Raw genomic sequence first — 62879 nt, forward strand, 5'->3', positions numbered from 1 at the left:
CATGACCTCTAAGCCAAATTTGCATCTTTTTTTGATCAAATGTAAAAAGTATATAGATCAAAAATGATTGCAAGACAAGCTTACGGTACAGGCTGGAAACCAGCAATACAAATGGATATATATCCAGGCAAAGGGAACAAACTCCCTTGAACAAACCATAGCAAGACAAGCTTGCAATACAGAGAGTGATACAACTCAAAGGGAACAGACTCCCTCGATGACAAACCAAAGGAAATAGACTCCCTTGAATACAAGAAAATATACATAAACATGGACAACCCCATGTAGGCAGAGGAATAGCAACCTCCAATATGATCAACCAGTTATAGCCATCACACATAGCAAAACCGAAGCAACAATCCCATAGAAAGCAGACCCTCTGCTCAGCATTGCAATAGGACCATATCTTTGGGGAGAGAACATCACCCTAATGAATTCCTACCAAGCAGGTAGAGGGCAGCAGAAGGAAATCACCATCAGCTTCCACCTGTATAATGACGGCCAACCAAAACATTCCAGCATAGGTGCTGGATTGTGACAAAGCAAGACAAGCTTGTAGAACAAGCAAAACAAGCAGAACAGAAGAAGAGAGGCCGGTGCCAAGAGCAGCCAAACGGAAGCTAAGAGCAGCCAAGCCAACAAGCATAAGAGGAGGCCATACAAGCCATGCAGAAAGCCCCCACAAATGAAGAATGGCACCAGACTATTGGATAATCAAGCCCCCAAACTGAAACCCCCATGTGGAAAGAGACCACAAGCAGTAAAGCATTTAGGAGGCTGCAGTAGCCACCACGTGGTAAGGAACCTCATGCAGCGACAGAAGAAAAAAAACCAGCCAATCAAGAGACATGCACACCCATGCTAACCCATGCAGAGAGTCTAGCAGCCCCCGATATTCCATACATCTCACATGGGAGACAGAACTGAAGAGGCTCGACCAAAGCTACCATCACCGGATAGCAGCAGTGGTGATAAGCCTCATCAACAAATCGACCAACAAACTGGCCATCCTTAACAGCAGCAACCAGTCCAGCACGAGGCTAGCTAGCTGAGTTGCCAGCAACGTGCTAGCCATCAGCAAGAACCAGCAAAGGACATGGTCCATTAAGCATCCTAGCAAAATAGATCTCTGTACAATCGCATATCATCCCTAGAAGACCAAGTCACCACCACACCGTCAATCTGATTGATACTAGGACAGTCTCCATCCAACATCCGCCAGAGCTGAGACAGAGGACACTACATCAGTAGTCCAAGCATTCGGGGAGAGAACCTCACCCAAATTGATGGAATCCATGGCATCAACATAGAGATCGTAGTTGGTGTAGTCTCCTTAGGAGCCCAGGAAAAAGCAGCCAAGACAGACCTGCAGAAAACCAAAATAAAACAGGGAGGCATCTAGTCTGCGTCTCGGGGAGAGACCCTCACCCAGCCAGACAAAGCCTTAGCAGATAGGGAAGCCTGTTACTATTCAAGTTCCATAATGAATCCGCGACTGAACTAGCTTGACATGCACTCTCAAACCAGTCACTGTAGGCAGGAAGACAAAGTATATGGGGAGAGAGCCTCACCCAAACAGAGCTCTGTACCAAGCAGCGCAAGAGTAGTGGACCGGCCACCCATCATTACCAGAAGACTAAACCAGCACCACCATGTCAACTTGACTGATACTAGGACAGCCTCCATCCAGCACACTCCACTTAGAGGGGAGCTAGAGAAGGAAAGATCCCCCAATTTCCTTCAATCGAACCATCATGTTAGCAGAGCTGCGATAGAGGACACTACAGTAGTAGCCCAGGTATTCAGGAGAGAACCTCACCCAAATTGATGGAATCCATGTCATCAACATAGAGAGCATAATGGTGGTAGTCTCCACAGTAGCCCAAAGAAATGGCAGCCAAAATAAACCTGCAGAAGACTAATATGAAATGAGGGGCATATAGTCTGTACTTTGGGGAGAGACCCTCACCCATCCAGACCAAGCCTCAGCAGGTAAAAGGTACCTATTCAAGTCTCATTATTGATCAAATATCTGCAGGATGGAACAAGAGGAAGAGCAAACCAGGCTGGACGTCACGCAGGTCACGTGATTCCAGCAATCAAACCGCAACCACAACCCAAGCAATAGCAGGAAAACCAAGCTTCCGACCAGCTTTAGGGAGGGTGACATGCTGCTAATATCGTAGCAGAAAAAGCCGACATAGCACAAAACTAGAGTAAGCAAAACAGCATACAGATATCGCAATACCCACTGTTGTACACAAAATCTAGCAAGACGATCATAAAATAGAGACCAGTCCACCGGTCAATCAGCAGGGATAGCAGGATGAAGAAACCTAACATAGGCTTACCAACAATCCAAACATAATGCTCACCCTACGGAAAGAGACAAGCTCCATTATCTCTGGAAATCAATCATCTTGGAAATACCAACACCCTTTAGAAAACGCCATGTTAAGAGGCATGGCAACCTAAAGTTATCAACTACTCTAGCAACCCAATCAACAGCAGGAAACCAGAGGCAGAACATAATGAAGACAATAACAACAACCAAAAGAAGAGGGCAGAACCCTCTAGCAAACTAGCAAAATTGTTACTTACACCCATTGGCGTCAGCAGCTGAAGTAACCTAGAAAGGAAAGACCCCAGCAGCGGTAGCCAGGAGAATCTGTCCGCAAGCACCAAATGGCAGATTTGTATCATTGTGGTGAGCAAATCTTCCTACAGATCCCTCGCCAAGAAGAGGATCTTGTTCACAAAGTCAGAACCCATAATCCCGTCCCTAGAGCAGGTCCCACCAGCTAGGGTTCCAGGGGTTGGCGATGTTGCAAGATTTAGGAAAATAGTTTCTGCCCTAAATCCAGCACAGTCATCACGCCAAAAGACCCATCAGCAAAGTACCCAAATTTGCATCTTTAGCTAGAAAAGTCGAAGCACTAAAATTAAAAAAAAGTGGTTAATTAAAATTTGTTCAAGAAATTGTATGTCAAATCTGACACCTAAACGCATAGAAAAAAGATGTTGCAATTGACGTAAAGACGTTAAAAGCATATTTTGGGTTTTTTTAATATTTTTGCTATTTTTGTTTTTTTTAAAAATTTATTAAAAATCTGGGTAAAAAATTAGGTAGCAACAAATATCCCTTTTTTACAATGCTTTCAAATCAAAACATCTTCAATGTCTTGCATCGTAAGCTTGTAAAGAAAAAGGTGTCTTCCTAGCTTGTTGAGTGACCCGCACATCCAAAGTCTTCACTTTTTTAAAAGAAAATGGTCTCATTATCTTAGGTGATATGCTCCTTTTGAAGAAACCTAATCTATTTTCACGGGCGACCTGCCCTTTTTGATCCATCTACCTTTTTTTTTCTTTTTCTTCTCTCTTTTTGTTTTGTTTTTTGCTTTCTTTCTTTCTCTTTTTTTTTATTGGGTTAAACCAAAACCAAAACCAAAATCTTTGTTTATAGCTCGGTCAACTAGAAATCCTATCTAGTGATTCCTTTTAACCAAAGCTAAAATTTATGTGGATGGTTGGGTTAACTTGAGATCCCTTCTAGTGATCTCCTTTAACTAGAACCAAAATCTGTCTATGTAGCTCAGTCAACTTGAACTCCCATTTGGCGATTCTCTTTAACTAAAGCTAATGTAAACACCCAAAAAAAAAGAAGAAGAGAAGTAAAGCTGAAATGACTCTACCAGAGCTATCAATTTCTGAATCGGTAGCGACAAAGTTTTAGGCTATCGATTTTTGAATTGGTGGCGACACAGTTTTTCTGCTGATTTTTGAATCAGCAGCGACAAATTTTTTTGCTACTAATTTCAGAATTAGCAGCGATGCAGCTTTTCTGTCGATTTCTGAATCGGTTGCGGCAAAGTTTTTAGCTGTCAATTTCTGAATTAGCAAATTTTTTGGCTGTCGATTTATGAATCAATAGGGACAGTTTTTGGCTGTCGATTTCTGATTCAGAAGCAGCACAGTTGACTACCGATTTCTAAATCGGCATCAATGCAGTTTTGTTGTAGATTTCGGAATCGATAGCGGCAAAGTTTTTGGCTGTCGATTTCTGCATCGGCAAAGTTTTTGGTTGCTGATTTCTGAATCGACAACGACACTGCTTTTGGTTGTCGATTTCTAATTTAGTAGCAGTAAAGTTTTTAGCTGTTGATTTCTGATTCGGCAGCAGTATAGATGGCTGCCGATTTCTGAATCGGCAGCGACATAGTTGGCTGCCGATTTCTGAATCGACAGCGACATAGTTTTGCTGTCGATTCCTATCATAAGGAAGAATGGGAATATAAACCAGCCCAAGATAACATGAAAGGGGATAAGGAAAACCATGGTCCAGCACCCAAACACCCAGCACACTTTGGGGGCTATAAATACAAGGAGAGAGAAGGGGTTGCTCTTCACTCTTCCCAAAATGAGTTGCATCCTCTTGCCCCTTTCCCTTTTTCCAAAATGAGATGCATGCTCTTGTTCTTTCCTCCTTTCCAAAGAGAGCTCAACAACTTTGTTGCATGTACCCAGGTGTATGCCATTTCTTCTCTTCCCCCTTTCTAAAGAAAAACTTGACTAAACCCTAGCTACATGTGCTCTCCTTAGGCGTGATAGAGAAGGGAGAGGGAAGGTTGAACACCCAAAACCATAGAAAAGGAAAGAGCCTAGGGCTAGTTGGAAACATCCAGCAGAGGAAGAAGAGTAGAAAATCGAGACTTGAGGGAAGAGCCATACCACTAAGACCTACTAAAAAATTATCTAAAAACTTGAGGTAAGACCATTATCCTTCTCTTGGCTGGTTGTTACCCTAGATTTCAAAAAAAAGGGAAAGGGAAGAAAACTCGAAAATGGAAGGGGTGGTGTACTTTCACCTTAACCCAAGGAATCTTGACTAAATGGACAAACTTATGTAGAACATAAGATTAATGAACACATGCACAAACCCTTACTCAAGATATATGAATGATGTTGAATGCATGAACCTAGGGGACGGTCGGTCATGGTGAGGGCTAGACAGAATATATGAATTAGAGTGACAAAATGCATGGATGATGATCTTGTGAGACTTCTAAGAACATTTTTGAATAAAAAACAGAATCATACTTGTGTTGATGTAAATTTTGTATATTTGATTGATGAAATTATATGGAAAGGTGGTGAAATGATGTTAAGTACAAATTGTGTTATTAATAAACCTTGAAAGCATGTTGCAATTGAAACAGGAACCACATCGTATAATGCTTCGATTTTTTTTGTTTGATGAATGAACATATGTAATTTTGAATTGTGATTGTGATTATACTTGTGAGAAATATGATGGTTTGCATGTGTAGCTAAGTGTATTGTGCACCAATGTCTGGCTATAAGGATTGAGGGAACAATAAGATAATTTGTCGTGACGAACACCTTAAGGGAATTAAGTCCATGACAAAAAATGAGCACTTATGAATTATGAAATTGTTAGTAGTGGTGTTGATGTAGTATCGTAATGTAAGTGAAAACATGGAATGAATGAATTTTGAAAACCTTGTTAAACAAACTTGTGTTGTCCGCAGAGAACTAGTGTTTGTTGCCGTAAACTATGTTGTCTGCAGTGAATTAGCCTTCCCTTCCAAAGTTATGTTGTCCGCAACGAACTAGTGTTCACTGCCGAAAATGTGTTGTCTGTAGCGAATTAGCATTCGCTTCTGAAATTGTGTTGTCAGTGGCAAACTAGTGTTCGTTGCTGAAATTATATTGTCTGCTACAAACTAGTGTTTGCTGCCGAAAGTGTATTGTTTGAAGTGAATTAGCTTTCGCCACTAAAATTGTGTTGTCTATAGTGAACTCATGTTCGCTATCGAAAGTGTGTTGTCTGCAATGAATTAGCCTTCTCTGCCAAAATTGTGTTGTCTGTAGCGAACTAGTGTTTGCTGCTGAGAGTGCGTTGTCTGTAACGAATTATCTTTCACTACTGAAATTGTGTTATCTGCAGCAAACTCATGTTCGCTGTAAAAAATATGTTGTCTACAATGAATCAGCGTTCGTTGTCGAAGTTCTACTATTTGTAGTGAAATAGTATTCGCTGCCGAAATTGCGTTAACTATAGTAAATCAACTTCAGCTTCCAAAATTGTGTTGTATGCACCAAACTCGTGTTCACTGCTAAAAGTTCGTTGTCTGTAACGAATCGACATTCATTGTTGAAGTTTTGTTGTTTGCAACAAAATAGTATTCGCTGCCGAAATTGAGTTTTCTATAGCGAATCAACGTTCGTTGCTGAAAGTGTGTTCTGCAATGAATTTGTGATTCGCTGCAAAAATTAAGTTGTCTGCAGCAAATTAGCATTTGCTGCCGAAAGTGTGTTTGCTGGTTTGCTGCAATAATTAGCATTTATTGTCGAAAGTGTGTGTTCTGCAACGAATTAGTATTCGCTGTCGAAAGTGTGTTTGCTGCAATGAGTTAGCATTTGTTGTTGAAAGTGTGTGTTCTACAGTGAATTTGTGATTCGCTACCGAAATTGAGTTGTCTTCAGCTGAAAGTGTGTTTGCTGCTGAAAGTGTGTTGTCTCCAACGAAATTGTGATTCGTTGCCAAATTGTGTGGCCTGTCGAGAACCATTTTTCACTGTTGAATTGTGTGGCCTGCAGTGAAACAAATTTTGCTTCTAAATTATGTAGCTTGCAGAGCTGTCAAATTGTGTGGCTACAGCGAAACAATTTTCATTGTTGATTTTCTACAATAGACCCCTTGGGTATAAATGACTTAAATGCTTGTAACAATTTCATTATATAATGGTGTAAAATGTGGAACACTTGAATGTGAACATATAGACTCTTGAAATAAGTATGGTGATGAATGTGATTTAAAGATACAAATGTACTGATTTGTGGTCATTGATGTCTTAAGTGGTGTGGCCGGGATCGGACCATTGTCAGGACAAGGAAAATTCACAAGTGGAGCAGGTAGGTGGTTCCCACCTTTTTCTCGTATGATGTGTATGTTTTGAAATGATTGATTTATGATGATATATTATTAAATCCTTGTTGAATGATGAAATGATGATGAAGTGTTTGTTTGAATTCTGGATTATTATCGAAATGACTATGAAATTTTGATTGAGTTCTTGATGAATGTTGAAACAATGACGTAAATGTTAATGTTTTGAAATGACTTGTTGGAGGTGGATATATTATTGTGTTGTGATGAATATTAAACCGAATATGAGATGTTGATTGGCTATTATGAATTTTAGGCTGCTAATGAATAGTTGTATGAGTATTACAAAGAATCTACTATTGTATTTTATGGAATGTAATTGTGACGAATGGTTGTATGAATTTTTGTATGAGTATTACGAGGGCTTTACTACTATATTATATTGAATGTAATTGTGATGAATTTTTGTATGAGTATTACGAGGGCTCTACTGCTGTATTTTATTGAATGTAATTGTGAAGAATTTTTTATGAGTATTACGAGGGTTTTAATGTTATATTTTATTGAATATAATTGTGATGGATTTTTGTATGTGTATTATAAGGGATCTATTGTTGTATTGTATAGAACATTAACCGTCATGAATGGTTGGATGAAAAATATGAATGGTCTATTGTTGTGTTATACTAAATGCTAAATTATTATGGAATGTTTGTTTATGTATTACAAATGACATAATATCTTGTTATAGTAATTACATAAATTACCTCTAGAATGTTTGATGGGTTAATGATTAGCTTTGGCTAATGGCATGACTGGGACTGATAAATGATTACCCTTGGCTAATAGCATCATTTCATAAGTGGATGACTAAGATTGATAAATGATTAACTTCGGCTAATGGCATCCTAAGAGGATTGTCGGATTTGGGAGTTATGAGTTAGTTTCAAGAGTTGATGCGTGTATGGGTATTATGTTTCGTATATACCAAGTATATAAAACAACTAGGATTGTTATGCTTTCAACAGAGAATAATGTTAGTTCAGTTAACGGTATCTGAGATGGATGACTGGGTTTGAGTATTGTAGTTAGCCTCGGTAATTGATGAATTATTAAGGGTGGTATTTACATAAGTAAAGAGAAATGGGTAGTATTTACATAAGTAAGGAGAAATGAAAGAATTATGCTATTTTGGTCCATGTGTGTAATGTAACGTTAATATTGCTTTATTATGTTTTTTTAAAAAAACTTAAATATAATGCTTGAAATTACCTTGTGGTATAACAAGGTCATCATACCAACATGGTGCGTAAGGAATCCATTTCACAACTCACTCATTGAAAAGATTTATATATTCGCATGTTATGGGTGATATGAGTTCTGTATGAATGGAGGTGTAAATCACTCAAGTAGTCATCCGACCCCTTTTGTAAATACTTCCAATGAAAAAATGAAATGGAACACGAATGTGAATGTGCGATTATGTAGATATGATGTGTACGAATATAAGTATCTGGTCTTCTTCTTATGATGATGTCATGTTGTGAAATTACATGAGGTCAGGATAACAAAATATTAGTTGTGTAAGTTGTTGTTCGGCACTCTCATATGAACTCGTGATGATAACGAGACTAGAACCGGAATGTGAATTGATGAGTATGTTGAGATGATATAATGCGTGTTCTTCTTGTTGGCAGGGTTTGAACTTTCTTCTTTCTTTTGGGAATTTCCTAATGGTAGGGTTCTTACTTTTCTTCTTGATGATAAGGTTTGATCAAGTTTTTCACTTAGTGATTTTTTTTTATTTTATAGGATTGACATTTATGCTTCCTGATTGCAAGGTTGATATATGTCCTTCATGATGACTGGGTTGAAAACTTGGTGTTTCTTGATTGCAAGGTTGACCTGATAATTTCCGATCCTAGGTTGAAAACTAGGTGTTTCCTTATTGTAGGGTTGACTTGAAGACTCTTCTTGATGACATGGTTGGCTTTTCTTATTCTTCCTTATGACAAGATTTGAACTTTTTTTTCTTTGAGAATTTTCTAATAGTATGGTTCTTCTCACTTTTTCTTTTTTTATTACAAGGTTTGAAAATAGGACTTCTAATGGCCGGGTTGAGAACTTGGTGTTTCCATATTGCAGGGTTGATATGGTAATTCCCGATCGTGAGGTTTGAAAATTCGATGCTTCTTGATTGCAAGGTTGACCTGAAGACATGGTTGATCTTCCTAATGACATGGTTGATCTTCTCATTTTTATTTTTATTTTGAGATTTTTCTAATGGTCGGGTTTCATCTCATCTTCTTCTCGTTCCAGAGGCAAAATCATGATTCTTTGTTTATTATTAACTCAATGATTCTTTGTTTGTCCACAATCTTACTAGACTTCATTAAGGATTTTTCCTGTAACAATTCAAAAAATATTTGATGGAAACTTAGTTGTAAGTGCAGTGTCTATCCTGGGTTGTTTGTGACGATTACTTCTCTCGCTATTTATCGAGCATGACCATACCCCTAAGTGTGGTGTTGTTTGATTCATAATGAAGGAGATGTAACCAATCATTCATCTCCTGGATTTTTTTTAAATTATTCTTTGATTAGTTATGTGTGTCTTGCCAACACTCATCATAGATTGTTAATCAGCCACAAAATTGCCTCTAGTTGAATCAATACTTTTCAAGTATATGTTATCATGGAACCATCAAGGAACTATCAAGTCGTCCCGACATGCATCTCATAACTTGCAATAAAAGGCTCTTTTTTGTATGCTCAGTATTCTTCTAAATGGATTCCTCTTAACTTGTCGAATCAGATTATAAAAAGAAATGCTTTGGCATCATTAATAATGTTCCTTTTATCACATATATTCATACGATGAAGTGCACCTTTGGGCTTTAAAGCATATGCTTCCACAGTCAGTCTTAGTGGTGTGCATCTTTTCGACATTCATTCAAATTCAATTGTGTGATAACGTCTGTCAAGAGTCCTAGCCATGTTTGAGAGGATAAACCTAGATGAGGATATGAAGATGTCCTTCAAGTGCAACGTTACTCTCAATTGCTGCTGGAGTTCACTAGGTCATGAACTGTCTTTGAACAATATTGCCATTAGTTGATCTAAATGTGCTTGTTCATTAATTATTTTTCTTGTCCCCCAGCTAATCTAAATATTGTTTGTGTTCCCTTTCAGGATCCATTAAATTTCCCCCAAGTGTCAATGTTTCAAGGAGTGTGGAGAAATGTTGATGTCATTTTTGTCCAGGATTTTGCAAACTCAATCGATTTTCTTCTTATTTGACAATCTTTCTTGTTCTGGAATCAACTCTTACATTTCAAAGATCATGTTTATTCAAGTCTAATTGTTGAAATGAAATCAAAAAGATGTTAGTTTTTGAAAACCAAGCTACTTTGGTCAAAGACCTAACACACGTCATTCAATGTATGTAGTCATTTGATTGCCTTGTATTTTGAAAATAGAAATTGACTCGTTGTAAAATTAAAATAGCTTTTTCTATGGTTCCTTGCATTAATTTTAATCTTTGATCTTACGTATATCTTTTAATGGTACAGACACGACCAAAAGATTGATGTCTTCTCCCAAGTGTAGAAGTGTCAAAGTAATAAATAACCCGGCAAGACCGGGGTCGAACCACAAGGAGGTTAATTGTATAAATTATAAATAACAATAATACAACAACAACAATAATAACAATAATAGTAATAATAGTAGTAGTAGTAGTAGTAATAAAAGAAGAAGAAGAAGAAGAAGAAGTTTATGAGAATTTTGAGATGGAAGATCAATGTGAGAATTAAACAATGATAAAAACAAGTGTCAAGGTTAAAGGATCCACTAATGGTATTTCAAACAAGTATAGTATAAACTCTTATTACTCAACTGGAAACCACACACAAAGAAGGTTCCAACCGGATGATTTGTCATTAGTAGCTCATTATAAAATGTTAACATGATCATATTAATTATCTTATTTAAGTAACACCAAACTTTTAAATATTGTCAGGAATTCATAATGCTAACTAATGTTAACAACAAATCAAGAATTAGTAAGATAAAAAGAAAAGACATGTTAATATTAAACATTAAGGTCCATGTTGAGTTTACATTATACTTATTCTTACATCATTAATGCAACATTTTCACCTTGACATAATAAACTTAACTAAACATAATGAAGAAGAGAAACATAAATAAATAAAATAAGATCATAAATAAGATACAAATTAACTAAGTAAATGAAAGGAAATGAAAAGCATAAACAAGATATTAATGAAAGCAAAACTTAAGAATTACAAAAAATATATAAAGAGAGAGAGCAAGAGCAAGTTCTTGATGTGAACAACCAAGCCCTTAAATGCATGGCAAATGCCTCCTTTTATAGGCCAAAATTTGGAACTATTGATTTTATGACTAATTGTTGAGTGGGTGGCCAACTCTTGACTTGGTGAAAATCCTTATCTTTTTGTCTAAATAAAACGTCATTGCTAGCATCAGAACCGGAACCACCTGTACTCATGAAAGTTATAAGAAATTGTCTTATCTTTCCAGGAAAAAACAATTAAGGTCATTTGGACTTCTAGTACTCGAAATATGGGCTGAACACTGAACAGTGTCTGGGTTACAGGACAGATTCGGACTTCTTCGTTGTTGCTATAATTTGGACTTAAAAACGGCCTTTCTAAATCTTGGACTCCACATGAAAGTTGTAGGCCTATGTCTTACCAAATCTTTCCAAAAACTTGAGGTCATTTGAACATCTAGAACTCGAGATATGACCTAATTACTGAACAGTGTTCCAGTTTAGATAGCACTAATATCTCTTTTCTAAGTTTGGCCCTCTCTTTGTCCTTTCAATTTCAATACTTAAACTCATCAATCAATCATTTCATTTATGTGATAGGCTTGCATTTAAGATGAATATTTACCATAAATTAAAGGTATCCTATATTATTAGGTATGTTATTATAAAACATGTTTTAGTTAAGGAGTTATTGATACTTCAAGTGCAAAATCATAATATAAAACCTTGATAAAAATGCACTTTTAAGTACTAATCAGGTACATGATGAGGTGATTTTCTGTGAATTTAAAAAAAAAATATGCTTAAGTCAAAACTCGAGGCTTTATCAAGAAAGTTGTCTGTTTTTTAGCACCGATTTTATCAGCATGCATAATAACCAGTAACTTAATTCATGAAGCCACGACTCTTATGGAAAAGCTCTTCAAGTTTTGAGAGCATCATTTATCAATTCAAATTGCTTATCTGATTAAAAATGGCTTTTAAAAACATGTAATGCAAGCTATGGTTCATGGCTATGAAAAAAAAGAAAATCATAAGTTCAAAAGGTGTTTGATTGTTTCAAAGACCTAGGATCAACATCAACTATTTATTAACTCTCCTTTTATTGTTGTCTTTGTAAAGAAAATGACATATAACCATGTTAACTTTAAAGATTAGAATTCTCTTAACATAGGTCATAATGTAGATCCAACTTCTCCTTTGATGAATGATCTAAACATTTGAAAGCATCAGAGGCTTTATCATAGATACCAAAACACATGTTTATATTTTTTTTTTCTAGTGTTGACTTTTGAAGTTTGTCGATCTTTCCTCAATTGAAACCTCTTTTGCCCTTCCTAAACTTAATAGGCGTTCTCCTTCCTTTATCCTTGACTTGCATTTAAGTGTAGACAATTTTCATTATTCAATCCCCAGCCTTAAGAACCTTTAAAATGGTTTTTCTTGACCTTTCTACTCCTTTCTCAATCAATGGGCTTTCGTTCTTAGCCTTTTTTTTTACCATTGATTCTACTTTTATCTTTATCTTTTGTCATGGAAAAAAAACATAGTTATTTATAAGAGTTAATTTTTATTCAGTGAAATTTTTTTTGAACTAAAAATTCGGCAGAGTTTCCCCTATAACGGGACCATACCAAGTTATCGACATCTTCATTCATGACACAATTCATATCATAATTATGATCCAAACATCTTGAACCTCATTCTCAATCAATACGTCACAAAAAAAAATAATAGATATGTATTGTCCGATAATAAAGATGCAATCAATAAAAACAAAATACATAAATAATTCTAAGGTTTACATAACTTGCAAAATTAATTGATTCTAAGAAAAAGAATAAAAACTTAGATTATGAATGTAACGCTCCCACTATTTTATCCGGGGCAATTTCTTAGTTAAATATAAAAATTTGGGGTAAATTATTCTTCTTCTTTTTTTATCATTCTAACATTTCTAATCCTATAGGCAACTATGATAAAATCCAACTACTTGATATAACACATATTTTTAAGTAGGACATTCACATTAATTATATATAACAATTTTGTTCTACAAATAAAAATGTTCATTCAACCTCTTTTACATCATTCATTAATCTCAAAATACATGTTGATCAATATAAATACACAAAAACTATCATATATTCAAGCAGGATTTATTCTACTACTGCAAAGGTCCTGAAAATAAGATTAACATTTTATCAATATAATTATCAATAAATGCAATTTATCATTTCACTACACCCATATAAAAATATTTTTCCTATGTACTTTATTATGAATCATTAATATATTACACCACCATATTCATCCAATTAATTCCAATCTTAGCCATTTCACGGGGGTGCTACTCCCTTATTAGGGACACTGATACATTCACCCAAATATCAGGCACTAGTTTAGCCACTCAATTACCGAGCACTAGTTCACCCGCTGCTCAATTATTGGTCACTAGTCCACCCGTTCAATTACCAGGCATTAGTTCACCCGCCCAATTATTGGGCATTAGCATTAGTTCACCCTGCCCAATTAGCTTAATCCCCCCTCCATTATCGGGCATTAGCACTAATTCACATGTCCAATTACCAGGAATTAGTTCACCCGTCCAATTATCAGGCATTAGTTCACCCCCCCATTTACCAGGCGCTAATTCATCCATTGACATCAAAACATAAATTAAAAAATTTCTAATTAAAATTAACACATGTTTTTCAATTAATCTCTCTACAAAAATTCAAGATGTCGAACACCTACCTGGTATTGATGCTCAACTAGTAGCTTCCTGTTGCTGTTTGGAGCCTTCAACCTCTCCCTTAAGGAATGAAGAATCAAAAGCCAAAAAAAGTTGTATCAAGTTCTCCTTCATACTTCCCTCTAAGCTCAATTTTTTTCCTTATCTAAAAGCACACTTAAATTCTTTAAAATCCTTGTAGGCTCCTTAATGTATCAAACTCTCTCTTTAATTACTTAACACTCTTTCTAACTAACACATTGTTTTTTATTTTTCAAGCAATTTCCATGAAAGTTAACAAAAGCCCTCTTTTCACATTTTCTTCTCTTAGCCGGGTGCACACTCCCTCTTTTTTTCCTTTTTTTTTCGTTGTTGGAAGCTTATAAAGAGGGTTGTTTTGGGAAAATTTACAATTTGGTCCCTAAAGAATTTCTAGACACTTATTTGTGCTATTTGTTCTTTTATCTGAAAAAAAAAATTATCATACTCTAAAAATTCTAAAATTTTAACCCAAGTTAAAATAATATTTTATAAGACTCCACGCAAAATTTCAACTTAATCTGATGACCAGATTGAATATGCTACAACGTAAAATTAGTCGATTTGTGATTTTTCATCAAAAATTCAAATTTGCATATTTCATACTTGTACAAATCATATCAATTAATTTACTCAATTCTCAAAACCATATTTTTTAATCTTAAATATATATAACCATGAGCTCCATTGCAGTCCAGTAATATATATATATATATATATATATATATATATATATATATATATATATATATATATACTGGACTGGAATGGAGCTTATAGTGGAGGTAGCTGGATAGAAGGCCCCGGTTCATGATGCGGAAGGCTATCAGCTGTTGGATGCTACTAGAAGGACATGTGGAGGTTATGAAAAACTAATGGTGCAGTTGAACAAGAAAGGCGCTTGTCTTTCGTTGATGATTGAAGGCATTACTGCTCATTGACACGACCAAAAGATTGATGTCTTCTCCCAAGTGTAGGAGTGTCGAAGTAATAAATAACCCAGCAAAACCAGGGTCAAACCACAAGGAGGTTAATTGTATAAATTATAGACAACAATAAAACAACAACAACAACAATAATAGTAATAATATTAATAATAATGAAGAAGAAGAAGAAGAAGTTGATGTGAACTTTGAGATGAAAGATTAATATAAGGATTATTTGTCATTAATAGCTCATTATAAATTGTTAACATGATCATATTAATTATGTTATTTAAATAACACCAAATTATTAAATATTGTCAGGAATTCATGATGCTAACTTATGTTAACAACAAATCAAGTTCTTTTCATAGCACAGGTGTAGGTTATACCATACGGTTGGGCTATGAGAGTGCCAAGCATTTGTTGTACCAAGTGTTATACAACACAACTCTAGATTAACCATTTAACAAGCAAGGTATTAAGAATTAGTAAGAAAAAAAGATAAGATATGTTAATATTAAACATTAAGGTCCATGTTGAGTTTACACTATACTTATTCTTATACCATTAATGTACTTTTTTCACCTTAACATAATAAACTTAGCTAAACATAATGAACATAAATAATATACAAGTTAACTAAGTAAAGGAAATGAAATGAAAAGCATAAACAAGATATTAATGAAAGTAAAACTTAAGAATTACAAAAAAATATAAAAGAGAGAGAGCAAGAGCAAGTTCTTGATCTGAACAACCAAGCTCTTAAATGTATGGCAAAAGCCTCCTTTTATAGGCCAAAATTTGGAACTATTGATTTGATGACTAATTGTTGAATGGGTGACCAACTCTTGACTTGGTGAAAATCCTTATCTTTTTGTTTGAACAAAACATCATTGCTAACATTAGAACTAGAACCAACTGTACTCATGAAAGTTATAGGAAATAGTCTTATCTTTCTAGAAAAAAAAAAGTGAGGTCATTTGGACTTCTAGAGCTCGAGATATAGGCTGAACACTGAATAGTGTCTGAGCTACAGGATAGATTCAGACTTCTATATTGTTGCTATAATTTAGACTTGAAAACGGTCTTTTTAAATCTTAGACTTCACATGAAAGTTGTAGGCCCATGTCTTACCTTTCCATCCGTATAAAGCAGACCTAAATCCAAGATTTACAGCTCTAGATATGACCAATTACCAAATAAAGTTCCAGTTTTGACTGCACCAACATCTCTTTTCTAAGTTTGGCCCTCTCTTTGTCCTTTCAATTTCAGTACTTAAACTCATTAATCAATCCTTTCATTTATGTGATAGGTCTGCATTTAAGATGAATATTTACCATAAATTAAAGGTATCGTATATTATTAGATATGTTATTATAAAACATGCTTTAGTTAAGGAGTTATTGATACTTCAAGTGCAAAATAATGATATAAAACCTTGATAAAAATGCACTTTTAAGTACTAATCACTCATGTTCACGATTAAAAGGAGGAGAGGATGTCCAGCTTCGATGCTTGTGGTCGCAGCTAGTGTAGTGCTGAGGAGAAAAGTTAATGTTCACAGGAGGCTGTTCAAACGTTCCCTTTCCATACTTGAAAATCAACACTTGTTCAAGCAGATTTGTGAGTCTAGCTATTTCACATTTGATGCTCTCAATTTCCTTTTGATAATAAGCCTCTGTCTGACCCCTTTCTTCATTTTCCATCTTTTTCTCAGTCTAGTTTAGTAGACCTTAGGTGGGGAACCTATGATTCAACCTTGGAGCATGCATAATAAATGCATGAACATGTTTTTATATGATGAACTCGTCCTTTAAAGGGTGACATATGGTCGTAAATATTGCATGATGAAACAAGAATTTTGATTTTTTTCCCAAAATTTATAATGGAAATTTCTTGAGGAATGGTCATTGTGTCACTCACAAGTCTTGAGTTCAAAATGCTTCAAGAAGGGCTTGCCTTGATGCAAAACATTGTGTAGGGAGCATACACCTTAATGAAAGGTTCTAACATTATTATTTTATGGGATTTTATTTTATTTTTTCATCTCTATTTCAACTATGCAAAAACTTCCACCAAGAAATAATTTTCTTGCGTAGTTTAATTTTATTTACTTCTCGTATTAATACTTTATCTTTTATAATATTAGGTTAAAAAATAACTTCATACTCGTTTAAATGTAATCCAACTTGTACAAAGTTATAGGTTCTTTGAAGTTTAATATTATTTCCAGAGTAAAAATATATAGTTACTCTATTAATTTATTTTAAAGATAAATACAGGTAATAATATGAAAGACAAAAGAATATTTTTATGAGTATTGGATCTGTTAACATTTCTATAATATTAAGGTAAAATTCTAGTTTGTATGACTAGCTTGTAGGGGTGTTCACGGTCCGGTTCGGTCCGGTTTTAACCCAAAAATTCAACCAAACCAAAAATTAATAGTCCTTGTTAATATAACCCGAACCGAACCGAGAACCAGTTCAAACCGAACCGGTTTTGTTCGGTTCGGGTCGGTTTTTAGCATCCAACAACCAGAAAAACCGAAGCATTTTTGTTGCTACTGTTGTACACCTTAATCTGGGCTTTGTGTCAATGAAGGAACGAGATGGTGTACTACATCTTCGATAGATTGCTATTTAAGATGAATCTAAGGCTTCCATAAAGCAAAAAAATCTCAAACATATTTACAAGAAGACAATGAAACAATCTTAGTGCCTCATCTATGTCTCAAGAAAAGTTTGTAGCGGCCAAAATCATCACTATTTTCTGATGGCCATCTTCACAAGTGGGGGAATCCATCCGATTTACATATAGCCTCAAAGAACACAACTTCACATCCATCACGTGTTAACAGATTACAGCTTCCATCCTATGTGCCTCTCAGCAAATGAAAACCCCATGATAAATGGAAGCAAACAGAGAAAATTTACTGAACCTACTCTGCGTTGGATCCTTGTTTTCTCTTTGACCTACTACACAACTTGGAAGGCGGGGAGGAAGAAAACTCGAAAGGTAAAGTGGGAAAAGGAAGGGGGAAAGAGAGGGGGGAAGGGGAAAAGGAGAGGGGCGGCTATTAGGGTTATGGGAAAAGAAAAGGGGAAAGAGAGGGGGGAAGGGGGAAAAGGAGGGGGGGCTGCTGTGAGGGTTAGGGTATCTAGTTTTAGGGTTAGGATTTTCTTTTTATACCCTTTTTTTTAGATATAATTAAACCGGTTCGGTTTGGTCCGGTTCAATCGGTTTAAGCTTTTTTAAACCGGACCAGTCGGTTTTTTTATTTTTTAATCGGTTTATTCGATTTTTTTATCGGTTCGGTTTTTTCGGTTAATTTTTTCTCGGTTTTTTCGGTTTAATCGGTTAGTCGGTTTTTTTGAACACCCCTACTAGCTTGTATATATGAGCATTGGATCATTCCATATTCTACTTCGGTTTTCCTAAATTAAGATTAACCAAAAAAAAAAAAATTCCCCCTCGATTATCTCCCAAGTGAGCAATGAATTAATGAACAGAAAAAATAATCATAAAAAGTTCCCGCTCTAGATATGGGATGCGCGGGCTATACGAAGAGATTGGATTCTTCAATTTTGGAAATAGCGGAAAGAAAGAGTGGAATTCCAAGAAAGCCCTGGAATATGAAACGATATTTCTTTAACAAGGGGAGTGTGTTCCAGCACAAACAGAAACCCTATTGCCCTCCTCTTCTATATAAAGAAAAGGTTTGCCCTAGAGAAACAAAATCAAATCTAATCTAATCTAATGGAGGGTGGGGCAGAAAAGAAGAGAAGAAGGGAAAGTAAGAAGAAAAGGAAGGATTTCGAGTGTGATGGCAAAGCAGGAGGTGGTCATGGACGGCCGGTAGAAGTCAGTGCTAGTGTTATGGGGTTGTTTTCTGAATTCGCGTTTAAAGGTTGTTCAGGGGGGACAGGGCAGGCTTCCTCCTTCACTCGACCTTCCATCAAGAAAGTCGAAAGGGAAGAAGAAGCTCAGAAGAAGAAGAGGAAGAGATCACCCAGGCTCACTGCTGCTCAAATGCGTGATGTGGCATACCTCAGGAGACGACCCAACAACCGTTGGATTCCGCCCAAATCTCCTCACGAGCTTCTTCAAGAGAATCATTACCATGACCCTTGGAGAGTTCTCGTCATCTGTATGCTATTAAACTGCACATCGGGTGGCCAGGTAAGATCCTTACTTGTTTTTATTAATGGAAATCAGCATAGAAAAAGCATGATCCCAAAGAAATTTCTCATTGCAGGTCAGACCAATTTTAAATGACTTCTTCACCCTATGTCCTGATGCAAAGACCACCACTAAGGTTGACCAGGAAGAGATTGCCCATCTAACACGCAGTTTAGGTTTCAAAAACACGAGGGCTGAGAAGATAAAACGCCTTTCTGAGATTTACTTGGAAGAGGACTGGACCCATGTCACCTTTCTGCCTGGTGTTGGAAAGTAGGGAAATTTCTGTTCAGTCCGCTGTCTGCTATAGCTATTTGCATTGATGGTTTTTCCAAACTGATCTGACTCATTTGAATTTCTTGTCTGATTGTTCAGGTATGCCGCTGATGCATATGCAATATTCTGTACAGGGAGGTGGGACAGGGTGGTGCCAGAGGATCACATGTTGACTAGGTACTGGGAATTCCTTCGCAAGGGTAGATGGATCATAGAATAGATGGGTTGTCTCTGTTTTGTATTTTGAAGAGACAGATCACCTGGGGGTTAGTTTATACTATGTTTATTGTGTCCCTAATACTAGGTCTTTTGATGCCAACTGTGTGTGGCAAGTTAAACCCCCGATCTGTGTCTAGCTTTGAATAGCCATTCAGGTATAACTAACTAATGGAGTAGGATCCCAGCTATGTTTGGACTGAGATAATGTAGGGATTGGCTATGAAGTTCTGTTGAATTTGAAGTCTTTCAAGATCCCAGCTATGTTTGGGTAATTACTCGAAAAACTTCCAAGAGTATTTTCAAGGGAATGCCAGCTTGAAAGGAATGTTGCTCGCTTCTTCTTTGGAATTGCAAATGTAGCTCGATGGATTACTCTTTACGCTGTTTCAGAAACTTCAACAAGTCCCCATCAGTTTCCTTTTGTAAGGCAGCGTAAGCCTCTGTAATATGCCTTTTGTAAGTTTAAAGCTTCCAGTCGCCTGTTGCAAATAAGAGCAACAAAACAGAGGAGAAGAAAACGATCCCAATTTAGTTGCTATAAGGTTCTAAACCGAGTTCTTGGCTATCATATTTTTGCTCTAATGATTTCCAAACATAGTAAATTGGCACTTGAAACACAACATCGGTCGATGTTTCAAGGAGATCTCCATGCATTTTCATTACTGGGGGAAACATGAAGGGAAAAAACCATATAGTTAGCAGCCACAACATGCACCCTTCTGTGTAGCATTGCAGCATGCCATTATGTGTAGCATTGCAGCATGCCATGCTCTGAATTCTTTAGGATCAAAAACTTCAAATTGTGCCTCTCTTCACAAAGTTTCATTAACTTGTGATGCTATTATTATCTTAAAAAACAACCTTGAAAGGCTGAGAGGCGTTGTTGCATTCAAATGATCGTTTTAGCCTCCTTTGCAACAGCAGGGACAATCATGTAGACCGCCTTAAAAGGTTTTGCCAAGCGCAATATCCTGTGAAAAATAATAAAGATTTTCAAGAATTTTGTAGAATGTGTCTCCATTAATTATTTGAAATTCTTTTAGAGTATTTTCAAGCAAGAATAATTTTTTTAGTTATCCCAAGTATTGCAATATTATTGAAATATTTTATTTATATTATTGAAATATTTTATTTATAGTAGATATAAATTCTTTTATATTAAGTCTGAAAATAATCTTTTTAATTGGTTGATGAAACGGTTGATCGTTTTATATAATAATTTTAGTGGTCGATCAATTCAATCTAAAAGTATTTATATTTCTAACTTATTAAGATTCTTCTGAAATTTTGAGTCTTCTTTGTATTTGAAACATTCCAAGTGTCAACATAAAAAAATATATAGCATATAAAAATCCTGGTTATTAAACCTGGCTTGGCGGGTTAATCTAGGACCCGGTGGCTGGACCGGTCCGGATTTAATAAAAGACTTGTCGGGGCAACAACCCGGCAAAACCTGGTCAACCCGACAGGTCAACCCATGACCTAGGCAAACCCATCAAGAATTATGAATTTTTTTTAATACAAAACTAGTCAATTTATGATTTTTTGCCCAGAGGGTTTACGGATATCCTCAACAAGCTCTTGTTCAATGTAAATCGTCATAAAATATGCTAAGAGCTCCTCTTTTATTTTAATCCATCCATATATATTATGATCATCTATTGCACCTAAGCCTTCAACAATAAATCTATTGCACCTAAGCCTTCAACAATATTTTAATATATTGATGGATTAAAATCTTGACCTGCGTTATAGCACACACCCAAGCTTTCAACATGGCTTCGCTCTTGACCTCGGTCGATGTTTCAAGGAGATATGATCATTCATTAAGACTAGGGTGCGTGATCCAAACCATTGTTCTCCTTCGGATGCATATGGGGGGACATTCAAATTGTAATAAACAAACAAATAAATAAAAGTTTCCTGTAGTGATATCTGATGCCAACTTTCCCCTGCTAAAATGGCGGTTATTGACAACCTGTTGAAAACAATGGCGATGGTAGCAGAAGAGAGGTAAACATTGGTCATCTTTCAAGGTAATACAATTTAACTTACATTCCCCTTTCAATCATAGTACAACTCTCAACCTCATTGAAAATGGGAGTAAATACCTTATCCTCCATATTTTTTAGTCCTTGTAACCAAACCAGTGCCAAATGAAAGTGTGATAATAAAATCTTACTAATTAAAAATCCTGAATTGGTAGCAGAGCTAGCGTCTTGCGTGTTAAAAGTAAAACACCATATTCCCATATTGTAAGTGATTCTAGAAAACATTTGTCTAGAAACAAGTGTTGAAAAACAAAATTACGTGGGTGTCAATGATGTCTAGATATGTACCCTCCTCTCTATGCAAGATGGCAAGCTTTTTCAATGACTCGTGGCATTCATTTGGTATCGTGTTCATGTTCTAAATAAAATTATATAAAAATTTTAAAAAATTTTATTTAAAATATATATTTTTATGTTTTTAAATTGTTTTGATGTGATAATATCAAAAATAATTTAAAAAAAATAAAAAATTATTTTAATATATTTTCAAGTTTCAACCTATATAGTATAATTGTTACTATACTTCCAAACTCTCGTATAAATCTTTAAACTATCCTTGTAATAGGCTGAAACTTGAAAGCATGATGTTGTTGCGAAGACCAACATGTTCTTGAACATTAGCCTTTCATCAGCATAAAATAAGAAAAAAAATATTATTTTTGATTTAAATACTTTAACTTAAAAGCTTAACATGGTATTTCCTTCAATCATCTCAACCATAATATTTATATCATACATTGAACAACAAATATCATTATAGAAGGATAAATGAGATAAACATGCATACATGAACATGGTTATATGAATTTTCGAGTTAAGTTCATCTATTCAAGTTTAAACGTTAATTATACCAATTAAGTTATACAAATGTTTCAATATTACAAAATACAAGGATATACTCCTTAGACTACATAACAAAAAGGTGAGCAAAAGCTAGAATCTACTCCTGCCATACATGCGATGGTCCTGAAACAAAATATATATTATTGAAACATGAATATCACAATAAGCATAGTAACACAAATATCCAATAATTTAAAAAGGTAGACATGTATTCTTATTCTATTCACTTCTCCCCTTTTTGTTTCCATTGAAAGTCTTTCTCATTCAACTACTAAAACTTTTTCATCTACCATTTCAAACTTTCATTCAAGATTCTATAAAATCAACAACATCTATTTCCACCTAACAGATTGTCGATACCATTTTTTACTGGTATGATCATCACCCTATAGGCATCGATATAGAGCAATCACCTTACTCAAGACACTATCATACACTAAATGTTTGTTAGCCGATGCATGGTGATCCCTTGACCCGAGATCCTAACATACACTAAATGTTAGGCGATACATGGTGATCCCCTTACCCGGGATCCTGACATACACTAAATATATGAGAAGGTAATAGTTTTAATGGTGGGATTCTATATAAAGGGTTATTGCTAGACAACACATAATGGAACAATTTAAACTAGTTCTTTACGGTGTAAAGGTGAAACCGTAAAGGTCGAAAATAAAGAGAGGGGGGGATGATGCAATATGGGTGGTTGTGGATCATTTAGCTAACTTAGCCCTTTTTCTACCACTAAAGATGATTGACCTAGTAGATAAATTGGTCAAATTGTATGTTAAAAAGGCTGTAAGGTTGCATGGGGTGCTAACATTTATTATGTGTGACTATGACCCAAGGTTCACATCTAGATTACGACCAAGGATTCAAAATGCTATAGGGATGGAATTGAAGTTAAGCACTGCATTCCATCCACAAACAGATGGGTAGACTCAAATGACCATTCAGACTTTAGAGGATTGTTAACGACATGTATACTAGACTTCGGGGGGTAGTTAGGAAGAATCTTTGCCTCTGGTGGAATTTACGTATACTAATAATTATCAAGCCACCATAGGAATGGCTCCTTTTGAAGCATTGTATGGCCAAAAGTGTCGTATCCCTTTATGTTGGGAAGAAGTGGGAGATGTTATAGTTTACATTTTGAGTTGAAGCTATGTATTGGAAATTATATAAATTATATGAAATGATGATGAAATTAGTGTGTAAATTTCATTGTAAATTGATTAATGATGTGAGGGATCATTGTTATATTTTGAGAAAATGATTTTATACACATATAGACACATCCCTTAAGGAAGGATGGATTAAAATAAAATGTGTGTCTGATGTTAAATGAATGAATAAAGATAGGATTGAATGGTGATAGTTGAACCATTATTGATATGTCTTTGAAATGTAAAATATATAAGGAATAATTAAATGCAAATTGTATGCATGAGGTGGATACGGTACTTGGGAGAGATAAGTTAGTTAGTGATTAAAGTAGTGACAAAAAGACTTGACCAATGATTATATAGAGTAGATGAATTGGTAACCAAAATGATTTACTGAAAGCTAGTGTGAGAATTTGATGAACATGTGTGGAGATTGATTTGAAAGGTTGAGAATGGGTTGCTTTGAATTTTTATGTATATGGCCTAAACTTTTACAATAATAATAATAATTAGATTGATGGTTTAATTTTCTTGAATATAGATGGCATGTAAGATTATTAGGATTGGGGTGGAATTTGGGTCAGATTCCACATAGATGTTGCAATAAGTTCCTATTGAGACCCGAGATGATTTGACTGTGGGAGTGCCACCTGTGAGAATTTTGATTGATATGTAAAGGAATTAGGGAATAAGACAGTTTCTGTAAAAACAATAAAAATTATGGAAGAGTTCTCAAATTGCAAAAGAAACTTGGATACGGGAGTCTGAAATTATGAAAAAAAATTCAGAAATTGTTTCACAGATAGGTATGAATCTTAAATTTCAAGGATGAAATTTTATAAGGAGGGAGGAATGTAGACCCTCGGTTATAATTTTTCCGGGTTATTAAAATATGAGAAATTTAACCAATAGTAAAATGGGTTAAATTAAATTAAAGAAACCTAAATCAAGATAAAAATGGTGATATTAATGAAATAAAAAGTGAATATAATACTAAATTGTTGAAAAGAAAAACATTTGTGGGGACAAAATGAATACGTAAGACCAAAAGGGGTCAATATTCAAATAATAGAAGGTCAGGAGTTTATGTACAAATGAATAAAAAGGGGTGGGGATAAATGTGCAATTAACAAGAAGAGAGTACTATAAATACCATTCTATTTTCTCTCTTGGAGTGACTTGCAAGAGCAAGAGAGAGTTTAAAGAGAGGATGGAGAGAAGACATATTGATGGTAGAAAATCAAACAGCTATAACTCCACCTTACACCGTTGGATAAAAACAATATTCAGATATGTTGTTTTCCTCCATGTCATGTCCATTTTAACTAGAGGGATCTTCTATATCAGTCCCCGTTTGAGAGATATCATGAGAGGTAAATTTCTGGGAAAATACACTTCTGGACAATCTTCGTCGCCAACTATTTTCTCATTTGACCACCATTGGATCGGGCTATAATTTAGATATGTTGTTCTTCCTGATGTTGTCTAAATTCTAAATAGTGGAGATCAGAAACAAATACTCGATACAGAAGTTATGCTTCTTTCACAGAAGGTTTGCAAGTTTGAGGCCAGTTCGGTTAAACCCATGTTTCTGAAATTTCACCATTGGATGTAGTTGATATTTGGATATGTTATACTTATAATAATGCATTATAACTTGGCCATATGGATTTTGTGGAATATTATTCATTTGTTATTTATGGTTGATTAAAACTGTTGTTAAAATTGGTTTTGTGTGAACTGAAACAACCCTAAAATTAAAGGGAAATGGAGCATTAGAAAGACTTAATTTTTGGGAGACTTTGGGGCTGCCGTGACAGCCCTGAAAGTGTATGTTTAGGGGGGTAAATACCTCTCCAGAAAAAAAAAAAAAAACAGGGGCTAAAATGACAGCCTTCAGTATAGAGTTGTTTGAGATCAAAAGTGCCTCCAAGAAAGTAAAGCAAGGCTACTATGACAGCCCTACTAACAGGTGTTAAGGGGCTGATTTGGACAGCCCCAAGAACAAAAAAAATATAATGGGAAATTAGAGTCCCATATAAAATGATTAAGATGAGGTAAGTTTGGGTTAAGAAATTATCTTGGAAACAATTGCACGGTTCAGGTTAACAAGTGGCTATATAAACATGAAATAATGATCTAATTTAGATATGAAAATCTTGCATGAAATCATATAATGATGCTTTCTTATTGATAAGAAAACATTGAAAAAGGGAATGAATGCTATTAAATGATGGTCTTGTGTGGAGCAAGAGAGGCATCGATTGCGGGACCTCAAGCTAGTAGAACGAGACCATTGAGAGGAACATGTTAGTGTTTATAACCTCATCTCTTTATATTTTGAAGAATTTAAAACATTCTAAAATTTTATTTGTTTATGCTGTATGTTGATTTACAATAGTAAAGGATGAGAAATTTGAGAATGAAAACATGATTAAACATGATAGCTGGTGTCATAAGTGCTGCCAGGGAAAAAAAATTGTATAAGGTTATTATGCTTGTTATTCTAATCATCCCGGGTCTCAATTCCACAAACATCATCATACATATCAAGGACAATATTTATGATATACATTATATAACAAATATCATTATGGATGGATTAAAATATAAATACGCATACATGGAACATGGTTATATGAACTTTAGAGTTAAGTTCATTTAATCAAATTTAAACATTAATTATACAAATTAAGTAATACAAACATTTCCATGTTTACAAAATACAAGGGTATACTCCCTATAACCCAGATTACTAGAAGTGAACATAAGATAAGATCTACTCTTGTCGTGAATGCGATGGTCCTGAAACAAGATATATAATATTGAAACATGAATATCATAATAAATATAACAACACAAATATATAATAATTTAAAAAGAGCAAATGCATTCATATTGTGTTCACTTCTTGTAAACACCCAAAGGAAAAAAAAAAATATATATATATATATACATTGGCAGCGAAAACTGCATTCATCATCATCTCTCTCTCTCTCTCTCTCTCTCTCTATATATATATATATATATATATATAGAGAGAGAGAGAGAGAGAGAGAGAGAGAAGAGATGATGATGAATGCAGTTTTCGCTGCCAATGTGGAAATCGGCAGCGACGCAGCTTTCGCTGCCGATTCTGGATTTGGCAGCGACGCAACCTTCACTACCAATATAGAAATTGGTAGCAACGCAGTTTTCGCTGCCGAGGCAGAATTCGGCAGCGATGCAGTTTTCGGTGCCGATTTCTCAATCAACAGTGACGCAGAGCTGGGAGGGAGGGGTAAAACCGGTTTTATATAAACCAAAACAAGGATAATAACACACCTAAACCAACCCCCAAACAACCCATTTCTTTTGATGGGGAGTATAAATACAAGGAGAAGAGAGAGAATGATCCATCTTCTTCCTAAACCAGCAGCTGCATGCCATTCTTCCCTTCCCCTTTGACAACAAAAACTTAAATCAAACCAGTAGAGAATGCTTTGTGAACTTGTGAGGGAGAGATGAGACCTTGAGAGAGGAGTGGGCAGCTGCATAGAGGAGAGGAAAAAGAGAGCTGGAAAACGTGAGAGGAAGAAGAAGGAGCACAACCAGCAGGAGTAGAGAAAAGAATACATTACCTTCCTCAAACTTAGTTAAATTCAGAAGGTATGGGTCATGAAACTCCCTTCCTCTTCCCCTTAAGATCAGAAACGAAAATGAAGAAGAAAAACCCTAAGAAAAATTGATCTAAGACCTAAGCCAGCTATGAAGGAAACTGAAATTAACTAGGAGAACTAGCAAACAGAAGTGAAATAAAGTCAATTTCAGAACATCTAACAAATCATGGTAGAGGGCTGGCTTTAACTATGGGGTAGGCCAACATGCATGTGTGTGTGTGTTCTGCTGGGGTAATGAAGGTGTTCTGCTGTGATGTTGTTGCTGAAATTAAGGTGTTCTGCTGTGATGTTATTGCTGAAATTAATGTGTTTTGCTGTGATGTTGTTGTGCTAAAATTAATGTGTTCTGCTGGAATTTATTGAAAGATTATATGTTGTAATTGATGGTTTTCCATGTATGTGTTCTGCTGGAATTTTGTTGAAGAATTATGTGCTGAAATTAATAGTTTCGATTTGTGTGTTGTGCAGCGAAACTCCGTTTTGCTGCCGAAACTGAGCCTTCTGCAGCAAATTAATATTCGCTGCCGATTTGTGTGTTGTGCAGCGGAATTCTGTTTCGCTGCCGCAACTGAACCTCCTGCAGTGAAATTCTGTTTCGCTGCCGAAACCGAACCTCCTGCGGCAAATCGATATTCGCTGCCGATTTGTGTGTTGCGCAACGAAATTTTGTTTTGCTGCTACAACTGAACCTCCTGCAGTGAATCGATATTCGCTGCCGATTTGTGTGTTGTGCAGCGAAATTCTGTTTCGCTGCCGAGTGGTGCGTTGTGCAGCGAAACTGTGGCACCAACAGCGATGCAGTTTTCGCTGCCGAATTGGGCAGCCTGTAGCAAACCAGTTTTCGCTGCCGAACTGTGTCGCTGCCGACAGTGAAACAGTTGTTGCTGCCGAACTGGCAGCCTGCGGTGAACCAGTTCTCGCTGCCGAATTGGGCAGCCCGCAGCGAACCAGTTCTCGCTGCCGATTTCTACAATAAGCCTCCTAGGCAGGAATGACTAAAATGCTAGTAACAATTTCATGATATGACGGTGTAAAATATGGAACACTTGAATGTGAACATATGAACTCTTGAAATAAGTGTGATGATGAATAGGATTCAAAAATAAAATAAATACAACTGTGCTGATTTGTGACCATTGATGTCTTAGGTGGTGCGGTCGGGATTGGACCATCATCAAGACAGGAACAACCCACAGGTGGAGCAGGTAGGTGACTTGCACCTTTCTTTTTCATTCGTTGAATCTTGAAATATTTTAACTTGAGTACTACCATATTGTTAGAACCGATATTAAATTGTCGAACGCTTAAATGTTGATTAAAGGTTGATTAGCTTCGGCTAATGGCATCCGAACGGATGGCCGGGATGAAGGACTGATTAGCTTCTGCTAATGGTATCCGAACGGATGGCCGGGACAAGGAATGATTAGCTTCGGCTAATGGCATCCGAACGGATGGCCGGGACAATGAATGATTAGCTTCGGCTAATGGCATCCGAATGGATGGCCGGGATAAAGGAATGATTTCGCTGCCGATTCTTGATCGGCAGCGACGCAGTTTCTGCTGTCGATGCTGGATCGGCAGCGACGTAGTCTTCGCTGCCGATACAGAAATCGGCAGCGACACAGTTTTCGCTGCCGATTCCTTGATCGGCAGCAATGCAGTTTCTGCTGTCGATTTTTGGATCGGCAGCGACGCAGCTTTCGCTATGGAATCTGGATGGATGGCCAGGACAAATGAATGACTAGTTTCGACGAATGGCATCCGAAAACTTGTGTATCTATATGTACTACTAGCTGTTATATCAAATACATGAAGAAATTATAAATGTTAATGCTTTATTTAATTGCCAGACCGTTAGTTACCATTATTATTATTATTAAGTATTTGCATTCTCTTAAATGTTTTGTACTGCTGCAGGGACGTCACACCAACGAGATGTCTAGGAAACCCGATACACGGGAACCTACTTTTGCAAGGAATTATGTAGATGCATTCTAAATCACAATGTATTTTGTATGGATCAATGTACTGAATGTATAACTTTTATTAGATCCTTTTTGTTTAAAATTGTGATGGCTATTAGTAGGATAAGAATGCAAACTCATGTCTATGTATATATTTTTAATATGAACTTCAAATCATGCAACCTTAATATTGTGTGTGCTTTTAAATGAAATGTTGATTGTATGGATTGTATTTTGATGATGTGAGGATTCAAGTTCTTTGATTACCGGCACCATGTGTATTAAATATATATATATATATATATATATATATATACTGTTGTTTTGGGCTTTGAAAGCCGGGTTGTTACACTTCTCCTTTCTAGCTTTTATTAGAATCTCTTTCTTGTTCAACTACTAAAAATTGTTTCCCCTCCCATTAACAACCTCCATTTCCAGATTTTATAAGATCAATTATGATTATTTCTGCTTAACACATTACCAATACCAATTTCACTAGTATCATCATTATCACCCCGTAGGAGTTGATGCAAGGTGATCCCCTTACCCGGGATCCTAACATACATTAAATGTATGCTAGTTAATACATGGTTGATCCTAACATACACTAAATCTATGCTAGTCCAAACATGGTGATCCCCTTAACCGGGATCCTAACATAATTAAATCTATGCTAGTTCACGCCCCAAATCAAACTTCTCATATTTCATTTGTTAGCTATAGTTTCATCACTTTCATAATACTATCCAAAATATCAACATCTATACACAACCTTTGCTCTTTTCACATAATATCCAACATTCAGTAATTCACATTTCACATCAATAACATATTAAATCATGGAATTTAACTAGAAAGTGTAGGTGCAATTCACCTACCTATAATAAAAGCTATACTCGTGCTCCTCTACAACTGTTGTTGTACCACGCTTGTGGTCCCTCATGCAAATCACAAGTTTATCTTATAAATTTTCTCACTCAAGGATATGTTTTATAATAACCATATCAATAGCCAATGAGTCTTTCTTTCATTCATTTCTTAATATTTTACATTTTTTTCCCATTACATCCATTAATATTGTTGTTCTTTGTCCAACCATAGTTATATTCATTTCTTTATATTTGAACTGTTACTGTCCACCTATTACTGTCTAATTATTGAACTTTTATTGTCTAGACATTGAACTAATACTGTCCAACCGTTACTATCCGACCTTTCTTCAGATTTTTAACTATATCTAGAGTTATAGAACTCTATTTCAAGTGAGATTAGTCTCGTTAGCAAGATAGGACATGAGGCTACAAGTTCTCTGAAGGAAAGAGAACCCAATTTTGCCTCTAAGATAGTCAAAATTTCTCATCAACAAACATTGGATTGTTACTGTTCAACTGTTACTGTCTAGACATTAAACTGTTACTATTCGACCTCTCCTCAGATTTTTAACTATATCTAGAGTTATAGAACTCTATTTCAAGTGAGATTGGTCTCGTTGAAAATATAAGACATGAGGCTAAAAGTTCTCTAAAAGAAAGAGAACCTAGTTCTGCCTCTAAGATAGTCAAAATTTCTCATCAACAAACATTGGATTGTTACTGTTCAACTGTTACTGTCTTGATATTGAGCTATTACTATCTGACCTCTCCTTAGATTTTTAACTATATCTAGAGTTATAGAACTCCATTTCAAGTGAGATTGGTCTCGTTGGAAAGCTAAGACACGAGGTACAAGTTCTCTAGGAAGGAGAGCCCAATTCTGCCTCTAAGATAATCAAAATTGCTCATCAACAAACATTGGACTGTTATTGTCCAACCGTTACTGCCTTGACATTGAACTGTTACTGTTCGACCTCTCCTCAGATTTTTAACTATATCTAGAGTTATAGAACTCCGTTTCAAACGAGGTTGGTCTCGTTGGAAAGCTAAGACATGGGGCTACAAGTTTTTAAAGGAAAGAGAACCCAGTTTTGCCTCTAAGACAATCAAAATTTCTCATAAAAAAACATTGGATTGTTACTATCCAACCGTTACTGTCTAATCGTTACTGTCTTGACATTGAACTGTTACTGTTCGACCTCTCCTCAAATTTTTAACTATATATAGAGTTATAGAACTTCGTTTCAAGCGAGACTGGTCTCTTGAAAAAGCTAGGACACGAGGCTACAAGTTCTTTGAAGGAAAGAGAACCTAATTTTGCCTCTAAGACGGTCAAAATTGATCATTAACAAACCAGACCTACAGCCCTATAGGGTCTGTCATGACCCAGTCTCGGTTGGTGACCTATAGCTGGAGTTTTATAACTCCAAATTGAGCAAGACTAATTTTTGTAGTTAGTCAACATCCAAAACTACAATTTCTATGAAGGAACCTAATTCTAATTCCTTCATTCTCCTACCCGAAATCTCTTTGAAAATCAAGAGACAAAATTGTCCAGATTCGTCAACCTTTCCATTTACACACAACATATGAAGTTATTTAGTTTTAGCAACTAATACTTTTTCCTCAATTCAAGTCTAAGAAACCTAGTCTATAATTCAACATCTAGGCATCAACTCATAATCGACTTTGAAACGACTCATAAGACCATGTTTAGAATACCTTACCCGGTAAGAATCAAGGTTTCGATCTTCAACTCCCTCCCTTTCTTTCTAATGACATCCGACCCTCCCCTCTTCTCTTCTTTAAATTTTCTTGTTAATCCCTTGACCACAAGTGTTTATTTTACCTATAACCCTTAATCTTGGACGGGTTCTTGAAATTTTGGTGTCTCTCTTTTGATTGGCAAAAATGGATACAAAACCCCCCCTCTTTTCTTTCCTTACTGTTGGTATAGAATTTTGGTGAGAAGAGGAGTATTTATGCTCTATAATTATTTTTATTTGCATTTAGGCTATTTTCTTTAAGTGTATTATTTTTACCTCAACATCTTTTTTGTTCTTCTTATAATTAAGTTATACCTCTTTTCTTTTCTTATAATTTCACCCCATAACTTTTAGATTTAGTTTATTTTATTTAATTTAATCTAGCCTTGATTTTTTCCCGGGTTCACATAATCTCCCAGCAAGAATTTTAGAAATCACTTTGTAGACCACATTGTAATAGGGAATAGGCTGGAAATCACCAACAGTGACAGCATGGGCAGACTTGGGGATAAGGGCTATAATAAAGTGGTTTATCTGCTTCAAGAGCTTTTCTGAGGGAAAAACATCATGAACAGCAGTGCAAAAATCTGCCCCTACAATATCCCATGATTGTTTAAAGAAAAAGGAAGTATACCCATCAGGTCTAGGTGCTTTGTCGTTATCAATACTAAACAAAGCCTATTTGATCTCCTCATGAGAAACTGGATGTAGCAGTAGCTCATGGGAATTTATATCAAGACAAGGACCCCATTGAATGACTGTCATATCCAAAGGGAGAGTCCTCTTAGGGGTGCCAAGAAGAGCTTTATAAAAATGAACAAATTCTTCCCCAACTTCATCCACCGAGCTAGAGAGGGAACCACTACTACACTGAATAGCAGAGATTTGATTTCACCTGTGCTTCTGGCTCATAAGGGTATGAAGAGAAAGGAGCCTCTGTCACTTTCCTTGAAGAAGGTGCATTTAAGTTTTTCTACAAAAAAAACATTTTTTCCATCGACTTGAGATGAATCAGCTGCAATCTGAGATGTTTCTCTCTAAAAGCAACGAGTTGTCCTTGTTAGCAAGGAGAGCTGTTTGGTGATCTTTTCAAGTCTTCTCAGCTCTGGCAACCCTTTCCGATATATGGCGGAAGTGTAGCTGATTGAGCTTCTTGGGGGGTTGCTTCAACTTCTTTAACTTTTTGCACAAAATGTACATAGGAGAGCCAAAATCATTAGAGCAACAATGATTAGATATAAGCCCTAGAAAATTTTCATGAGAGGCCCACATATTGAAAAATTTGAAGTTGCTTCTCGCTTTTTTGGTATGGAAAAATCGAATAGCAATAGGGGAATGATTTGAAAAGGCTTTAGAGTGGTCAAAATAAACATGAGATGCTCTGCCAAAGCGGGTTGACCAGCACCCTATCAATTTTACTCCAAATTTTCCCATTAGTCTAGGAGAAGTGATAGCTAGAGTAGTTAAGATCATTCAACCTACGGTCGACATAACAACTTCTAAAATCCAAAACTTCATAAGTAGAGACAGGCACCCCATTGTGCTTGTATGCTTGAGAAAGAATGAAATTAAAATCACCAAGAATTAATGACACGACCAAAAGATTGATGTCTTCTCCCAAGTGCAAGAGTGTCAAAGTAATAAATAACCCGACAAGACCGGGATCGAACCACAAAGAGGTTAATTGTATAAATTATAGACAATAATAATACAACAACAACAACAACAACAACAACAACAATAATAAAGAAGAAGAAGAAGATGATGATGAAGAAGAAGTTGATGAGAACTTTGAGATGGAAGATTAATGTAAGGATTAAACAATGATAAAACAAATGTCAAGGTTAGAGGATCCACTAATGATCTAAGGTAACCTATGCACTACTATTTTAGTACTATTCCAGATTATTGACTGGACGACAACCCTCAATCAAAGGTAACCTATGCACTACTATTTCAGTATCCAAACCAGGCATGTCAGCGTATGACCAGGAAAAAATATCCACATACTCCCGTAAAAGGGCAACAAACTCACTCCTCATAGCTGTAGTGATCAACATCCCTATTTTCAACTCTTTTTTGTCATGCTCGGTACTTACATTTATTAATTCTAATCCCTCTTTTGCAGGCTCCCATGCATGTTCGGATTGTTTTATAAGCTTCTTGAACTCCTCAATGTCATCTTCACAATCTTCTTCCTCATCCATTGAAGTTATAGTTTTATCAAAATTGGGCCAATTATTCTCAATGCAATGGGTTTGTAAGTTTATCGTTGTCCCGCTTTCAGATTCCCTGAAAGCGGAAAGTGCCTTTGTTATGAGTGCATAATGAAATAGGTGAAACTAGAAGGCATGATGAAGGGAAAAAAAAAACAAAGCATGATCTCATTAAAACTTGAAATGATAGAATGGCTCAAAACAAAATCTTGTTGCCAATATCTTGAGCCATGATTACTAGCAACACAAATTTATTCAAACAAAATGCAGCAATAATAGAAAGCAAGCAACCAACAAATGTTTACTTTTTAAAGATAACTAGGACTTCTTGAATTTCCCAATTGTTCAACTCTTCCCCTTCAATTAATCTTCTCACAAACTCAGGTAGACCATCCTCTAGAGCACTCACAGTCAGTTGGGGTAGTTCTTCATAAGGGCTCTCTTCGTCTTCAAAACCCCCTTGGGGTTCTTGTTTGTTGATCTCTTCCAGATAGTGGATGGTAGCACCGCTAAATTCTTTACTCATCCTCTCAATTTCACCCCCAACATTGATCACTTGTGTAGGTCGGGGGAATGTTACGTGAATTGGAGGGATCTGGATTCGACCTTCATTAGGCTCCCTTCCTTCAATTCGAGCTAACCTCCTTTCTCTTTTAAACTCAACCGCTCTCTTGAAATCTTCCTTTCTAGGTTTAAAACCTAAACCAAACCTCTGATCTGCACTTTTCATCTTTATTACATTGATCCTCTCGGGCATTCCTGTGATAGGGTCATATTGGAATGGCAATCCATGCTTCAGAAAATATTTAGCAGCCATCCTTGTAGCCTCAGAAACCTCTGGTTTCCTTCGCATTGTATTCTCAGGTACGTATTCAGCATTTACTACCTCAAATGCATGTAGGTTTCTGTCTTTATTCTCTTCAGCCTCTATATAAGGAATCAACACGTTTCTCACCATAGCTAAAGCCTCTTCAGCCCTTACTGTCACCAAGTTTCCATTGATGATAAACTTAACCCGTTGGTGTAATGAGGATGCAACGGCTCGTGCTGCGTGGATCCAAGGTCTTTCCAACAACATGCTGTATGTGGATGGATATCCATCACTTATAAAGTTACTTGGAATGGTTGGGGGCCAATTACGAGCTCAACATCAATATTTCCCATAATCGGCCTTGGCGAACCATCATATGCTCTAGTTGTCATAGTACTTGGCTTCATATGAGAGACATCAACTGGCATTTTATCAAGCACATGCCTTGGCATCACATTCAAAGCAGAACCATTATCTATCAGCACCTTGGCGATCACACAATCCTTAAATTTCACAGTGATATATAATGGCTTATTGTGACCAGTTCCTTCATGATCTAATTCATCATCTGTGAAGTAAAGATAGTTAGTGGCTTGAATCCTTCCTACCAAATGTTCTATAAAATCCTGTGTGATATCTTGAGGAACATATGCTTCGTTAAGGACTTTCTGGAGAGTGTTTCTATGCAACTCCAAACTCAAAACTAATGATAATAGAGAGATTCTGGCGGGGGTCTTTTTCAACTGGTCCACCACACTGTATTCACTGTGCTTCATTAGCTTCAAGAACTCGTTAGCCTCCTCATCGCTCACTCGTTTGTTGACCTCATCCCTTGCTACCACATTCTTCCCTTTATCCTTTTTATGGTTTTCTAACTCTTCGGGAGTAAAGCATCTCCCACTTCTGGTGAGTCCTCCTACCTTGGCATTGAAAACTAGGGTAGGACTTGGGCTATAAAAGGAATAACCATTCGGGGAATCATCAAAAGAAATCCACCCCGCTTTGATAAGTTGGAGTATTTTCCTTTTGAATGCAATACATCAATCAATGTTATGACCAGGGGCTCCGGCATGGTATTCACATTTTTTATCATGTTTATACCAAGCAGGGAATGGCAGCTGTAAAGGGGGTAAAGGAACAAGTGCTATTTGGCCGATGCTCAGAAGCCTTTTATGCATTTCGGCGAGAGTTAGAGGCAATGGCGGAAGTTGTACTTGTTCCTCTGAGAAATTTCTTCTTGGGTGGTAGGTATTGTTGTTTGGGTTATTTGTGGGGTTATTTTGGTTGTGAGTAGGTGAAGCAAATTTTATGTTAGATATGGAAGGAGTAGGTGTAACGGTTTTGAAGTTAAAATTGTCTTAGTAGACTTTCCTTCCTCTTCCTCCCCTCTCGACATTATGAATTTCTGATTCTTTCTTCCTTCCAACAAATCCTCTTTTTTCAATTGGATCTACAATTCTTCCCGCTCGAATAGCGTGTTTGATCCTTTCAGCTATGAAAAACCAAATCAGAAAAATTATGTGTGGCACTACCAACCAAGTACTCAAAATACGGGGCTTTGAAAGTGTTGGAAAATAAACCTGTCATTTCTCTCTCTAGCAATGGAGGGTTAACTTGTGCAGCTGGCTCACGCCATCTTTAGGCATACTCTCTTACAGACTCTTTATTTCCCTTTTCCATAGCTTGTAGACTTGATCGATCTGGGGCAACATCCATATTAAACTTATATTGCTTAATAAAAGCATCCACCAAGTCGAGAGGAGACATAACAACCGTTATTCTTTGGATGCTTGGTCAGATCTACATTCGATACTTATTGCAATGCCAAGAGGAGATCTGTTTAACCTTTTACCATATGAGCTTTCAGCCTTGAATACACATTTTGAGAAAAAGAAAGAAAGAATAATAATAAATAAAGGTCTCCGCCTTTCTTATTTAACCCATAAAAAATTCATTACAACAAATGATCATCTTAATCTATTACAGGGGGAAAGGCACTACCTCTATTAGCTATAGCTTTTAGAAACATATCAGTGTTATTCATGCTCCCTCGATACTTTGCGATGTCCCCTCCAACCTGATGAGCCTTCACTCTTAGCCAATGAGCCTCGGTCGCAGCTCGGTCAATTTGTTCTTGAAATTCCCTTATTCTTTCAGTATGGATCAAGTTGTTTCTGGATAGAGAATTATTAGCAATATCTAATATTTGAATGTGACTCTCCATCATTTTCTGACTTTCTAGCAATTGTTCGGCCTTTGCTTCTCCTTTTGCCAATTTAGTCCTCAATGCTTTTGCTTCAATTTTACTACTATTGAGTTCAGTTCTCAAATTCTGTGTGGCTTTGACCATCTTCTTGGATTTAACCAATTCCAATTCAACATCTTTTAACTGGCTCTTGAGTTCTTTCATATCTGTCAAACGCTTGCTTGACACAGCTTGAGTTTTGACGGTCAATTCCTCCCAAAACTGGGCCTTCTCCACCTGAAGCGTCTTCTTCTCATTGATGACTTTTAGGGATTCTAAGTCGTTCATTGCTTTCATCTGATCTCGGCCAAACGAGTCCCTTTCTTCCTCAGCCAATTTCCTCATAGCTTTTTCTTCGGCTAACTGATGCTCTAATGATAGTCTCAAATCCTCCTTCATTTTAAGCTCGACTTGCAATCGTTTTACTTGCTCTCTTAGTTCTTCTTCGCAACTCACCCTCTTTCTTCGGGTGCCCACGGATTCTGAAATTTCTACCATGTCGGAGACTCTTCTGTCACGTCATTCAGGATACTTTTCACTAACTGTGGGATTCCTTGATCCATTCTCCTTCTTTATCAACAACAAAGAGTTCCAATCCTGCTTAATGCTTTCTAATGTTTCCATGGCAGCCCCCTTTATAGACCCCGATAAATTGAGCTATGTCAATTGTTCTAGGAACACTTTGTATGCCCCCAAGCTGCCTTGTCACTAACTGTGCGTAACTGACGTATCCTGTTACTCCAATTAATGGTACCCAAGGCTTTTCTCCACAACTTATCAAGCTTGTCATATTCCTCATCCAAGGAGCTTTCCAATTAAAAATGCTTAATAGAAGCCTTTGTAATTTTACCCTCCAATCATCTTCCGAAAAGCTCTCCCACTCTTTTGATACGAACAACTCGAGTGGCTTTTGGTCAAACCACCAGAAATTATTAAATATTGGCGTCTCCGTTTCTATATGACTTAACAACCAGATGAATAGTGAAGAGATACAACACCTCATGGAACCTTTACCCGTTTTCTTGCAATGACTAAGAGATAGGAAGGTTTCCGCCAAAATCACGGCACACGGGTTGATCTTTTTCTTTTCATATTCCACAAACAAATTGGCAGCTTCCAAACTGATAATTCCCGTAGTAGAGAGACATATAACCAAACCAAATATTCCCAAAGCCAATATTCTATGTTTCTCTAATTGAGCATCCGGGTTAGCTTTTTAGCAATCAACAACTCCTCTAGCCGTTTCCATCTAAGATTGCCAGAGTTATCTTTCTCTCTATACGATATTAGTTGAGGGATCCCTAGCAGTTTGGCAAGCTCATCCATGGTGTCGTCGATTCTCTGGCGAAAGTACACTTTATAGGCATCTTTGGGGAATTCAGTCAACACACTATACTCTTCGATGGTAGGTGTCATGTCAACATTTCGGAAAGTGAAACGTCGGTAATCAGGATCCCAAAAATGTATCATGGCTTTTATAGCTGATGGAAAAACTGGCACTTTCAAAAGGTGCAAAATCCTCCCATACTTCATAGCAAATTCTGCTTCATCTATCTGATACTTAGTGAGTGAAAATAATCTGCTAGTGTCATTTATTATGCACCTGACATCTTTGAGTAGCGGTGTCCCACTGGCATTTGGTCTAGGGCAGTCTCCCTCGGTCATTTGCAAGGATTCAGATTCGAGTCCATACTCAACAGTGGTTACCTCACGAATAACGGTCATTATGTCACCCGAAAGTCCTGTAATGAAAATGCTTAAATGTTATGCTTATCTCAATGAAATTATACAGGAACCAACCTAAAGAATAGGTTCTAGTCATTAAATGCATCTGGGTAGTTTTGCTATCTAGTCTCAAAGGTCTTTCGCATGCTCAGTGATCGTCCTCGAAAGGTTGATATGAGGTTTACAAGCAGCGTGAAGATAGAGGCCCTGAGTAAAATTAGTTTGGCATATCAACCACTGTCGAGCAAACAAATCATGCGAGAGTTGGATAGTTTCGCGAGCCTTACCCAGGCTAAAGCCATTGGGGTGTCGTTACTTCTCCACTTATCTTAAAGTTGGTACCACACGTGTGTATATATATATATATATATATATATATATATATATATATGAGCTTGAATGATATTCGTATTAACATATATGCATGATAAATATGAATAATTATGTGTGCTAAAATAGTAAAAAGAACAAAAAATAAAATAAAAATACACAAAAACATAATAAATAATAATAAACAATAAATAAATAAAAAAAACAAAAAAACTTGATAAGCACCAACAACACAAAAAAACATATTTAGCAATACAAGAAAATAAAAAAACAAAGCTTAGTCCTAGGTCCCCAGTGGAGTCGCCATTCTGTCACACCCGACATCGCGGCGACCTTAAAAATAATCCTCGATTATGGAAAAAGAACAAATTTTTGGTTTCTTGTTCTTTTAGGAAAAAGGTCTTGTTTAAGGAGTCGCCACCTAGTATTATGATCACTAGGAACCCTAACTGGTCAAGAGAGATCCTATGGTACGAGACTGGTTGAGGCTAGGGAAGGTATTAGCACCCCTAGCGCACCCTACCTGAGGTAAGCTACATTGCTATTTTAATCTTAACTTGCTAAATTTTTTTTTTGTTGATTTGTGTGTAAGAACGTATGATATTATTGACTCTAACTTCAATGAATAAACCTAAGAAATAAATTTAAATCAATGCATGTGTATTTTTCTTTTTTTTTTTTTTAAATGATGATTTGATCATAATATTCCTGACTCTGGCGCCAATGAATATTTGATCTCAAATATTTCCAATTCTGGCGTCGGTAAATATTCCACCACAAATAATTCCAATTTAAAAATTCGACCACGAATAAATCCAACTCTGGCGTTGGTAAATATTCCACCATAAATAATTCCAATTAAAAATTCCAACACGAATAAATCCAACTCTGGCGTTGGTAATTATTCGTGGCCTAAAAAATTAAGACATGCAAAATTTTTGTCTACACTTTTTTTTTTTTTTATTATCTATATTTTTTGGGCCGGGCTGGGCCAGGCCCATCCTAGCATAATTTATTTGGGGCTGGGTTGCATCAAAGCGCACACGTGAAGTGAATTCATGCGTGCCTTGAACTGTGCGAATGTAATTAAATTACCTTCGCACAGTGTAATTGCAACTCAATTTGAACGAAAAAAAAAAGAAATGAAGGGGAACGACGTACCTGCTCTACGAGGCGATGAAGACGATGGTAAAGCTCTGGCTGGCCGACACCACCTTTTCTCCTCTGCTCCTTCTTCTACTTTCCTTTGCTTCTGTGTTCACCGATTGCTTTCGTGTTCTAATAGATTTGAAAGGATGAAAGAACCTTACAACGAAGACGCCGATTTACTGTGGATGTCAATTGTTGAGTCTTCTTTCGTTTTTTCTGTTGCAGGGATAAAACAATGGCAAGGACAATCCTTGTCTGTGTGTATGCTGCCCTTTTCCTTGCTCTCTGCGTGTTGCTCTGCTTTTTTCTCTGTTTTTTTTTTTTTTTCTTCTGATTTTCGGTTGTGTGTGATTGGATTCTAGGACTAAACCAAAGATGGGTTTAGCTATTTGTTTACTTCCTTTTTGTTCACTCTGCTTCTGGGTTTTTTGTTCTCTGTGTCTTTTGTGCTCTGGTTTACGGGTCTTTTTTTTCTTCTCTATCTCCCCTGTCTCTCCTCTCCCGCGAGGTCTTCTTTGCGCAGCTTTTATAGAGACAGCGGCAGCCTCGGTGGTGGTAATGGCTGGCCTCCTAAATGCTCCGTAATCGATGCCTTTAATGAAGAAACGTCCGCGTTGGCTGCCACCGGACAAAACGTCTCTGCCATTAAAGGCAGAGCCGTTGCAGAGTAAATGGTGAACAGTCGTTGCAAAACGACCCCGTTTTGCTGGCTGCGAATTTGGTCCTTGTATTTCTTCTAATTTTGCAATCAACCCCCTGGTTAAAATATAATCGGATCCTTACATGTCTGCGCCATTTTCAAGTTGGTCCTTGGGGTTTAATTAGATTTTAATTTCGCAATTTGGACTCCAATTAAACCCCAAACTTTGATATTTCTTCATTTAAGTCCCTAATTGGAGTAATTAAATTAATTCCAAGCTTAATTAAGTCTCAAAACTTATCAATTCTCCAATTAAAGCCTTGATTTGATTAATTAAATTAATTTCAAAGTTTAATAAAACCTCAAAACTTCCAATCATGTTGCCCTTAACCCAAATTTTAATTCATTCTTAATTTTACTTGTTTTTCATCATCATTATTTTTTTCATCATCATTTTTATCCTTTTCAGTAAATAAAATAATAATAATAATTAAAATAAAAATGGTCAAAATTTGGGTTATGACATAACACATGTTTTTCTTTTGACATTTCTAAAACATAAGCAGACCAAATTTAAAACAACCATAACTTTTGACACAAAAGTCCAATGCAATCATGGTTGGACAATCTAGAAAGATCATGTTCTGAACTTCAATTTTACCTACATAAATCTTGTTTTCACATGCATTGGATGACTTCAAATTCGGGTTCAAATCCATCTACTGTTCTGACCGTAAATAACATCAATTCCTTCACTTGCATTATCAATCCAAATACAAGTAGCCCAACATGAAAAGAACCATTAAGGGCTTTTCCCATCTCCAAGTTCCAATTGTAGGCAAATAAGCACCCTTGAACCAATTTCAAACTGGTTGCTAATTTTTAACTCCGACGCAGCTTCAATCATTGCAATTTGATTCGTCATGGCCCGTTGTAGTTGATTTGCTCTCGCTCTTGTCATTGGACCATCTGCACTCTCTTGCATATTAGATTCAGCTTTACGAGATGGATTATAATTTCCATGATGCACATCAGTAATGATGGACCTATCGAATCCAAATGGAATCAGCTTTAAGATGAATATTCCAGACTTGTTTAGCAAGAAAACTTTTATTATGAGCTCTAATGTCAAAGAGACCCAAGCCACCTTCATTTTTAGGAAGACAAACCATGCGCCAAACAACCAATGCAGATTTGTTCCTCGAGACAGTACTAGTCCACAAGAAATTACGATAGAGATGCTTGATTTGCTTGATAACATTATCAAGAACAACAAAAATGTTCAGCTAGAATTGAACCATGCCATATAGGACAGACATGAGCAACTCCACTCTCCTAGCATAACTGAGATGCTTCCCCAACCAACTTTGAATTGCCGATTCTAGCTTATGGAGAAGAGGAGATAATTGATTGGCAAGGAGTCTCTGAGGGCTGAGGTGAACGCTAAGGTAACAGAAAGGAAAGGACCCTTCAACAAACCTCATATCTGATAGGATAAGTTGTTTCATGTTGTCCGATACTCCGCCAAAATAGATGGAGGATTTGTTAACATTAATTTCCAGCCCCAAGGTCCTCCCAAAGATGGCTAATTACTGAAATAGGGAGGTAATAGAATGTCTATCTCCCCTTAAGAGCAGGATGACATCGTCAGCAAATGCCAGATGACAAATGCCAAGAGAATCACACTTCGGGTGGAAGCGGAAGCCAGGAGACAGAGAAGCCATATGGAGCATCCTAGAGAGATATTCCATGCAAGCAATAAAAAGATAAGGGGATAGAGAATCACCTTGCTGAACACCATTCATCCCAGGGAAGAAACCATAAATCCTCCCACAGTAACTGCCATTAATAACTACAGAGTAAGAGGCAGTTTCTACACATTGCATAACTAAGAGGACAAAGACCTTTCTTTTTTTGATCAAATGATATAAATTTAATAGATAAAATATAGACTAGCTGGAAAACCAACAAGCCATATATACATATGTACATAGTAAAACTAGTGGGAACATGCTCCTAGCAACCACCAACGAACAGATACAACGTAAAAAACAAACCCTTGGTTATCTAAGGAACCTAAAGATTTCAGGTGCCTAGGATAACCGAGACCAAGTGAAATCAACTAGTAATACAAAACCCCATCTCAATCTACATAAGATTAAGAATACAAGCTATATGGACTTGAATCCCCGAACCACAAACACAAAACCCGAACCTCCCAAGCAGAGTAGCAAATATGGAAAAATCTCCCAAGATCATTGTAGCTCCTATCAGCCGACATGCAAAAGTGAGTGATCCTTCTTATGGAAGTGAAAGATGATATAAAACAAGACTTGGAATCTTCTAAAAGCTGTGTTAACTCCTATGGTTTTCCCTTCGAAGACGCGTCTGTTTCTTTCTTCCCAGATGAGATAAACCACTATGCCCAGCGAAACCCTTCTCATACGTGCCTCCATGCTTTTCTTCTTTGGATGCAACCAACGAAGAGAACTATGCAAGGTGTTCATGCTCCTGTCCATCCACAACCAGGATTTTGTCATAGCCCATAAGCGACATGGCCATCCACACATAAAGAACAAATGCCTGTGAGACTCCTCCTCCTGCCTACAAAACACATTGGTGGGATTAATAGGAATAAACCTCAACCTATCACGAGTACGGAGCTTGCCCAAGGTAGCCAACCATAGTATGAAACTATACTTAGGTAGAGACCACTGCTCCTAAACCACTCTATGCCATGAGATGATTGAACCTATTGGCTAGAAGAAATGATATACGTGAGCCAAAAAGGGACCTTCACTAGTTGACCAACTACTCATTAATAGGATGCTCGCCCTTGGACTTCCACAATGCTGAGAGAGAGGACAAAGACCTTTTTTTTTTTAATTAAATGTAAGAAATTGTATAGCAACCCAGGTATCAAAACCATCAAAAAATCTAGCACCAACAATATCGGCGGAGAAATCGATGCCGACGGTGGTGATAAGAGTAACGATCATGCACCACCACCCATCCTAATCTTTATAAGCCTCCTCCTAATTATTGGCGTATTCTTTTTGCCTCTAATCGCAACACTACTAGTTGCCCCAAGCTTATCCATTATTCTACTTTTACTGAAACTAGAGGCTGTGATTTGCTTGATGATGATTTAGACATTAAATGTGATCTTTGGAAGATGAGCCTTGTCAGCTATAATGCTAGTTGTTCGTCTGGCTTTAAAGCCCTGCAGAACCTTATTGTCAACACATGGCACTGTGAAGCATCTTTAACAATTCATGATTCTGGTTGGTTGATTTTCAAATTTGTTAATGAAGAAGACAAACTGAATGTCCTATCTGGTGGCCCTTATCTAGTCTATGGCAGGCCTCTCATTCTCCTTCAAGGTCGCTGATTGATTATCAATATAAATCTTTATAGGACTTCTTGAGAAAATCCCAAAAACTTCAGCATATTCCTTAACCATATTAAATGGCATACAACTAAGTTGGCAGCAACATACTCAACTTCATAGCTTGATAACGTTACTATCGATTGCTTCTTGGATGACCATGTGAAAGATGTGTCTCCCATGAAAAAGACAAATCCAGTTGTGCTTTTCCTTTCATCCAGATCTCTACCCCAATCACTACCCGAGTAGCCAACAAGATTGAAGTTTTTACTTGAGGTATAAAACACACATTCATTTATTGTTCCTTTGATGTATTGAAAAATTCTCTTAGCTGCATTCAAGTGAGACTGGTCTGGTGTCTCCATATATCTGATGATAAGTCCAACTCCGTAGAGTATATTCGGTCTGGTACATGTCAAGTACCTTAAGCTTCATACTAAGCTTTTGAAGTAAGTTGGATCAACATTTACAACTTTACTCTTCCTCAATTCTACTCCATTCTCAACTGGAGTTGATACCGGATTGCAACTTTCCATCTTGAACCTTTTAAAAATATCTTTGGCGCAACCGCTTTGGGATACAAAAATCCTTTCTTCTTTCTGCGTTACTTCTAAGCTAAGAAAATATACCATTAAACCAATGTCCGTCATCTCAAACTCCTGTACCATGCTTTTCTTGAAGTCTTCAAACATGGTAGGATTGTTGCTAGTGAATATCAAGTCATCAACATATAGGCACGTAAATAATATGCTACCATCTGCTTCTTTCTTCACTTATATTGCGTGTTCATATGGACATTTTTCAAATTCAATGTCTTGAAAATACCTGTCAATTTTGGTATTCCAAGCACGCAAAGCTTGTTTCAAACCATAGAGGGCTTTCTTCAACTTGTATACTTTGCCTTCATTTTTAGCTTCAATGTATCCAAGTGGTTGTTCAACATAGATCTCTTCTTCTAGGAAGCCATTCAGAAATGCCGAGTCACATCGAGTTGATAGATCTTCCATCTATGTTGTGCAGCTAGTGAGATCATCAGTCTGATTGTCTCTAGCTAGGCTACTAGAGCAAATATTTCTCCATAGTCAATATCTTCTCTCTGTTTTTAGCCTTTTGCCACTAATCTTGCTTTGTATCTTTGTACTTCTCCTTTTGCATTCTTCTTTGTTTTATAGACCCATTTGACACCTATTGTTGTCTTATTGTCTGGTAGATTAGTCAGCTTCCAAGTATCATTCTTCTCAATGGCATATATTTCTTCATCCATTGCTTTTATCCATTTCTCTTCTGTGACAACTTCATTGAAGCTAAGTGGGTCACTATCTGTAAAGAAACAAAACAGAGTTGTATTTTCCATAACTTGAGTGGCATCGTACAGCTCTTCTAGATTTCTCATCCTTCTTGGTCCTTCTGATGAGGATGTTGATGGTGGTGTTGATGATGATTCTGGTGTGTTTCTCTTGTTGAATATAGGGAATTTGTATGCCGGACTTTGTGGCTCATCTACTAGTAATATAGGACCTTCTGCAAGTATTGTTAGTACTTCCACTTCGTGTTCTAGGATCAAATCAATACTGATCCATTTTACTTCTTCTTGATCATCATTCCACTGCCAAGATTTATCTTCTTCAAATATAACATCTCTACTCATGATCACCTTTTTTGTGATGAGATTATACAACTTGTATCCCATCCTTTTATCACCATATCTAACAAAGATGCATTTCTCGCTTTTATCATCGAGTTTGGTCCTTCTTACATCTTGAATCTTTGCATATGCCACATAACCAAAGACTCGAAGATGAGTAATATTTGGCTTGTGACCACTCTATGCTTTTTCCTAAGTGACAGTTTGTAAACTTCTAGTTGGGCAGCGATTCAATAGATACACTGCACATGATACAACTTTAGCCCAGTATTGTTTCGGTAGCTTTTTTGCTTTGAGTAAACTTCTTACCATGTCAAGAATCATTTGATTCTTTCTCTCAGCTACACCATTCAGCTGTGGTGTATAAGCTGGTGTTGTCTGATGTCTGATGCCTTGTTGTGTACAAAAAGCTTCAAAGTCATTTGTTGTATATTCTCCACCTTGATCATATCTCACGGTTCTGATCTTATAGCCACTTTGCTTCTCAACTATTGCTTTAAAATCTTTAAAACAATTGAATACTTCTAACTTCCTCTTCAGAAAGTATACCCATGTCTTTATGCTAAAATCATTAATGAAAGTAAGGATGTACCTATTTTGTCCAATTGACATAGGCTTTATAGGACCACACACATCTGTGTGCACTAACTCTAGTGGCTTATTTGCTTTCCAATTGACTTCTTTGGCAAAATTGGATCTATGATTTTTGCTGAGGACACAACTCTCATGAACTTAATCTGGATGATCAATGTGGGGCATACATTTGACCATCTTCTTGCTTGCTAGCATCTTCAGACTTGTGAAATTCCAATGTCCAAGCCTTAGGTGCCAGAGCCACTATTCATTGTTGGTGATGGCACTCAAACACTTTACGACATTATATTGGATGTTTAAAGGAAACATCCTATTCTTAGACATCTTCACATAAGCAATTAATCTCCCATTGTAATCTTTGTCTGTCAGATGGCAATTCTTCATGTAAAGAGTATAACCTTTCTCCATAAGTTAACCTATACTCAGCATGTTATGCTTTATGGCTGGAACATAGTAAACATCTGCGATGTAGTTATGATCACCATTCTTTAACTTGATTGGGATGTTGCCTTTACCTTTTACTGGAACTTTTGAGGTATCTCCAAATGTAACTAGACCTTGTATGGTCTCATCTAGATCACCAAATAGATCTCGTTGGCCATACATGTGATTGTTGGCTCCAGAATCTAGTTACCAAATATTCTCATGATTCTCACCTAGTCCTTGTTGGACTAATAATGCAGTTGGTCCTCTGATGATGGCATCCTCCTCTGCACAATTGGCTTGTTCACGTACCTCTAATGGAGCTTTCCTTTGACATTCAGTGCTATAGTGCCTAAATTGATCGCAACTATAACACTGGATATTTCTCTTGTCACAATTATTATAACCACCTCCTCTTCCTCTAGGAGTAAATGCTTGTTATCCTAGGCCTCCTCTGGTGGTGTTTCTACCTCCTCTTCCTCTGAATCCTGTATTCCGAGATCCTCTTCATTGAAATTGTTGAAATCCTCCTCGTATTTGTTGACTCCTTCCTTAAGTGGTATATCCACTTGTTAAACTCTCCTTGCCCTCCTTGAGAGACAACTTTGATTGTAAGGCATGCTCAATTGCCTTATCTCTATTTCTTTTCACAATCTTTGCTTATGAGCTTGCAAAGAACTCATAAGCTCATCCACTATCAACTTGTCCACTTCTTTGGATTCTTCAATATCAACAATAACAAAATCAAATTTGGGATCTAGGGATCTCAAAATTTTCTCAATAATTCGAGCATCTGAGAGGACTTCTCCATTTCTTCTCATATGATTGACTATCACCATAATTCTTGTGTGATAATCAGAAATAGATTCTGATGACTTCATTTGCACTGATTCAAATTCACCTCGTAAAGATTGAAGATGAATCTTCTTGATTCTGTCAGCACCTTTGTATTTTTTTGGAGAGCCTCCCATATTTCTTTTGATGTTTCTGCGGAAGCAACGATCTCAAATGTGGCTTTATCAAGACCTTGATAAATGATGGTCTTTGCTTTGTTGTCTTTCTTTCTATTGGCTCTCAAGAGTTGTTTTTGTGCCTCTTATAATGAATCTTCTGCTTCCTTGGACTTTGGTTCATCATAACCATATTCCATAATCTCTATACACTCTTGCGAACCAAAAAATGCCTTCAATTTGATACACCAATTATCATAATTGTCTTTGGTCAAGTTCGGGATGAGTGTTTGTTTATTTTATGTAGTCATTTTGCTCTTTGAATGACTATATCAGCTTCTGGGAGTTGAATTTGGCAAAACGAAAACTGTAGATGGATCTAGAATGCTCAAAATAGTAGGGAACCAGTCTAACTTGGTTGAAAATGGGTCAAAAAGGGCTGAAAGGTCAGGAAACCAATTCTAGGCGTCGGGCGGTTCGTTGGGGTTGAATCGGGAATATTCTTGGGTATATTCTCTTGGCTTGGCTAGTGGCTCGGCTTGGCGGTGGCTTAGGTAGTGTGGCGCGACTCAAGTATAGCTCGCGTGTGGCTTAGTCGTCTTCTTCCTCTGGGCACATAGGTTGCACATGGGCTACATTGATATAATTTCAGGTGGCGTGTGTGGGCTACCTCTTGCTCTGATGAAGTTGATTTTTGCAGTAGTGAGTTTGTATGGATGAACCCTACACTATAAAATGATCAAAAAGAACTTTGCCTCTGTTTTTTTACGAACGGGGCTCTGATACCAATTGTTGGTGGGAGAAACCATTGGTGGTTTCTTTGAAACACTCAGAAGGGATAAAACACATGGTTTTATTTCAAAACAACAAGCTTACAAAATAAACAAACAAAAAACTCTTAGTACACACCCTCTCTCTTACTCTTTAGTGTTTCTCTTTTGTCTTTCCCACATATAATAGCATAAACTTAACTGCCTATTTATATACAAATTGAAAGTAAGAAAATTCAAACTTCAAGTGTGAAGGCAGCTGGCAGCTGGTGGTTGGCTACAAGTGGTGGGTGTTGGTTGACAGCTGGTGGCTACAAGTGGTGGCTGGGTGGTTGATAGTTGATGGTTGCATGTGGTAGTTGGTGGTTGGCTGTCTAGATTGAGTTTACCGCAACAAAAGGGCCTCTCCAAGAACTCAATAAACTTCATTACAACCACATCTCTTGGAGGGTTGCTTGTGCTGAAGCTGATCTGGATGCTCATCAAACTATTTTCTCTAATGACTAGGACAATTCTCAACTTCATGCAGTTATCAAACATCTTCATCAGAACCTTCTCCATCTTAAAGCAGCTGAACGACAATTCTTTTCCCTAAAGCTTAAGTGCCATTTTCTCAAGGAGTGTGATAAAGGCACTTCATTCTTTCATGGTCTTATGAATCGGAAACATGTGCATAATTATATTCCTGCAATTAATCACAATGATGGCTCCCTCACTACTTCTATTGATGAGGTTGGAGCTGTCTTTGTGGACTTTTATAGTCAGCTTCTTGGCACTTCAAAGGACACTCTTCCTTTTGATGTTAATGTTGTTCAGCATGGCCTGTGCCTGGATGTTGATTTACATGGTTCTCTTCTTACTCCATTTTCTGACATGGACATCAAGCGTGCCTTATGGATTCTCCTCTTGTTTTTTCAAAAAGTCCTGGGATGTTATTGGTGAGGACTTTTGTCTTGCAATGCAGAATTTTTTTGAGTCTGGTGCTCTCCTTAAACAAATTAATCACTCTATCATTGCTTTTTTCCCTAAATCGGCCAATGCTTCATCAACTTTAGATTTTCATCCTATTTCCTGTTGTAACGTGATATATAAGGTGATTGCCAAGATTCTAGTGATGAGATTATCCCATGCTCTTGCGACTATTATCAGTCCAATGCAAAATGCCTTTCTAGGTGGTCGTTTGATGGCAGATAACATTCATTTAGTTCAAGAGTTCCTCCGAAACTATGAAAGAAAACACACTTCTCCCCGATGCCTGCTGAAGATAGATTTTAGGAAAGCTATTGACTCGGTTAATTGGCTTTTTCTCCGTTAGCTTTTGTTGTTTCTTGGGTTTTCAAGCCATTTTGTCCACTTAGTTATGCAATGTGTAGAAACTGCCTCTTACTTTGTAGCTATTAACGATAACATTTATGGTTTCTTCTCTGGGAAGAATGGTGTTTGGCAAGGTGATCGTTTATCCCCTTATCTTTTTATTACTTGCATGGAATATCTCTCTAGGATGCTCTATATAGCTTTTATGTCTCTTGGCTTCCGCTTCCACTCGAAGTGTGCCTCTCTAGGCATTTTCCATTTGGCGTTTGCTGACAATGTCATCCTACTCTCAAGGGGAGATAGGCATTTTTTTGCATCCATGTTTCAGCAATTAGACATCTTTGGGAGGACCTCGGGGCTGGAAATTAATGTTAACAAATCCTCCATTTATTTTGGTAGAGTATTAGACAACATGAAACATTTGATCCTATCAGAGACGGGGTTTGCTAAAGGGTCCTTTCCTTTCCATTACCTTGGCATGCCCCTCAGCCCTCACAAACTCCTTGCCAGCCAATTCTCGCTTCTTCAGAAGCTAGAGTTGGCAATTCAAAGTTGGATGGCGAAGCATCTCAGTTATACTGGGAGGGCGGAGTTGTTTAAGTCTGTCCTATATGGCATGGTTCAATTCTGGCTAAACAACATTTTTCCTGTTCTTGGTACTGTTATTAAGCAAATCATTTATCTTTGCCATAATTTCTTGTGGACTGGTACAGTCTCGAGGAACAAATCTGCATTGGTTGCTTGTCGAACGGTTTGTCTTCCTAAAAATGAAGGTGGTTCGGGTCTTTTTGACATCAAAGCTCGTAATAACATTTTTCTTACTAAACCACTCTGGAATATTCATCTTAAAGCTGATTCCTTTTGGATTCAATGGGTCCATCATTACTATTTACATACTCACTCCATTTGGGACGCCACAACTCACCCAAGTTCATCTCTTTTGTCGAAATCCATCATCAACTTTTAGGACAAGCTTGTTGTAATGGGTGGAGGCCAGTCCCATGTTCTCTCTTTGATGGAATATTGGAGTTGCTCTAATGGCCCTTTCACAACCAGCGTTTATGAATTTTTGTGGTTTCAAAGCACTCTAGTGCATTGGAGAAAGATTGTGTGGGAGTCATGGTTTATGCCTCGATACAACTTTACTCTATGGTTGGTGATTTTGGGTAGGCTTCATACAGGAGACAAACTTCGTTTCCTCTACACTGACTCATCTTGTGTCTTCTGTCAGGTTGATGAGGAGTCACAAAACCACTTGGTTTTTAGTCGCAATTGGACCTCCCTTCTCTGGCAGATGATTGGAAATTGGTTGCGTATTACAAGGCGCATGTCAACCTTAACCAGTCCTATCCGGGGGCTGTGTCATGGTGGAAACAATGTTGATGGACGAATGAGGCATGTCTCTCTTGGTATCCTTGTCTATATAAATTGGGAGGAGATGAACAAAAGGATATTTGATAGCACATGTACTTCTATTGCTTCTCTCTTCCGCAAATTCCAGACTCGTGTTTTTCTTAGTTTTCCATTTTCATAAGAGTTGTCGCACCCCCAAAAAAATCGGCGCGTGGCATCGGCTGGCGAAATTTTATTTTATTTTATTTTTGGTTCTTTGGAGTCGCCACCTAGTATTTTGGTCACTAGGAACCCTAACTGGTCTCAAAGATCGGGTACGGAGACTGGTTGCGTAAAGGGAAGGTATTAGCACCCCAAATACGCCCTACCTAAGGTAAGCTGCATTGTTTTATTGTTTGATGAAAACTAAAGTGTTATTGTACTTCTATTCGTTGGTCTGTCTATGGTTCAAGAAAAATCCTTCTCGGTAAGAAAGTCTTTTATCTTATCGGGTAAAATCCTAACCATTCTAACGTCTATACCAAACTTTATTAATAATATTTAGGAATACGTTTTACGTATAAATTCGTAATCCCAAATACTAAAAGAAAACAAAAAGATTTTTTTAGAATTTTTGAAATATTGGTCTAGTTCTCATGGCTTGAATAAACTGGTTATTAAAGCCAAAATGCATGTTAATACATATATTGTTTTGAAAATTTTCTTTGTTGTGTGAAAATATGATGTTATAATATTTATATATATATATATTGGAGAGACTAGGCCGTATTTTAAAACAAAAAAAAAACAATTTTTGGAAAATATTATTTTTTTATGCTTTGACGAAAATCGGGTATTTTAATACTGAGCTTGTATCCTTACGGTATAAAAAATACAAACCGATATTAATTCACTTTGCTAAAAATATGCAGAAAAATCAACAATATTTTTAGGGACTTTTTAGAATTTTTTTGAAAGCATAAACATTTTTTTATTCTGAAAAATCTTTGATGTTTTGACGAAAACCAGGTATATTTTTTTTAACACTGGTTTTGTATCTTTACAGTATAAAAAATACAAACCAAAATGTATAAAACAAAAGTATATTTATATGAAAAGAAAATAACAAAAAAATTTTTTTTTAGATTTTTTCAGATTTCTTTCAAAAAAAAAAAACATATATATATATATATATATATATACATACACACATATAATAATAATAATAATAATATAATATATTTATATATTAAAAGGGGCTGGGCCGGCCCAACTAAACTGGGCCGGACCCAGCCCCAACAGTCGTTGGGCCGAACTCGGCCAAACAGGTACTGGGCCGATCTCGGCCCAACAAACTAATTAACCTCGGTCTGGGCCGGACCCGGCCCAGACCGCCTGATTGGGCCAGAGCCCTCTGGCCCGTCCCACATAGTTCTGGGCCAGACACCGTCTGGCCCAGAGAAATAAAAAAAAACGGGGGGGGGGGAATTATTCCCCCCCCGTCCCTTGCATGCAGAACGCCTCTGGATGCAGGAGACGAAATTTATAAATAACAAGAAAAAATGTGCAGGGGGGGAGAAGCGTACCTGGCGCGGCAGAGACGGTGGCTTGATGGCGGTGCTGTTGTGGAAGCGGTGGCGGCGTCCTAGCTCACGGCGGCTCCTCACGGCGATTTCCAAAGCAAATCCGGCGAAGTCCTCTCGGTTTGCTTTCTGTACTTTTGTTTTCTAAATTTCCTCCTGGTTTCAAACTTTCACTCTTCTCTTGTCTTCTGTCGGTGGCCCACCGGCGTGGGGCCTCGATCGGTGGCAAGAGGGACCTGCAGAGAAATAAAAAAAATGCAAACTTTTCCTTCTTCCCCGTTGTAATGTTCGGGGGGAAGAAGAAAGTGAACAGTGCCGTTCAAAACGGCACCGTTTGGTCTCTCTCTTTTTTTTTTATGCATGAAACGGCGTCGTTTTGGATAAAACGCGCCGTTTCATTTTAAAATAAGGGCGCCAGAAACTTTGTTTTGAATCAGTCCCTAATTTGTCATTTGTTCTATTAAGTCCTTCAATCGAGTCCTTCAATCAAGAATAAAATTCAATTGCGTCCCTGCCAAATTCGGTCCCTACCCCTATAGTTGGCCGCGTTTTTCACTTTGGTCCTTGGCCTCTGATTTTCACAATTAAGCCCCTAATTGATCAATAAACTTCCAATTTCTTCAATTAAGCCCCTGAAACAATTCCAAACAGCCCCCTCTATCTTTGCGCCTTCTCCAAATTGGTCCCTGGTTTCGGATTTTCACAATTAAGTCCCTAATTGGCCATTAAACTTCAATATTTATGCAATTAAGCCCCTGATTTGACCCAATAAATTCCTAAAAAATATATTTTGGCCCCAGAACTTAAAATTTCTTCAAATTAAAGCCCAAATTGACTTAAAAATCAATTTTTCTTGCAATCAAATCTTCTATAAATTCATATAAAAATCCAATTAAGTCCATAAACATCCAAATTTGGGCTTTTCTCCTCAAAATTCAAATTTTCCTTCTCAATAGGGCTTTCATCCTTCAAGAATATACTGTCAAAAATTCAATCCTTGTATTTTTAAATTCCTTGACCAATTTTCTGACTGTTTCCTGAGCGCTTCTGTCTCCTGTTATTTTTTCTAACCTCTTTTGGCTATTTATTTTATTTTTCATGGGGACCCAAAAATGGGTTACAACAGATGCCCCCTCTTTATAATACTTACGGAGCATGGGTTTTGCGCAGTAAGTGTTATAAAGATAAACCCACAACGGAACTCCCAAAACTGATCTGGTCGAAGCTTAATTGATCTGAAACTTTGTCTTTTACAACAAACCTCCTTAGCCCAAAAACTATGATCAAAACTTAGTTATCTCGAGATCCTTATCCAGCGATCCTCTAAATTCTTACTTTAGTTTGATCAATCATGGACATCCATCCGAGATCCTATCTGGTGATCTCCTTTAACCTGAAATCCCATCCGGCGATTCCTTTACTCATAACCAATACAAAAAAAAATGTGTGTGTGGTCTCATTATGATGGGTGACCTGCCCGAGTGGAAAAGGGAAAGAGTGGTCTCATTCTTTGGGTGACCTACCCATGGGGAAGAATGGCCTCATTATTATGGGTGACTTACCTAGGTAAAAAAAATAGAGAATGGTCTCATTCTTATGGGTGACCTACCCAGAAAAAATAATGGTCTCATTGTGATGGGTGACCTACCCAAGAAAAAAAAAGGAAGAGTGGTCTCATTCTTTGGGTGACCTACCCAGGGGAAGGAATGGCCTCATTCTTATGGGTGACCTACCCAGGTAAAAATGGAGAATGGTCTCATTCTTATGGGTGACCTACCCAGAAAAAAAAATATGGTCTCATTGTGATGGGTGACTTACCCAAGGAAAAAGGAAGAGTGGTCTCATTCTTTGGGTGACCTACCCAGGGGAAGGAATGGCCTCATTCTTATGGGTGACCTACCCAGGTAGAAAAAATGGAGAATGGTCTCATTCTTATGGGTGACCTACCCAGAAGAAAAAAAAAATAGTCTCATTGTGATGGGTGACCTACCCAAGGAAAAAAAGAAGAGTGGTCTCATTCTTTGGGTGACCTACCCAGATAAAAATATGGAGAAAATGGCCGCGTTGTAATGGGTGACCTACCCAGAAAATGTTGGTGAGGGCTCAAAGGCGCACTCGAAATGAGGTAGGGTTTAGAAAACGCACTACCTGAGAAGTGAGGGCTCAAACGGCGTACTCGAAAAAGAGGTAGGGTTAGAAAACGCACTACCCAAGAAATGGTGATGAAACCCTGATCTGACAAATGTTGAAAGCAATGTATTATGGTTAATATGCATGCATGTTTTTGTTACCTATCTTAGAAACATAGGTCCCCCTTTCGTCGTAAACCTCTTCGCTCTTGTTTCAAGCTTTTCTCATGGGGCCCTTTCTTGCTCCATTGAGTTTTGTGCCAAAGGAAAAAATTGGTTTTGTTCATGAAAACTGAAACTTTTAATGCAATTAGCAAATCTTATAAAAGATGCTTTTTTAGAAGTTTTTATTATGATACCCCTTTTGGGCTTGGGTTTACTATAGACCCTTATGTGCACTTCATGCACTTTTTGCCCCCTAGTGTGATGTGCAACTATATGTCAAGCAGATTTGACTTGGTTCTCCAATTGATGGAGTCATTTTCTTAGTCATGCCATAAAAAGTTCTTTTAAACAAAAGATTTCAAATGCTATGAGATCATATGTTATTATATATATATATATATATAAGGACTCTTTACAAAGAGAATTCATGGCCGAAATTTATTTTATTGACCGGGAAATTACGAAATACATCAAGCGTAGTATTTCTTTACAGAGTCGGAATTCACAGGCCTAACTAGATCTTCTCCATCCATTCTAGATAGCAACAAAGCTCCTCCTGAGAATGCTTTCCTCACCACGTAAGGCCCCTCGTAGTTAGGTGCCCATTTACTCTGATCTTCTCTAGGTAAAGGTAATATTTTCTTTAGGACAAGATCTCCTTCGTGGAATCCTCGAGGTCGAACCTTCTTGTCATATGATTTAGCCATCCTTCTTTGATAGAGTTGATGATGACAGATCGCGGCTATCCTCTTTTCACTGATCAGATTCAACTGTTCATATCTAACCTTTGCCCATTCTAACTCTTCCAGCCCAGAGTTTAACAACACTCTCAATGATGGGATTTCCACTTCTAAAGGCATCACCGCCTCCATTCCATAAACCAACATATACGGGGTAGCTCCTGTTGAGGTTTGAACTGCGGTGCGATATGCATGAAGGGAAAATGGCAACATCTCATGCCAATCCTTATAGGTGACTACCATCTTCTGAATAATCTTTTTGACATTCTTGTTAGCAGCTTCTACCGCACCATTCATCTTTGGTCTATATGGCGAAGAATTGGAATGCTTGATTTTCCATTTAGTGCAGAGCTCTATTATCATCTTGCCGTTGAAATTCTGGGCGTTATCAGTTATAATCTTTTCTGGTGGACCATACCGACATATCAAATCTCTCTCAATAAATTTCTTCACCACTTTTTGCGTCACATGAGCAAATGACCCAGCTTCTACCCATTTTGTGAAGTAGTTGATAGCCACGAGAATAAACCTATGACCATTGCTGGCTTTTGGGTTTACCGGTCCAATCACATCAATTCCCCACATCGCGAAGGGCCATGGAGATGTTAAATTAAACAGAGGAGCCGGAGGAGCATTGATTTTGTCACTGTATACTTGGCACTTATGACACTTCCGGACATAATCGATACAATCCTTCTCTAACGTCATCCAGAAGTATCCGGCTCTTTGTATCTTCCTGGCCATCACATGTCCACTAGCATGAGTTGAGCAAATCCCTTCATGGACTTCCCGTACTGTGCTTTTTGCCTCAAATTCGTCCAAACATCTCAACAAAGTCCCGTCAGATGATTTCTTATACAAAATCTCCCCATCCAGATAAAAATCCATTGCCGACCTTCTCAAGGTCTTCTTGTCGATTTTGGATGCCCCCATGGGATATGCCTGGTTTTGGATGAAATTCTTGATATCATAGTACCACGGGTTTCCATCCACTTCTCTTTCGACTGAGCAGCAATGAGCGGGGTTATTTCTGATATTGATGTGTACTGGTTGTACCTTGTGCCCAAAGTCTATCTTGGCCATAGAGGCTAGTGTGGCCAAAGCATCTGCAAACTGGTTCCCTTCCCTTCCTAGATGGGTGAACTCTATTTCCTCAAATTCTTTAGCCAGCTTAGCCAAGTATTCTTGGTAAGGCCTTAACTTCTCTTCTTTGGTTTGCCATTCTCCTTTTACTTGGCAAATGATCAGCATTGAATCTCCATACACATCTATCTTTTTTATGTTAATCTCTAATGCAGCCTCTAAACCAAGAATGCAAGCTTCATACTCAGCCGTGTTATTGGTACACCCGAACTGCAGCTTAACTGAAACCGGATACTGCTTCTTATCAGGAGAGATTATCAGTGCCCCCGCCCCGTTACCACATACATTTACAGCACCATCAAAGTACATAACCCACCAATCTGATTTCTCTTCCTCTATTGCAAACACATCTTCATCGGGAAAGTCAAAGTTTAATGGCTCATAATCTTCCATAGCATGGTCAGCCAGGTGATCGGCAATAACACTCCCTTTCACGGCTTTCCTTGTCATATATACTATGTCATACTCAGCCAAAAGAACTTGCCATCTTGCAATTCGGCTAGATAGATAAGGCTTTTCACAAATGTACCTTAATGGGTCTAACTTGGAAATTAACCATGTAGTGTGATACAACATATACTGACGTAATCTCTTTGTAGCCCATGCTAGTGCGCAACACAGCTTCTCAATCACAGTATACCTAGACTCATATTCCGTGAACTTCTTGCTTAGGTAATAAATGGCCCTTTCCTTCTTTCCGGTTTCATCATGTTGCCCAAGCACACATCCCATTGCTGTTTCGGTTACTGTTAGGTATAAAATCAATGGCCTTTCTGGTACGGGAGGAACAAGTAGAGGTGGATTTAGCAAGTACTGCTTGATTTTCTCAAAAGCTTTATCACACTCTTCATTCCATATTCCAGGGTTCTTCTTCCTCAACAAACGAAAGATCGGGTCACAAGTCGCGGTTAAATGGGATATAAACCGAGCGATGTAATTCAACCTTCCTAAGAAACCTCTCACCTCCTTCTCAGTCTTGGGGGGTGGCATAGATTGAATAGCTTTTACTTTTTCAGGATCCACTTCTATCCCTTTGTCACTCACCACAAACCCCAACAGCTTACCGGATTTCACCCCGAATGAACATTTTGCTGGGTTAAGCCTCAACTTATATTTCCTTAATCTTTCAAATAATTTTTTTCAATATTTGGACATGATTCTCTCCCTCTTTAGATTTAGCAACCATATCATCCACATATACTTCAATCTCTTTGTGCATCATGTCGTGAAACAAAGTCACCATAACCCTTTGGTAAGTGGCCCCAGCATTCTTTAAACCAAAATGGCATGACTTTGTAGCAAAAGGTTCCCCATGGTGTTACAAAGGTTGTCTTCTCCCTATCCTCTGGCGCCATTCTTATCTGATTGTAGCCTGAAAACCCATCCATGAAGGAATATGTGGAGCTGCGTGCTGCATTATCAACTAACATATCTATGTGTGGTAAAGGGAAATTATCTTTAGGGCTAGCCCGGTTTAAATCCCTAAAGTCCACGCAAACTCTGATTTTACCTTCCTTTTTGGGTACCACCACTATGTTTGACACCCATTGTGGGTACTTCACTACTTCCAAAAAACCAGCGTCCCATTGTTTTTCAATTTCCGCCTTTACTTTGATTAAGACCTCCGGATGAGTTCTCCTTAACTTCTGCTTAATCGGCTTGCATCCTTCCATCAGTGGTATTCTATGTACTACAATGTCCGTATCCAAACCAGGCATATCCTCGTAGGACCAGGCAAAGACATCCACATAATCTTTGAGCAGTGCAATCAACTCTTCTTTTGCTTCAGGGGTGATCAAAGTCCCTATCTTCAGCTCTCGTTTTGATTTCTTCATTGCCTACATTTATGGTTTCAAGTTCCTCTTTAGCGGGCCTCCAAGCCTGTTCGTGTTGTTCTATTAATTTTGTGAATTCCCATACGTTTCCCTCTTCCCACTCCTCATCTTCTACAACCACTATGTATTCTTTAAATTTTGGCCATTCATTCTCAATGTAAAGTGCAGGTGTTGTTGTGGAGGATCCACTTTCAGGGTTCCTGAAAGCGGAAAGTGATGTGTAAATGCATAGTAAGACATCAAGATGAATTTTGAAAATGCATGATCTCATTAAAAAACAAAAGATTGGCTCACAAACAAAATAAAATCCAATTGACATCTTGAGCCTTGATTGTCAATGAATAAAAACAAAACAGAAAAAAAAAGCAAAAAAAATATAATCCAACAAATCATTGTTGATTACATTTTAAAAACCAATGGAGCTTCTTGGGGTCTCCCAATTCTGGAACTTCTCCCCTTCGGCTAGCTTCCGAACAAAAGTCCTTGACGGTGACTTCTTCCAAAGTGTGGATGGCTAATTGTGGCAGCTCTTCAATCCTCCTTTCGGATTTCAAATTTCTCAGCAATGTCCTTGACTTGATTTTCCTCCAGAGTGTTTATGTTCATTGAAGAAAGCTTTTGAAAGAGGTCTCCATGTCCCCATCAGGTTGTATCACATATGCGGCCTTTGGAAATGAAATCCTGATTGGAGGGATGACTAAGTTTTCTTTCTACAGGCTTCCTTCCTTCAATCCTAGCCATTCTCTTCTCCCTTCTTGCACCAGCAGCTCGTTTGTAATCCTCTTTCTTGGGCTTATATCCAAGCCCAAACCTCTGTTCTGCAGCTTTCAATTTGATTATACCCCTCCATTCAAGCCTTCCTTGCTCCATATCGTATGGGAAAGGAATCTTGTTTTTCAAAAAGCTTTTAGCGGCCATTTTAGTGGCTTCAGAGATTTCTGGCTTCCTCAACACAGTGTTCTCGGGCACCCACTCGGTATTCACAATCTCAAATGCATGAAGGTTTCCGTCCGTACAATCTTCAGCTTCAATGAATGGAACCGCCACATTTCTTACCATTGATATAGTCTCCTCAGCCTTAACAGTAACCAGGACACCGTTGGCAATGTACTTTAAACATTGATGTAGCGAAGAGGTGACAGCTCCCGCAGAATGTATCCATGGCCTTCCTAACAACATGCTATAGGAAGGGTGGATATCCATCATTTGAAGGGTTACTAGAAAGACTTGTGGACCCACAGCTAGTTCGACCTCAATTGACCCTACCACTGGCCTTGACGAGCCATCATACGCTCTCGCCGTTATCACATTGGGTTGCATATGTGAGGGATGTATCGGCATTTCATCCAGCATATGCCTTGGTAACACATTCAGGGCCGAGCCGTTATCAATGAGAACCTTGCCGACGAGGCAATCCTTGCATCGGACCGTGACATACAAGGGCTTGTTATGTCCAGTTCCTTCAGCGTCAAGTTCATCTTCCGTGAAATACAAGTAATTGGCAGCATGAATCCTCCCTACTAGATGTTCCATGGTCTTTTGCTCAATATCTTAGGGCATAGGCCTCATTCAGTACTTTTTGCAAAGCATTACGGTGTGGCTCGGAGCTGAGTATTAATGACATGATGGAGATCTTAGCAGGGGTCTTCTTCAACTGATCCACTATACTGTACTCACTATGCTTCATCAGTTTCAAGAACTCATTTGTTTCTTCCTCAGTCACAGGTTTATTCACCTCAAACTCTTTATCGAGGTCCAGCACCTCCTTGCCTTTAGCCTTTCTTTGTCTTTCTAGTTCTTCAGGTGTGAAACAACGACCACTCCGAGTTAGCCCACTTATCTCCGTTTGGAACAGCGGCAAAGGAGCTTCAATATTCGAGGTATAACCATAATCTCCAGGCATCGCTCCATAGTCTACTTTGCTTGCATATGAGGGCCTAGTTAATACCATTTTTGAGCGACCATTAGCTGTTGATTGGATTCTACATTTCTCTATCATCTCTACCTCTTCATTGTCACTTACGTCCTCAATCCTCAACTCTCCTAGAGTTAACATTCTTGCAACTCTTTTGATGAAATTCAATGCATTCATCAATGTGATGCCCTTCCTTTTTATGGAAAGGGCAAAAGTTACTTTCCCCTGTGCAGTACTCAGTTGTTTCTTCTAAATGTCCAGACTGTACCAACATCAAGTATAGCTTGGCCATAGTCACTTTCAACACCCTCTTTTTGCTACCAATCTCCATGGTATTCACTCCCCCTACCATCAACATGTTTAGGTAAAGGGTTTGAATTCTGATTAGGCGAATCCTCAAAAGTGACCCATCCCACCTTGATCAGTTGCAACACCTTTTCTTTTAAAAGCAAAGCAAGACTCAATGCTATGGCCTGCGTGACCAGCATGGTATTCACAAGTTCACCTCGGGGTTGTACCAGGTAGGGAAAGGTGGCTGCATAGGTGGTATGGGTAGAGGAGCTATCTGCCCAATACTCAACAGCTTGGCATACAATTCTTTTAAGGTTATTGGTAAAGGAGGTAGTTGTTCTTCTGATGGTTGCTTATCCTTTCTTTGGTAATTGTGGTGGTTATTTGCCTGGAATTTTACTTGATTGGGCTGGTTTGGAGTGGGGGTTTGGAAAAGTTAATACTAGTGACTCTAGGGGGTAGGTATTTGATAGTTTTTGCTTCTCCTTTCTAGGTTGTTTCACCTCAATTTCTTTCTTCCTTCCAATGAAACCTTTCTTCTCTAGAGGTTGTGCAATTCTCCCACTCCGGATCCCTTGTTCAATCCTCTTGGCGATCCGCACGACATCATAGAAATGTTGTGCTGAACTACCCATAAGGTGTTCATAGTATGGAGCCCTGAAAGTATTTGGCAAACAAAGTCACCATTTCTGTCTCTATCAGCGGAGGTTGCACATTGATAGCTTGGTCACGCCACCTTTGAGCATAAGCCCTTACGGACTCTTGAGTTCCTTTCTCCATGCTAATCAAACTGGTCCTATCAGGAGCAATCTCTAGATTGAACTTGTATTGTTTTAAGAAAACGTCTGCCAAGTCTGTCCATTTCCTGATCCTAATATTGTCTAACCTCATATATCAACTGAGGGCTGATCCGGTCAGGCTATCCTGGAAGAAGTAAATTAACATTTTTCATCGTGGATAACCTCTGCCATTTTGTTTATAGTAGGAGCGGAGATGGGTCTTCGGGCATTCCATCCCAGTATACTTAACAAACTCCGGCACTCTGAACTTCTTTGGGATCACAATGTTAGGCACTAAACACACTTCAGCGGCCCTAATTGGGTCAAACAAATCATTTCCTTCAATTGCCCTTAGCCTCTCTTCTAGGGCAGTCCACTTATCATCTCCTTCATAATTAGAGAATTTAAAGTCATGTGCATCTTCTTTTGTTAAATCCATTATAATAGGGATTTGGATGGGCCGAGCAGGACTCTGCTTAGTTGGTGTATTTGCCCCTATGTTTATAGGTGCGACAGGAATTTGAGCTGCTGCTGGTGCTTCATTAGGTTGAGTAGACGTTCCCTCTCCATCTCTCTGGCTCTCAATATCTGCTCTAACATACGGGTTAGGTGCACCACATCATTCCGAACTCCTTCAAGTTCTTTTTGGTACTGAGCTTTTGGTTGTGACCTTCCTTCGTTTTCCATTCTTGTTCTTTGCCTAGTGTAGTGGACTTTGGAAGGGGACCTATGTTTCACGATCTGGAATGCATATGATAAATTAAAAAACAAAAGATACGTGATGAGAAATGTGATGCATATGTAATGTGTATATATGCATATTTTACGAGCTGATTCATGACT

General features: G+C 37.6%; 1 protein-coding gene and 1 pseudogene across 1 annotated transcript; one reads left to right on the forward strand and one right to left on the reverse strand.

Moving 5' to 3' along the window:
- Positions 1–18645: 18645 nt before the first annotated feature.
- LOC118061287 (methyl-CpG-binding domain protein 4-like protein) lies at positions 18646–19980 on the forward strand. The gene is made up of 3 exons (XM_035074716.2): positions 18646–19108; positions 19185–19381; positions 19484–19980. Exons 1-3 carry the CDS (start codon positions 18686–18688, stop codon positions 19602–19604), a joined length of 741 nt encoding a protein of 246 aa, XP_034930607.1. The 5' UTR covers positions 18646–18685; the 3' UTR covers positions 19605–19980.
- A 36133-nt stretch (positions 19981–56113) lies between these two features.
- LOC118061285 (uncharacterized) lies at positions 56114–60584 on the reverse strand (annotated as a pseudogene).
- Positions 60585–62879: the final 2295 nt, after the last annotated feature.

The sequence above is a fragment of the Populus alba genome, chromosome 14 (genome assembly GCF_005239225.2).
Source record: "Populus alba chromosome 14, ASM523922v2, whole genome shotgun sequence".
In the NCBI taxonomy this organism is placed as follows: domain Eukaryota; kingdom Viridiplantae; phylum Streptophyta; class Magnoliopsida; order Malpighiales; family Salicaceae; genus Populus; species Populus alba.

What these genes read in the sequence shown, in the direction of transcription:
- LOC118061287 (XM_035074716.2), top strand. Translation starts at nt 18,686, where the DNA reads ATGGAGGGTGGGGCAGAAAAGAAGAGAAGAAGGGAAAGTAAGAAGAAA. An exon ending in ACTGCACATCGGGTGGCCAG is followed by an intron (nt 19,109 to 19,184) that starts GTAAGATCCTTA and finishes TTCTCATTGCAG; the next exon opens with GTCAGACCAATTTTAAATGA. An exon ending in TTTCTGCCTGGTGTTGGAAA is followed by an intron (nt 19,382 to 19,483) that starts GTAGGGAAATTT and finishes CTGATTGTTCAG; the next exon opens with GTATGCCGCTGATGCATATG.